General features: G+C 35.2%; 4 protein-coding genes across 9 annotated transcripts in view; 2 read left to right on the top strand and 2 right to left on the bottom strand.

The window, feature by feature from the left end:
• Positions 1 to 15,783: 15,783 nt before the first annotated feature.
• LOC110027711 (dCTP pyrophosphatase 1-like) lies at positions 15,784 to 22,890 on the bottom strand. 2 transcript variants are annotated; one of them, XM_020729241.1, is made up of 2 exons: positions 22,613 to 22,890; positions 15,784 to 16,149 (listed from the first exon to the last, which is right to left on the bottom strand). In XM_020729241.1, the coding sequence occupies exons 1-2, from the start codon at positions 22,751 to 22,753 to the stop codon at positions 15,934 to 15,936; spliced, it is 357 nt and encodes a 118-aa protein (XP_020584900.1). In that variant the 5' UTR covers positions 22,754 to 22,890; the 3' UTR covers positions 15,784 to 15,933. The 2 variants fall into 2 exon arrangements, with proteins under 2 accessions (XP_020584900.1, XP_020584899.1); XM_020729240.1 differs by having other exon boundaries at positions 15,785 to 16,158; positions 22,613 to 22,877.
• Positions 22,891 to 25,450: 2,560 nt separating this feature from the next.
• Positions 25,451 to 33,961, top strand: LOC110027687 (probable 60S ribosomal protein L14). The gene is made up of 5 exons (XM_020729204.1): positions 25,451 to 25,549; positions 25,665 to 25,766; positions 32,261 to 32,390; positions 33,075 to 33,187; positions 33,674 to 33,961. Exons 1-5 carry the CDS (start codon positions 25,547 to 25,549, stop codon positions 33,728 to 33,730), a joined length of 405 nt encoding a protein of 134 aa, XP_020584863.1. The 5' UTR covers positions 25,451 to 25,546; the 3' UTR covers positions 33,731 to 33,961.
• Positions 33,962 to 34,867: 906 nt separating this feature from the next.
• On the bottom strand, positions 34,868 to 43,373 carry LOC110027686. The gene is made up of 12 exons (XM_020729203.1): positions 43,133 to 43,373; positions 42,471 to 42,650; positions 42,202 to 42,322; positions 42,076 to 42,112; positions 40,640 to 40,692; positions 40,494 to 40,555; positions 40,002 to 40,154; positions 38,864 to 39,108; positions 36,648 to 38,191; positions 35,906 to 36,454; positions 35,512 to 35,695; positions 34,868 to 35,124 (listed from the first exon to the last, which is right to left on the bottom strand). Exons 1-12 carry the CDS (start codon positions 43,189 to 43,191, stop codon positions 35,051 to 35,053), a joined length of 3,261 nt encoding a protein of 1,086 aa, XP_020584862.1. The 5' UTR covers positions 43,192 to 43,373; the 3' UTR covers positions 34,868 to 35,050.
• An 8,245-nt stretch (positions 43,374 to 51,618) lies between these two features.
• The window catches only part of LOC110027705 (phospholipase SGR2), an 87,410-nt gene continuing 66,939 nt past the window's right edge, over positions 51,619 to 72,089 (top strand). Inside the window, exons 1-3 of one of the 5 annotated variants that reach the window (XM_020729231.1) lie at positions 51,619 to 51,815; positions 51,963 to 52,038; positions 57,977 to 58,147. Coding sequence is in view for 2 of the 5 variants with exons in the window: in XM_020729228.1 (XP_020584887.1) it covers positions 58,176 to 58,192 (17 nt within the window). In the remaining 3 variants the exon portion in view is untranslated. Of the gene's footprint in view, positions 51,816 to 51,962; positions 52,039 to 57,976; positions 58,193 to 72,089 lie in introns of those variants that run through there. The other 4 variants (XM_020729230.1, XM_020729229.1, XM_020729232.1 and 1 more) reach the window with 4 other exon arrangements.

Consider the following 72,089-nt stretch of genomic DNA (forward strand, 5'->3'; position numbering starts at 1 on the left):
ACTTTTCCTGAAATAACTTCAGTGTTACTGCACTTCTATCTCTGTTGATTCTTATCTTGAGGATATTTCTGGTTGGACCTAAATACTTCATCTCGAACAAACTTGATAACTGTTTCTTCAAGTTCCTGATTTTCTACATATCAACCCTTACAATCAAAATGTCATCTATATACAAAATAAGCAAGATATAGTAATTACTGAAGTGTTTGATGAAATAAAAGAGGTATGTTTGGCACTTTAAGTACCCATTGTCTGACATGAACATGCAAACCTCCTCTATAATTGTCTTAGGGCCTACTTAAAGACATAGAGGCACTTCTTCAATTTGCAAACCTAACCTTCTTTGCTTGGAACTTGTAGCCTTGTGGTTGAACCATTTATAGCTCTTTCTCCATATGTCATGTAAGAAAGTTTTTTTTACATCCATTTTTTTCTGATGTTGATCTTCTTCTACTATCAGATTCAACACAACCCTGACAGTCGTCATCTTCACCAATTGATAGAAGATCTCTGTGTAATTCACTCATTCCTTCTGCTAGAAACCATTCACAAAAGTTTTACCTTATAGCGCTTACTACGATCTGACTCCTCTTTCATCTTGTAGACTCACTTGTTGTATACTGCTTTTTATTCATTTTGGTAGTACCTTAAAATATGATATGATTGAAATATTTGATATTTAGGGGGTACATTTTTTTCCTGTTTTACATCATTTTATACTCTAAAATGCTTGAGAAATGTATGTTTTAACGTAATTGTGCAGGGAACAGAGAGAACAGAAGAATTGGAGAGAAAAGAGCGAAAACAAACATAATTAAAGGATTTTTTGTCGGTGCACCCGCACCGGCATGGCAACGCTCTTGCTTTAAACTTCAGCGCGTCGGTGCTCTTACTAACGAGTCTGCGCCTTTCATAAAGCACACATGCCAGCACCCCTCATTCAAGTCTGCTCAAGAGATCATACTACAACATACCCGCGCTGACATCGCAGCACACCTATGTCATACTCAGTGTATCCACGTTGTAATTGCAGTGCGCTCGTACCAGTTCGTAGAATCAATTTTGGCAAGAACTTTCTTGCCTTTGATCAATTTTGCCTATAAATTAATTAATGAGGCTGATCTTAGGGATCTTTTGGTGGTTGGTGGATGTAAAAAAGTTATGATTTTGATTAGAGAAAGGATTCCTCTTGGGTTTCTTTTATTCATTTGGATTGAACCTCAAGAGGGATTGTTTCTCTTTGATTTCGTAAGAAGCTTTGGAGAGAGGAGAGGGTGTTAATCCTATGGAGAAGACAAGTTTTATTGTAAGTTTTTGCTTTTGTTATTTTCTTGCAATGAAAATCTGCATGGATTCTAAGTCTGTAGCTTTCTCTACAATGTGTGGCTATTCCTTTCTTGATGTCTCTATGATGTATGGGTAGTGATTTTATCGTGGTTTTCTGATATGTATTATTTATTTTATTTTTTGTGCTTTCACAACTTACGTTATTGGTTAACCTTTGAACTTCATTTACTCCTAGTCTGGCTAACTAGGATGTTAAAATTTTTCATGAAATTACAATCATTAACCAATTTGTAGTGGAAACAAAAGGTTAATCGAAGAATTCTGAGATGATAGACATATTCCAATGGAATTTTGCCATCAACCCAGAAGATTGGATCAGTTTAGTGGAATGTCATGGAGAATGAGGAAACCTCAACTTCATGGATTATAGACTTCTTTTGACTTAGACAAAGGCATAAGGATTACTATATCACCGATTGCAGCGATCAAATAAAACAATTTATAGGAAGCCACGATCACCATGATCCTCGAATCACGAAGGCGTGAGCCTCATCTATCTTGAAGAACTCTTATGATTTTTTTCATTTTGCTTTATGCTTCTATTGAAGTAAGATCTATTTATATTAATTAGGATTTTGACTTAAAAATCTTCTTTATGAACCTGTTAAGCTAAGTTCACCAGATTCGTAAACTAGATATTTTTCTGTCGAAGTAATTATTATACTTTTCTTGTGGGATCGATACGTGATACTCTCTAACTGCATTACTACTTGAACGTGCACTTGTGTTGTACGGGCATCTTGCCCCCACAGTAAGTTTTGGCTCGTCAAATCCCGAATCTGATTTCTCTAAAGATTGCATTTCTTCATTTTTGGCAAGCCTCACTCCCTTGAATCTTTAACTTGAGTGGTCTCCTCAAAGCATTCTAATTCACATTTATCAATTCGTAACAAATAGTGTAAATAATAAGAATACCTGTATAAATGTCATGTCGCTCTATTGGATCTTTTGACTTCTGTCGCAGGAGTCTGAGGAAGTTCCAGTGCTCCTTCTGATTTAGCACTTCTTCTTTCTTCTTTCTCCTGATCACCAGTGTTATCTATCTCAACATATTTGCATTCTTCATTGTTAAGCGCAATTCTTTCAATTGTTATGCTCACAAAGAAAAAAAATACTATAGCCTCGTACATTTAACAACATATAAAATATATTGATTTCCTCCTAAGAGGGCATTAAGCTTCTAATTGCCATCTCTCCTTCATTTTTTATTCTTTTTTACCATCCAATGGAGAAATCTCTCCATGACACTTTGGCCAATACAATTAGCTACGAAATTTCAATCATTTCACCAACCACCACTCTTACCTATTAGCACACACATGCATGGCTAAGCAAATGAGAAGAACAAGTGATATAATTTAACACCATATGACCATCTCCTTATACAATATATAGAGGTGGCGGTCAATGAACATATGAAGGCTAGGTAGACGATGAGATGTAACATACTTGTATAGATTAGTTAGAGAATTTTTCCTTTCAAGGATAGAAACCTATTCCAATTGATATTGAGAAAAATCATTAAATGTGACAAACTCTTAATACAAGAGCTAAATGAACTGTAAAGGCTCCGTCTCGCTTCACAGTAATTCAAAAAAATAATTGGGTGCTTAGTCTGTAAACATCAATGCTTCAGGGCTCTGTATGTAACTATCAAATTGAGTTCATCATAAAATTGTCTGTCATCGTTATGCAAAGCAAAAAAAAAAAAAAAAAAATTCAAATAGAATCCAAGCGCTCGCTTGAAAGTGTTTTGCAGTACAATGATACTTTAAAAATTGTCTGACTACTATCTGTGCGGTCAGTTACAGGCAGTCACATTGTCATACACGTCAGCGGCGGCGAGAGATGTTATCATCAGTGAGAACGGAATGTTTTTTTTTCTGTGAAATAGGTATTATCATATACAATCTAAAATGATATGGAGAAATAACTTCGGAAGATCTTCTTTTTACCACGTCGGCTTTGTGTTGCATGAGAAGGATAAAAGCTGACGCCGGAAAATGACAAAGCAGCCATTGTTGAAATTAAAGTAATTACTGTTGACATCGCTATTTCCATAATAATTCGCCTGGTAGATGACGAAGGCATCATGGCAAAGCTGCATTTACTATTCATTTTTCTTATTTTCATTGCTTTTTGTTATTATTCCCAATTAATTCCTATACATCTGCATATCTAACCCCTAATTTTGCTTCCTTTACATTTCTCCTAGCCAATCTTTATATCACATATATATCCTCCCATGTCAGGGGTTCAAATTCTCATCTGCCCAGTTTTCCAGTAGTGAGGGTGGCCCTTGAATAGTTAGACACATGAGGGTGGCGGGGGTCGTATAATAGTCTCAAACTATTCCTTTTAAATATATATATATATATATATATATATATATATATAAGCCTAAGAAAATTAAGCGGGAATTGTTTTGGAAGGGTGAAGAGGGACAAACCTCATTCAAATCACTAATCTACTAATTTGTAACAAATTAAACTTCAATTGATGTTCATTTTTATTTAAATTTTGATTACGGGAAGGCTAATGATGATTATTTTTACCAAAACTTTTGATAAAAAATGCGAATTTACATGCATACGACACTATTTTTATGTATTTATGAATGTAACATCTAAACTTTCATATTTAGATACATATTATTAAAAAAAAATGTAATTATCAATAACTTTTTAAAAATGAAATACACATTTTCTCGTATAGATCTATGGTCAGCAATTTTCTCGTATGGATCTAAGGATACCTCCATCATCTGGTCACCGCTACCGAAGGCAGTCATTAAATTTCCTAGCACATGACTTTCACAGTAGCTTTTCTTCACGACAGTTGGGTCTCCGCCATTTTCTTAGTCTTTTCTCACAATTCCTTGATCCCACTTATTTAATATTACTCTCGGTTAATGGAGGGCCAGCCAATTCTTATAACTTACGACAACATAGTGGAATCATTTCAATTAGATCAGGTCTCGTGATTTTTTTTTATAGTGAAATCATTTCAATAAGGTTATGTCTCGTGATTTTTTTTTCCTTCCGAGTTCTTCTCGTAAAAAATTTTTATGATTCTCTATCAAATTCTCTTTACTTGTGCGTGTGTCGGATCTTCGTGATATTTCTAAAATATTAATATATCACTCCACCATCACGAATTTACTAGAACACGATAATTATATGTACAAATAGTTGTGCATGTCGTGGCAGTCTAAATGAATAAAAAGACTAAAGTTCAAGTACTTGGATGCAATCAAGTTCACCCTTTAATGGATAGCTAAACCTAGAAAGAATATTGTGAGAGTGCACATTCTAAATACCATAGCACATGAATAAAATGTGCTAATAATGAAATGAATCAAGTCATTAATAGACGAAATTCATCACTATAAATCTTGAGCAAAATAATTTTAACCTCTTCTTTGGAAGGAACTGCTTATCCTCATTAAACGAATGTGGGCGTAGTTGAGAGGTCAGCATCATCCATTTTTGTGGTGTGCCTTAGTTAAATGGAAGGAGGAAAACGTGAGAAAAATAGCCCTTAGAAACATTGAAAAAACATATATATATATATATATATATATAGACACATACACACCCACACAAATAAATGGCCATCATAGCCAAAGAAGATATTAGCATGCCCAATGGGCCTCTATCACATCCTCATTTTTCTTTTGAAATGCAGTCATCAAATAGTAGTCGAATTGACCTATTGAATTGATCTAGTTAAATGTGAGTTGTTGAGTTGACATGTCGAGTTGAGCAAGTACTGGTTGTCAGATTGATCTAATGAAGTTAAGTAATAGATGTTGGATTAAGTTGTCGAGTTAATCGAATGAATATTATTTTTGCTCTTTTTTTTTTTTTTTTTTTTGAGTCGCCGGCTTGTCCATGGTTGTATAATTCTATTTTATGAGTAAATCTACTCTGGATCATATGAATGATATGGAGAATAGAGGAATCAGAAGGTAAAGACATACGGTGATGGAGACCAATGACAGGAAGAACATTGAGAACATTCGTAAGGCAAACCTCGCGTGATAGCCCAAAAGCGTTTGTCCAAACAAGATCATATCAAAAATGCCTTGGAAACACGTCAATGAAGAAGACCCCACGGAAGCAACCCACAACCAGAGATTCAAGTGTGTGTGCTTGTTATGGGGTCAAGAGCAATTCATGAAGCGACGTATCTCTTAGATTAATTACGTCATGGGGGGTGCCCAAGAATATTCTCTATTAAAGGAATTTTGCTTACAATTGTATAATGAATAGTACAGGGTGTCACAAATGATGGTTATCTCACAAGAGCGTCTCGATGCCTTCAAAGCTCGTGCCAATCAATACGAGCAGAGAGTGAGTTTCTCAAGATCCCATACAGATGGTGGCTTACTAGGCCTTATGAAATATATGGGTTGTCCCATAGGATCTAGTCTATGCTTCCAAGGTCAGACTGGGTCATAAGGGTAGAGGGTGAGTCACCATAACCCAAATGGGTGATGACCTATCCACAATCAAAGCCTACTTTCCCTGGCTCAGGAAAATAGTTTGGAATGCAATTTTTTGGGGCCTAGGTGCCCAGGACTGGTGCCTAGGTGTTGGTCTAGCCCGAAAGCCCTTAGTTTTACACAAATCGTCCAACAGAGGGTTTATTCGATTCGTAAGCTACAAAGGCTCTGGAATGTCTGAAATACAGTCTCCTAACTTCAAAAATGAATATTTTGATTGACAATTATCGAGGAAATAACCGCTAACAGTCATCCCGAACCATAGCGTGGGTAAGGTGTTCCAAAACCTAATTTTTGCCCAGATGATCGTAGGAAGATCCTCGTCAATTCGATGCCACGAAAAATTGTGTATCACTAAATAATGACCCAACTAAAAAAAAACATTTTATAGGTTTCAAACCGAGGCTTTTGGTGTCGACAAGCGCCCCGACCCCTGTGGGGGCAAAATCGGTTCAAACCTTAATTTTCCTAAAATGCGAGTGGAAGATATTGATGCCTACTCTTGGCCTCGAAAGACTCTAAATTGACAGAGTTGGGTCCCTCAACATCGGGACGGACGTAAAACACATCTGGAGTCAGAGCTAATATCACCTCACGGTGAATTTCCACTATTGGGTCCAAGTTGGTACCAGTCTGAATTTCATGTTTAGGGCATGTCCCAGGAGGTCTGATTAGATGTCTTGGATGGCGAGAAGCTATGCATAGTTCCGTACCCTCAAACAAACATCTTGCTTATGCGACACCAAAAATTGATGCTAACAACGATATCTGAATGTAATAATTTCTCCAAGCTAAAATATCTAAGTGAACGAAGAAAATATGTCAGTGTGAATCCCAAAGAAATCTGACGTCCCAAGAGAATGACATGGCAATGGTGGGCGCACTAGAAAATGGTCTAGCGATTCAAGAGACCAGCCAGCTTACACTAGTCAAAAATCATCTAAACTGAGCAAATAATACACATCTAAGAAATGCATCCTGAAGCTAGAGACAACCAAGGGAACCCTAGGAGCTTCGTGGGGCCATGAGCCTCAACCACCTTTAGCATATTCTCCTTGCCCAATGGTTGAACTACCCATCAGGTTACAATGAGTCACCCTCAACCCGATGGCCTAGTTTTACTCAGCCAAAAAAAAAATCCCCCGATGGGAATTCTGGGTTAATGACAGGATCTATACATTCGGTCGACTAATATCAACTGATTGGATTAGTCCCGCCAACTATCTTGAGAAATCCAATTGGTCAACTTTACTTGAAGGATCAACCAAGCGATAGTCCCTATCTAACATACGACCGATAGTATTAATTGTCTCACATCGTCAACCCACATGACCGAGCCAAAGAACTACAAAGCCTATGGTGTAACTTTCAAGTTGAGCTAGAGCCACTCTCAATTGGACTTGAACTTTATTAGGAGCGGAGTACACAGATATATATATTTTGTTGTATTTGAATTGTATTGATTGAATTGAAGTACTTAATACAACTAAATACACTCAATACAATCAAAATAAAATAAAATACATTTTGTGTGAAATACGCGCCAAATCTGAAGCACTCATCTTTAATTTACATTGAACTTTCGCAGCCTTAATGTTTCCCTCAGGACTCCGGACGATTCTTTAAGTCTGCAATCCAATTAAATTCGGACACGTGGAATATGTGGGTTCCTCATTTCCACGTAATAAAAAAAATTAATGTGCTGAATCCCTACCCGGTCTGATGTCCCCGCGCCTTTTCGAGTATCCCGCCATTTAGAATGTCGAGAAATACATTTCGAAAATATTTTTTTGAAAATTTTTCTGCTAGGGTTTTCACTGTTCGCTCTGCTAGGGTTTTACATTTCCTTCGTTTGATAGCTTCGAAGTCATAACACGATGGAGTTAGATTATCCAAAGAATATGTAGGCTGAAGAGCCAAGAAGAACAAAATCAGAAGAGGAGGAGAAGACAGACATTGAACAACCGACGAAGTCAAAGAAATAGAAGGAGACGAAGAGGATGAAGGAGGGCATTGAAGGGCAAAATTTTTCCTGGTAATTGTCATCGTTTTTTCTGTTATTTTTTACGGATTATAAGCTCTTCTTTGTCATTTAGTTATCTTAGAGGGTATACGGTTTAGTGTTGAAGGTTTTGGGAGCTATTTTCAGCTTATTTCTAGGTTATGCATGGTTTATTTTGGAATATATTCATGGGTTATTGTTAGGTTATTCTTGGATTATTCCTGGGTTACTCTTAAGTTTAGTATTTATTGACAGTTATTTGCTCATTCGTGTGTTATTTTTAGGTTATTCGTTAGTTTTTTTTAAGTTATTCGTCGATTTTTCTTAGTTTATTTGTTGTTTATTTTTAGGTTATTTGTTAGTTTTTGCAGTTTATTTGTCGGTTATTTTTAGGTTTTTTGTAGGTTATTTTTAGGTTCTTCGTCGGTTTTTTGCAGCTTATTGTTAATTTTAGGTTATTCGTGGGTTATTTTTAGGTTATTCATCAGTTTTTTGCAGGTTATTCGTGGGTTATTTTTATGTTATTTTGTTGGTTATTCAAGGATTACTTGAAAATGTATTCTCACGTTATTCCTGTGTTAATTCAAAGTGTATTCTTACGTTATTAGTCAGTTAATATTGGGTTATTATTGGTTTAGGGAATATCCATGCAGTTGTAAGTTATTGTTATGTTATTCTTGATTGATTGATGAGTTATTGTCAGTATTAATAAAATTTATCTTTTTCCTGTATGTTGATGAAAAAACAGTATATGAATTGCTATTACCAGATTAGACATCTTCATAAGGACGCCGAGAAAGCTTTCGTCAATGACCCAAATAAATGGGATGTTACCACGAACAGAGGCCTTCCCACACAAAATAATAGTGTTGACTGGGGTATTTTTGTTTGTAAATATATAGAAACAATTGTACAGAAAGACAAAATTGATTGGAAAGATAAACAGAACTGGCAGACTGATATGCCTCGATTTAGGGCAGAGCTTGCATATGAAATTTATAGATAAAAATTATTTGAATGATATTTGTATGTCTATGCTTTTCTATAAATATGTTTGAAATGCTGATAGTAACATGTTAATAAATATGATTGATTTGATTTTGTCAATGATTGAATTATTTGGATGATAAATATGATTGAAATATTGATGAATGTCTATATGACTTTGTACTTGCGGACTTATGTATAAAGCTGAAAATACCCTAGCAATAATCTGAAAATACCATATAAATAACCTGAAAATACCCTAGCAATAACTTGAAAAAATCATAAAAATAACCTGAAAATGCCCTAGCAATAATTTAAAAATACCATAGAAATAACCTAGCAATAATCTGAAAGGAACCTAAGAATACCCCAGTTATAACTGAAAAATAACTCAAGTTTTGTTCCCCTGAATAACATGCGAGTACACTAACAATAGCCTAGAAATAACCTAGCAATACCTAGGGGATAACCTAAAAATAACCCAAGTGTCATTCCCTTGAATAACATGCGAGTAACCTAACAATAACCTGCAAATACCTGCAAATAACCTAACCTAGCAATACCCAACGACACTTAGGTTACTTTTAGGTTATAGATGGGTTATTTTCAGGTTATTCTCAGGTTAGGGCTAGGGTAATGGTAGAACACCTACCAACAACCCAACTATAACCTAAAGATAGCCCAAGTGCCATTCCCTTAATTGGTAGATGGGTTATTGTTGGGTTACTTAAGGATTACTGCGGTTATCACTTAGTTACTTGATAAACTTTTAGGCTATATATGGGTTATTGTTAGGTTATTGCATGGTTACTTAAGGATTACTGCAGGTTTTGGCCAGATTAGTGTTGGGTTATTGATGGGTTATTGTTGGATTGAGTTGGGTTATCGTTGGGTTATTGATGTGTTATTACTAGGTAATTTCTGGATTATTGTTGGGTTATTTAATGATAATTGTGGGTTTTTGTCAGGTTATTATTGGTTTATTGTTGGGGTATTGTTAGGTTATTGATTGGTTACTGTTGGGTTATTGATGGGTTATTAATGAGTTACTGTTGGGTTATTGATGGGTTATTGATGAGCTATTGTTGGGTTATTGATGGATTATTGCTGAGTTATTGTTGGGTTATTGATAGATTATTGCTGAGGTACTATTACAGGATTACTACACGATTATTGCTAGGTTCCTTACAATAGATTCAACACAGATTTATATAGTACAATACGCATAACAAACATACCAAAACAATCATATGTACACAAAAACCAAAACATATATTACACAATTCTTTACAGATATTGTAAGCGTTCATTGTTCTGTTAATAAAAAGGTAAGTATCAAAGGTGTTTGTCTCAGTTGGCTTAGATCTCACTAATGGAATGCATCAGAATTGTGGTGTATGTTGGTTCCGGTGTGACATTTTTCTATTGTAAATAGAAATGAATGTTAATGACCATATTTTAATGTGCAACCAAAATAGTAGTATGGGATTTCGGTTTCATACCTGACTCATAGAATGTGACTCTGCAATCATATTTGCGTCGTAATGGATTTGCGGTTCTTGGCTCGTTTATGCTTCTTGATCCTTTCCTGCATACAGTAGTTCAAGTTAGAGTATATTAATGTTACATAGATTAGTAAATGTAAGAAATGTAGAAATATATACTCTTAGCTCTCTTTTTTTCCCAGTATCCTTTCAACCTCGCATTAGAAACACCTTTAGGTCTCATTTTTGCGGGATCATTCACATTGCACTCTCTGTTATGTGATTTCTTTTTTTAGTTTTTTTATTTGGTCTAGGATCCTGCCCATTTAATATATCCTCAACACCTACAGATAGTGTTTTTAATGATTCCAGCATATATGTCTCAGTGCATTCATTTACTTCTGCATTATTAATTAATTGGTAGGCAAACTTCTAAGCGTGTAACCGAAATAGGATTTCACGGGAAGTTTTGTCGGACATTTGAGAATCCTTCATATGTGTGTATCCAAAACTATTATAGATGACTTTTTTTTCCTTAGCATACTATCTCAATAACAAATATTTCCCTAGAATCTTTGTTAAATTTACCGCATTAAGAACGCGTAGAGAGTGAGCGCAAAGCAACCCCATCATTTCAAATTTCTTGCAACTACAGGTGATGTCACAATTAACCCTGTCAAATGTAATAATCCAAGCTCTACTCGTGTCCCGATTATCCAAATTCCTAACATAGAATTTGAATGGACTCTCAACTGAGAACTTGACAGTTAATCCACATAGCCCATGTAGTAACTCTTCCTCAAACATGGAGTAGAGCTTCCGGGTGTAATGTGTAGCAACTTGTCTCAACACTGGGCTTATTTTAACTGCTGGTGTAATAACTTTCTGAGAGCTTTTGAAGTCTTCATCCTTACGTTCCTTCTTTAAGATTTCATAATATTTTCAAGACCTAGAAAGCAATCAGTGAGAGAACTAGTGGGCTTAGATGCACCATGACATACATTATTTGTGCACTCACTTCTTTGCGTAGATAATATTCTCATTTCGAATATTTTGTTATTGAATATTGTTGACCATTTATGTCTTCTATGGTACAGTGCATTTAGCCACACGTTGTTGTGTAGGTTTCCTCGCTTAATCATTATAGCCCAAGTATCTTAAACTCTTCTTCGAAATCACACTTGCTCATGCATTTGTAAAATAGATTGTTAACGCACTTATACGTCAAACCACAATGAACTTTCGACGAAAATTTCTTATAGATATATCACTGACATAATCTATATCTTGTGAGTGGAAGACAATCTTCAATGGCTCTTGTCATCGTTTGATCCTGATCTGTAAAAATTGTAATTGGATGCTTATCATCCATTATGCGAATGAATGTTTTGAATAACCACTTGAAGGACTCTATCATCTCTTCAGATAAAAAACCAAATCTGAAGAGAACATTTTGCCGATGGTGGTTATTCCCTATAAAAGGAGCACAACATAAATTATACTTATTCAAACGGTAGCTAGTGTCGAAAATGACGACATCTCCAAAACAATCATAATCAAGTCTACAATACCCATCACTCCAGAAAAAGCTTGTAAGTTTACCCTGCTCATCACTTTGGAAGTCTCATGCAAACATGATATCCTCGGTTTGTCGCTCCATGAATAATTGTAAGAGAGAGTTGTCATCACCTTGTTCAATTCTACTTCTTTTTTCCCTTTGAATAAAGTTGTAGGCATCTTGGCTCGTACACTTCAAGTTTTCAACTCCCCCAACCTCTGTAGCAAGGAAATTAAATGTATTCGCCGAACCTGTCATTGATCTCAGCAAATTTGCATTTAACTCGCTAATCTTCCAACTGGAACGTAGAAGGTGATTGTCACCGGATTCTGCCAATGGGTGGTTATGACTTTCTACAAATTTCTTTATTGTCCAATTGCCATCAACATCAACACATAGCGAACCATTGCTTGATAGCCAGTCATTGTATTCGTTTTTCTGTACTCCGCCGTATTGGCAACCTGTGATTCTCTGTTATGACCTACTTTTCCACAAATATAATCCTTCGACTTAATTTGCTTGGATTTAGCCCAGTAACTGTTGAGTCCTTGCGGACCGTGAAACCAACATGATGAGCATAAGAGCAACAATGTTCGTAAGCCTCTACCTCATTATGGACAATAGTATTAAGAAAACTATGAACAATTGGATCATTGCATTCATTTCCTGGCCCAGGTAACTATAAATTTGAATTATACCACAAAAATAGTAAAATATGCAGATAAAAAGGATTTTTTAAGTTATTTTGGGGTTATTGTTGGGTTATTCTCGGGTAATTATATATTTCTTCAACAATAACTTGCAAATAAGCCAAAACTAAACTCAAAATAACCCCTAAATCACCCGAAAAATAACCCATAATACATCCATTAAACATACAAAATAATTTCAAAGAATATTTCATCATTTTTTTAGAGAACTAGCGGGTTACTTTTTCTCGGGTTATTCTTCAGTTATTCTCGGGTTATTCTCGGGTTATTGAGTATTTTTTCAAAATAACCCGCAGATAACAAAGCCTAACTACAAAATAATCCAAAATTAATCTCACGACAATCCAAGAAAAAAACTGGAAAACGGATTCAAGTAAGCAAGAAATATCACCTCTGTTCCAAACGCGTTGACATTGTTTTCGTAATCAATGCTCGCTATTTCTTCATTAATAGAGAAATCTATCTCTATCAAAGCAACAAAGTGACCCTAGGACTGCAAGAATCTCATTCCATTTTTGGTGATTTTACTTCAGTGTACTCTCTACGAACCCTAAACCTAAAATCCTCTTCTCTTCGTCATTCCCTTCTTCAAAGGCAACTTCGCTCGGCCCTAGCATTGTTGATTATCGGGGCTATTTACTTCCATTATTGCTTGCGTATTTTTTTCTCCTCGTCAAGGTTACGAAACTTGGAGTGAGCGATTTATATTGAATTTTACTGTCTCTTAGCTCTTAATGTCTTATTTAAGCAGCCATTAACGTGGTTGTCAGCTTATATTTGTGTTCATGGTGAAGACTAGCTTTACAAAAGGTTGCTTTACATGTGCCTTTGCCTGGTTTTGCCTTGTTTTAGAGGCCACTACATTTGCCCTAGTGTTATGGCGTCTCCTGCTTTGTTCTTTAGATATAAAAAGCTTTTTTCAATTTTCATCCTACGTTATTGATTTAGACTCTTGAGATTAGGGGTGTAAACGAGCGAGCCTAGGCTCAGCTTGTGTTTGACTCTTTTATATTTCAAGCTCAAAAAGTGTGTTCGTGTTCAGCCCATTTGCTTAGCAAGCCGAACACGAAACGTTCACGAACAAATAATCGTTTTGACAACCCTAATCTCATAGTCATAAGATGTTGAGGATTGAGGCAAGATTTAAAACATCATTTGAATCTAATTTAATAATTTTTATTCTATTTTCTTCATAAATACTTTTAGTAAATACTTTTAGTAAATACTTTTAGTTGATTATAAATCTTTGTAGCTTTGTAGTCAATTAAGTTTTTTAAAATTACTTCTCATCATAGATATATATATAATTGATTAGTAGTATTTCGAGCCAAAACGAGCTGAACACGAACGAACAAATATTTGTTCGTGTTATTCGTGTTGGGCTCCTTAACTTAGGAGCCGAACACGAGCTTCTTAACGAGCCTAACACGAGTTGTTCACGAACAACGAACCTTTTTGACAGCCCTACTTGAGATAACATCTTGTACTCTTTAAGTTGACATATTTTAACTGTGGGCTTAATAGCCTGAGTCTAAGATTCTTGTTACTCATATTGTTTGTTCGATTACTGGTTTTGCTAAGTGGGCTATGTTTGGTGTGATTTATTTCTTGCACATTGCATATTTATTATATGATTCCTGCTCCTTAAGTATAATATTAGGTACATCATTTCTATCTTGTTTTAGGGAAGTTTAGATTAATACCACACAATTCTTATGTATGTACATATCTAACACCCAAAGTTCGATATTTTCATTTATAACACCTTAGTGTCGTATATTTATGCATGAAAATGTGTATTTCAGTCTTAAACAGATAGTGATGGTTGCATTTTTTATGTGATGTGAAAGAATTGAGTGATATGCATTTAAATATGAATGTTTAGGCGTTTAATGTGTAAATACAACAGAACTGTGTGGCATGTATGAAAATGCCCTGTTTTTTTCCTTTTTTAAAGTGCACAGATTGATCTTGGGGACACGCATAATCAGAAGTAATTAGCATGTCATGAAGAATGTTGCCTTAAAAAGACATTTTTTTTCTTATTAATTCAACAAATGAGCTTAAAAAACTACAGTGGCATGAAAGAAACACAATAAAACAACCTTCAGGGAATGAATTGGGGGACTAAAAAAGATGATTTTTTACTGTATCTACTAAGGGGATATTTATAATTTCAGAATTAAGCATGTCTACTTTGTTGCCTGAGTTTATGATGGATAGAGGAAAAGCCTGAAAAATACAATTAAATATCCTTCATTGATGAAGTGTAGGATAAAAATGTATCATCTTTCTATTTCCTGATAGAAAGTATTTTAGAGATTTAGGGTCTGTTTGGGGCAACTTCAACTTATTGAATAATCTGCTGATAAGCTGATTAAAAATAATCTGTTGATAAGCTAGGTGCGGTGACTATTACAAATTTTTACTTTTTTGGAAAAGTCAGACAGCTGTCAGAAAGCTGCCACCGCACCTAGATAAGTGCGGTGTGAATACGCTGTTTTCGGCACTGTTTTCAGTGTTTTAAAAACGCATAAGTTCCAAAAAGCAGTTTACCAAAACAGGTCAGGTGCGTTTTCAAAACGCCACCACACCAAATAAGCTGCCCCAAACGGGCCCTTAGTCCATCTAATTGTGTAAGACTTTGCTACACCATCATTTTAGTTCAATCATTGTTACATTGAGATTTTGTGAACACAAATCCTAAACATTCTCACTCACATTATTGCAATCAATATGGAATTACAGATTTCTCAACACATCAACCTTCAAATTAAATCCCTTTGAAATATTGAGCATAGTTGGAATGAGAAAGTGAAATCATCATTTTGAAAACATATTTCCTAAGGCCGAAGAAGTACTTCATCGTAATATATCTTGCTCTTAAGCTTCATCACATTGTTAATATGATAAAGGGGCATTCGCATACATACCACCAATTCTTATGTATTTTTATATCTAACACCTAAACTTTACATTTTACATTTCCGCCACCCAATGGCTTCATATCACATCCAAAATAACACCATTTTAGCTTCTAAAAAGTGAAATACATCTTTTCATGCTTTGATGATGTGGCATGTCTATAAGAATTGAAGTTTAGGTGTTATATATATAAATACATAAGAATTGAGTGGTATATATGTAAATCTTCCGATGACAAACATAATAAATATTACTTCATTATATCTTAAACAACTTGTTTATGCAACTCCCTCGGTCACCATACATAATACAATAGACAATTATAGTGAAAATAGCCAAAAAAAAAAAAAAAACAAAAGGCATGAAAATATAGTGAAAGCTGAGAGGAGCATTGAGCGTCTCATGAGCTAAATTTATATAGATTTGGAAGGATATTTGATGGCATTTTTTACTATCTTTTTAGTTGCTGCATCTCCAAGATCAATTCCACATATATCTGCAAGCCTTATGAGATAGAGCAAAACATCTGAGAGTTCCTCTCCTAAGTGCTGCTTGTCTGATTCCTTCCAGTTTGGTAGTCCTTTTGCCACTTCTCCCCTCCACATGAAAATTTCTGATAGCTCCCCAACCTCCCCAACCTCGAAAAATCAAATAAAAATGTTTAAATAATTCAAAATTATATATATACTTACATGTTTACAAATCTAACATCTAAACATTCATATTTACAAATGTAACACTCAAATCTTTAACATTAAGTAAAAAATATCATCATTACTGTCTTTTTAGAAGTGATATACACATTTTAATGCATAGGTTTATGACACCAAGATAATATAAGTGTAATTGTCGAACTTTCATTGTTTGATATGTAAATGCGTAAAATTATGTGGCATCTATGTAAATTGTTTGTATTTTATTTGGTAATATGCTTTTAATTTGTTTCATTTTTGTGTATGTGTATATTTGAACCAGGGGAAATTGTCTACTTGAAGTTGTAGAAGAAATTGGCCAGAAAGAGAAGCGAGAAACTTTCACCACGTACTATGGACCATATGAGGTGATGGCACGAATCAGAAAAATGACTTATCATTTGAGGTTACCACAATCGTCCATACAATGCCGGTTTTCCATGTGCCAGAGCTGAGACGTGTGATTGGAGATCATACACCCTCACCCACACTACCGACGAAGCTGACAGAAGACTTGGAGGTGATTTTAGAGCCATTAGAAATCGAAGGAGTGCACCGAGGAATAAGGGGGCAAAAGAAGGTATTGGTCAAACAGAATGGGCTATCAGATTATGAAGCAACATGGGAGTCGTACAAGGTGATCCACAAGCAGTTTTCATCCTTCCACCATGAGGACAATGTGCTTTTTTTGGGAGGAGTAATTTTATGCCTAAATGTGAGTCGATCCTCTTTGAACCGGCTAAAAACAGAGGAATTGGCACACAAACAGGTTGTTCTTGGCGACAGAAAGGAGCGGAGGCAAACAAGGGAAGCCGCAGAAGGTGTTACGCCTATATGTGAGCCGGTCCTCCCTAAACCGGCTGAAAACTGCAGAATCGGTCCCACAGGCGGGCCAGTCGTGGCGATAGGAAGGAGCGGGGTGAACAAGGGGAGCGCCAGAAGAAGGAAAGGAATGAGTGGAGTTCACTAGGGCCATAATCACCTAGTGAACTCCACTCATATCATTTCTAAAAATTTATATCATATGTAATTTAAAGAATTTGCTTTGTTTGCTATTGATTTATTTTATATTTTAATATAAAATATAGCAGAATATTTTAAAATTTTGTATCTTGATTTGGAACTAGAGATAGTATTAATAATACAAAACAACTGTAATAGGTTGAGGAAAACAAAATACAATTTTTTTAAGAGTTCATCAACATCTTCAGCTTAATTACAGCATTGAGATCAAACGTATAAGGAGGATTTACATACATTCCACTTACATCCTATGTATTTACATATCTAACAACTGAACTTCAATTTTTACATATATGCCGTCTAATTCATCGATGAAAATATATACTTCATCTCTTAAAAGTTAAAATAGTGATTTTTTTTACGTTATATGAAAGATTTGGTTGGTATAAATGTAAAAAAAAAGTAAAGTTTAGGTGTTAGTTATGTAATGGCAAAGGAATTGGGTGGTATGTATGTAAATGCCCCGAATTATAAATACGAATGAAAGAAGCAGAAAGCAGCATATCATTTGGACTTCTTCTCACGTTTGTCTTACTTGGTAGAGGCGACATGTAATTTATATTACCTGGTCCGTTGGGCCACTTGGTTAATGTTGAGATGGTGGAAGGCTACAATAATATAGACCGCTTACATATTGATAATTGACCATATAAGAATATCAAGATTTAATTGGAGACTATTGAAAAGCTCTGCTTGATGCCATGACCCCCATTGAAATTGGTGTATGCACAACAGTTGCTTTAAGTTTTCATTAACTCAAAAGAAGAGATGTGGTCAAATAGGCCCGACTTTTCTTGGTAAGTCATCTGCTTAGCTAAGTATCTTCAATCTTAGTGGTTAAACATCATTAGTTATCCCTAAAAAGAAGAATTTAATTGGCTAGGTGATATGTTAATCTCCCTACTTCAAAGAATCTCATTGATGTCATTATGCGTGATGGATGAGTATATGGACTCCAGGAAGTCCAGATGATTATTGATGTGATGCTAGTTTCACCTCTATGAAGTGTTTTAAGGCCTGTTTGGCGCAGCAGAACAGCTGCTAGGCGTTTTCAAAACGCCGTCATGGGTATTTGTTTTCTCTTACTTCACTGCATTACTGGATAAGTTAGTTTTGCTTTTGAATTACATGCCAGTGTTATTCGAGTTGTTTTCCGGTAGTATTCATGTGTCATTGCGGTTTTATTAGCTAGGTTTTTGGTGTTATTGGTGAGTTACGCGGTGTTATTCGTGTCTTTTGCCAAAGCCGTTGATTCGCGGTGTTTTGCGGTGTTATTTACAGTAGTATTCATGTGTTATTGTGGTGTTATTAGCAAGGTTTTTAGTGTTATTGGTGAGTTATGCGGTGTTATTCAAGCCTTCTGCTCGAGCCAGTGTTATTCAAGTTGTTTTCCGATAGTATTTAGGTTTTAAAATTTAGTAATCAAACAAATAATTTAATTTACTACATATTATTTATCCAAGATAATAAGTTAGTTTAATTTACTATATAGTATTTGTCCAGGATAATATTTTTGGTGAGTAAAGATTTTTCATAAAAATAACAGATTTATAAAGCATTTGGAATAATATCATGTCAAAATTAATAAATTATGATTGCACTAAAAAATTAATAACAAATTTTAACAGATTTATTATAGTTATGACAGTTCTGTCGTAAACAACATTATTGTACAGGGGCAGAATGGTCATTTATATAGAAACAGCTGCAAATCAGTTGTTTTCCAAACACACAAACCAAACAAACAGCCAACTTATCTGGATCAATTGCTGATCAGTAATTTATCTGGATCAGTTGTTTATCTGTAGATTATCAATAATCTGCAGCTGCCCCAAACAAATCTTTAGTTATACAAAGAATATGGAAGATTGTTGTCGAACTTGCCCAACAGTTTCTCATATCTTGAGTGCTAGTTGTTCCTTCATTTGTTATAATTAATTGGACTTGAGAAATTTATCACCGCTCTCACCTTCGATGGGCGACTTCGATCATGATTATCTATGGCATTTTGACTCCTGGTTTGCATTTTCACACTATTTGCACTTAAAAAATGTTAAATTTTATGTTGTTTGGTGGAAATTGGGCAAGCCTTATTTGAGGATGAAGCGATATGATGCTTGATTAAACCAATATAGGATGGCATCAATGGATTATATTCAATAAAGATTCCCTTGACACAACTCTTAGGTTTTTCTAAAAATGCCATATAGAAAATATAGAAGTGTGCCTAGAAAATGGGCCTTGGGATTGTAGCTTGTAAAATACATCATTTATTTTCAAGAAAGATGGATCAGAACATATCTAAAGAGATAGCAAGACATAATAGACCTTGACACCTCCAACTATACTATCAATGGAAATATTTTAATTGCAAGATTAGCCGCGTGGAAAGACATTAGCTATACTATTGAGCTAATGTGAGTGTTAACTTTAGCAAGATGTTGAGTCGTCCTAAAATCATTCGTTGTACACTAAGGGCCCGTTTGGGGTAACATAAAAGTGAAAACACCGCCTCACCATTTGAAAACACCACCTCGCCATTTTAAAAACACGTTTCGGCAGCTTATCTGAAAACGTGGTTGGGTTTCTACATTAAACACAGGCCGCGGCTCGAACCCCGCGGGCTACCCGTGGACCTCATTTTAGGATAAACTGTTTATCTGGATATGCACAAGCCGCCCCAAACGCACCCTAAGTGTCAAGCTGGCATTGAATCATCCATAAGGGATGAGATACAGAGCTACAAAGGTGTTGTCTTCAACATATGAGTTGATGAGTTTGGTTTGAGTTATCCTCTAGGAATGAGATGACTAGTTTTGCATTTCTCAAGGTCTTTTCATGAGGAGACTTGTCTAATTTTGCTCGATATTCTTGTCTACCTGGTTTGAGTTTGCCTAGACGAGATCTTGGTCGACTGAGATCCTACATGCAGCTTTAACAACTTAAACTTGATAAATTTTCTTAAAAAGATTGGTCAGAGGCGGAAGCAGACCTCTAGACCAAACCATAAAGTATGTGTTATCGTCCTCGACAGGAATCGAACCTAGGTCAGAGGGATTTAAGACCGACGAAGCAGTTGCCAACCAACTTGCCACCAAATCTTAAAAAAAGAAAAAACCCTTAAACTTGACAAGTTTCAGCGTATAGATGTTTAGCATATCGGGCCTACTAGCTCTTATGTACATATAAGAGCACCAAGTAGCAAAAGAATCATTCATATTCAACATAGTTCGTGTTTGGTTGACAGAGATGTATATACCTCAACCTGATAACTTCCATACGTCCTTGCTCTTATTTTGCTAATTTTGGTTAGTGTGGCTTAAATAGCCTAATTATGCTTAAACAGCATGCATGGTGCCATTGGTGAAAGATCTAGCACTTCTGTATATTTTAAATGAAAAGGCAAAGGAAAGAGTTTGTAGTGAGAAAACATGAAACCAATCAACTTATGCACACCCACCCACTTGTCTTTCACTCTTTTGGAGACAGTCACATAACATCATATCTTAGCTGTTCCACATAACGGCTACAAGCTTTCCCACTTAATGAAATCAGTCAAAAGGCCAATGAGATTTGCCTATTTATTTGTGCCCATCTTTATAAAGCATAATAAAAACAATGACAAAAAAAAGATCTTTTAGAAATCCTAACCATATATTTATTTATATATTGGTTTTTGATAGAATAGTATTATCCTAACCATAAGATTGTGTCTAGATATATTATTAGAATAAATCATAAAATTTTAATGAATCGATTTATCGTGTTGTAACGACTCATTCTTTTGCTCGTAGCCAACAACCGTTGACACTTCAGTTCCTCTACCCAAACATTGTAGGTGTATCTAATCTCTCTCTTTAAGTTGTGTTTAGGGCGGCGGCGCGGTAGCAGTGTGAAACTGTCATTTATCGTGTTTGGCAAAATTGTGGTTTGTCTGCTTTCTCAAAAAGCTGCAGTAGAAAAATATATTTTCCCACCAAATCTGACTACCTGCTAGCTGCTAAAAAACAAAGATCTGACTTTTTCAAAAAAAAAAAAAGTTATTTGTAATAATCACCTCTACCTTCCCCAAACAAACTTGTAGTCCTCTAATCTCCTCCAGCTTTTAAGTAAACCCTAACTCTTTATTTAAGGCCACGTCGTCTATGGCCTCCGCTTTCGCTACCTTAGGTTGTATTTGGGGCGGCGGTGTCGTGGTGGTGTAGTGTCGCACAACACTTTCAGGTATTTTCAGGCATTGGCAAAACTATGTTTTATTTGTTTTTTTTTTTTTTCAAAAAAACTGCGATGAAATTTTGTGTTTTGCAATCTGACCTAACTAAATGTGGTAGTTGCTAACAATTTTTTGTCTTACTTTTGAAAATAATTTAAATTTATAATAGCTGCCACAATTTTTTGAACAACAGTTTAGTCTGCAACAACTTCACAACTAATTCTACAAATAACTAAAGCTCGAACCCTCTAGCTCTTCATATCTTAGTCTTCTAATTTGCCCTCCCACCTCCTCGGACTAATGGCCACCATCATTCTTCTATATTCTTTTTGCAAGTATAGGATAAGAATGGTAGAATGCGTTGCTTTTTTATTGTTGTTGCCTGCCTCTAGCCAGACACTAAATTATCTAATTCATTCGGTTTTTCTCTTATTAACCTTCCTATTATCTTATATGCATCTGCAAATTTTTATTGCATTTATGTCATAAGCAAAGGAAAAAAGGCAATAAGTGGTGCATGCTCTAAAGGAGCATATGGATTGACAGCTATTATAAATAAATAAATGCAAATTTTATTTGCATGTGAAAAGAGCACTATGGCCGGGTAATGTGTATTATTAATTCGGAATAAATTGTCATTTTTTCATCTTTTTTTCACTGATAAATATAAAAAAATTTCTTTTTTTCTTCTTGGGATTTTGAAATTTGGAAGGAAATATTGTTCTGATTAATTATGGTACCTTTTCAATTTTATAGAATAAGCATAGATATTTTAATCATAATATATTTTAAATATATATATATATATATATATATATATTAAACATTCTTCCGAAGCAGACGACAAGATTTCGACTCCGGCGATCGAGAGCTTCCAACGGGCAACTCAACTTTTTAGTGCCAAAAAAAAAACTATGTATGATAATTAATAAAAAAATAAACCATGCATTAAGCCTTCTCTAAATTCTATAAATTACCATTAAATCTCAAGAAAACCAATTTCAAAGAGTTACATAACTTAAAACTTCCCCTAAACTTTATTAAATATTAGCTAATAATCCATTATATGATATATATATTTATATATAATAACAAAGTATTAATTAAAATTAATCCCCAAAATTAGTCTGGTAAAAAAAAATTTCAAGGAATAAAAAAACGCACCATGGCAAGAAGAAGATTCCTTGGACTGTGATATTGCTCCCAATCTCGCTCTTCTGCAAACCTCTGAAGCTTCTTCGACAGCTCTTTCAGCCCCACATCTTTCCTCTCCAATTCCTCCATCTCCTGCTCTCCTCCTTCCATTCTCTCTCCCTCTCTCCTGCTTGGATTACAGACTGGAGGGGGGAAGAAGCAGCTCTTCTGATGCGTTGTAATTAAGGTGGAAAAAGGTTTTTTATAGCAATTTAGTTAAAGAAAGTCATGCAATATGTCTATTTTAAATGTGGCAGCATAGAATAATTTACTTAAATAGGCGCATGTGAGGGAAAGGTGCTTGTGCTTTTCAAGCAACTTATTGACGATCCTGGTTTGCTCTGCATTGGGAATTTGTTTTTGCAGTAATATTTAAGTTTTTTTGCATTAATAACATATTAGACCTTCGAAGAATAATGTAAAAAGGTGTAAAGAAAGGGGCATTTACATAATTATATATTGCAAAATTTGTTATGGGTTTTTATGCATAGAAAAGATGGCGTATTGGTAAATATTTAAATTTTGGTGTTAGTATGTAAATACATAAGAGGAGTGGTATGTATGTCGATATTTTAGGAAAAATAAGATGCATTGTATATATATATATATATATATGTGTGTGTGCGCGCGTGCTCAGATCAGTTGGTTGGGCATCTGGTTATCAGTTGTAAGTCATCTTTGGTCTGGGGTTCGATTTCCCCTAATGTACGGTGTGGTAATCGAATTCTTAGGCGCGTGAGGGATGGTCGGGGCTCGTATAATAGCCTCCGGCCAATTCTTTTAAATATATATATATATGTATGTATGTATGTATGCAAACAGAAAAGGAAGATAACATGACAACTTTTAGTGATTCTTTTGATGTTGTCTGCAAATTGAAAGAATGGAAGAGAGAAAAGCTAATGAATTTATGAGAAGTGAGGACCAGCAAGTGGGCTTGGAGGGGTATGAAGTGAGAGCTTATACAGAACCAGAAACTCTTTGGACCTACATTATTAATTTCTCTTCATCTCTTGGTGGGTCTTAGATTGTGATAGAGAGATTTTAAGACATGAGAAGGTACTTGGAGGTAGGATTATTACCCCTGAAAAAAATCAAAAGGTTTTAATGATCCTCTCTTTCAAGATAAATTGTTTGATTTGATCTCAAAAGGCCCTATATTCATTTAGACAAACTTCTAATCTCCAAACAGTATGATCTGTATAAATTCACGTGGTTTCATGTAAACCGGTTTACATTCATGAATAGAGGTTATTTCACTATTAACAAATGGGAGGAAGGAAAATTTGGATGAATTAGGGTTACACTTCAACATGCATTCCAAATTTTTCATAATCCTTCCTATAAATAAGAGAGAGTTATGACATACAAATTATGAATGTTTCAAACATAGAAAAGATCATATGATGAGATATTCTCATATTATGTTACTTAATATCAATCTTTCTAATATGCACACTTTCCTTATTTATAATCATTAGATTTAATATTTTCCCAATACTAATATTATGTGGTTATCAATGCAGCGGTAGTAGAGTCACAAATAACTGACTTGAACTCTATAAATCCTCTAAAGGTTTACGAACCCGCATGCTCAAGCAATATCTCACTTATGGTGGATAGCAATAAACTTGAAACAAGATTTTCATTCAATCATTCATATTACAAGAAATAACAAAGGGCTTGAATTGACTTAAACAAGAGATAACATAAAGTTAATTTGAGAGCGAGAAAACAAGTTTTCATGGCATGGCTTGGAAGGGGATAATTTGAAGACATTATGTTGATTTCCAAAAAAATAAATAATTATTTCAATACAAGTGCTCAAGTTAATACCAAAGCTCTATAATAACTTGATATTAAATCGAGGAAAAAGAGAAAGAGAGGTGGGGTTAGGCAAGCCAATATGATGTTGAGATGCAAGTTCAATATCTGGTGATATGCATAAATGATGTTTTGATTGTCAGCTTAGATGTTGATGATAATCAATGATGATCATGGTCTGATGAACCATGCCCACGTACATACAAATAACATCACATGACATAACACATCATATAAGACGAATAATAATAAATCTTAATATAAGAAACAACCTTAACTCTAATGTTTCAACAACACTATGGTCTCATAAGCAATATATATGTTGTAGATATATGAGATGTAGCACATGCAAAATAATAAAATAATTGTGAAGTGCCTAATGGTGTTTATTAAAAGCTAATCATTATTAATTAAGAATTTATGATCTCATAATTAGTATTTTGCATCTGATTATAACTTGCAAAATTTAGATGATTATGAATTTACATATCTCACACTTAAAACTCCCATATTTACTTGCATAACACGTTCATATTCTATAGTAATGCATGAAATGTATTTTTAATGTTATTTTTTATGTGATTTTAAAATTTAGAGTGGTATACACGTAATTATGAAAATTTAGGTGCGAGATATATAAATACGTAAGAATTACATGCTATAAATGCCCCTAAATTTTGCTATGAATCGCGACAACATAAAGTATATCTTATTTTATTGGAACATTCGATGGTATAGTTGATAAAAATATTTTCTAAATAGCAATTATTTTTAAATATAATAAAAATGGGGTTTTTACATACATATCACCAAATTCCTATGTATTTACATATCTCACCTATAAATTTTGCTGGTTAAATTTAATTTTTTTTTTCAAATATTTCATATCACATCAAAATAATCCTCTGCTCGATCCGACGGACAGGAATAACCACGATCGTACGGTCGATCTCCCCCATCGCGAATATATCTGACGGTCCCTCATTCCTGTGAAAACCTTACCGGCGACGTAATACTCTGTTCGTAACCCTAGCTCTGTCCTTGGTAGGTGGTAGGTTCCAGCAGATCGCAGCAGCAGCCATGGTGAGTGCTGGCTCTCTCGTGCTCTTCAATGTTACCGGCTTCGTTAAACTTTCTTGATTGTTTTAAGGGGAATTACTTTTCTCTGATTCATGGGTTCTTGTGGTTGTAATTTTAGCCTTTCCAGCGGTACGTGGAGATCGGGAGGGTAGCGCTCGTCAACTATGGGAAGGAGTATGGGAGGCTTGTTGTTATCGTCGATGTCATCGATCAGAATCGAGTGCGTATCATTTTTTTTTTTGGGGATTGGGAAATGAAAAACCGTAGCTTTATGTTCTGCTTGGTTGATGTTTTGTTTCTTTAACTGATTATCAAAAAAAAATTTTAGCTGCCATTGTGTTTTTATGCACTGTTTGTTATGTATATGTTGTTCTTATACTTCAGGAAATTGCTGGTTTGTATATTATAATATGAATTAGCTCCATCTGGGAAATTTACATACATACCACGAAATTCTTTTGTATTTACATATCTAAAACCCAAATTTTGATATTTACTCTTATAACACTTTGGTGTTATAAATCTATTCAGGAAAATGTGCATCTTGCTTTTAAAAAGATTGTGATGGTGATATTTTTAATGTGATGTTAAAGATTTGAGTGGTATGCATGTAAATGTGAATGGTTGGGTGTTAGATATGTAAATACATAAGAATTGTGTGGCATGTATGAAAATGCTAATAGTTTCTCTAGTTTTGAAGCATGGATGGTGTTTGCATCAATTTTTGATGCCATACATGTTTGATATGCATTGTTATGTTTGTAGACTATACTTCATTAATACATTCCCTCTCATAGTCTAAGAGATCCATAAAATCCTTTCACTCGCTTGTTTTTTTCAAAATTAGAGTTTGGCGCCCGGAAGCTGTCAGGTTTTAATTTTTGTGAACAATTTTTAGCAAATCAATTCATATAAGATAAAAGGTTAATTAGGAAAAGATGGCGAATGGTACCATAGAAAGCTCCTTAGCCCTCAACTCAGAAAATGGTCAATTGTATGCATGCCATATAATTAAACATAATTTTATATGATCATCAGCATGGAAATGTGGCATGAAGTAAGCTTAGCATAAGGGAAAGATTTTGGTTTCTTTTCACTTGAGTTTTCAGCACATTTGAAACTTTTGGGGGCTGAAGTGAGTGAACTCATTATAGACATTGAGGAGATAAGCTTTGGAAATCTCTTGGTGCGAAAAGAAAAGGAGAAAACCCTAGAAGAGAATTATATTCCTTCCTCATTTATTTTCTTCTTCTCCCTCATCTTTCTTTTTTTTTTTTTGTTCGCATTTTCTTCATCTTCTTCTTGCACTTGAAGTTTCTTTGGAGGAAAGACCATTATCTTTTTTGCATAAAGAGTGAGCTCATTACAGACATTAAGGAGCTAAGCTTTGGAGAGCTTTTGGAAAGAAAAAAGAAGAAGAAAGCCTTAGAGGAGAACCATACTCCCTCATTTTTCTTCTTCTCCCTAATTTTTCTTCTTCTCGTTCTCATTTTCTTCATAAAAAATCATGCATGATCATGAAAATATGCGCATGCTCATTTCAATATAGAACCCTAGATCTACTTGATGACAAAAAAAAAATCCTACCTAAGTGATCATTCATTGGTTTTGGTTTTGATGATGTTGTTCAGGTCTGATTGTTCGATGTGTTAGGCATCTCAAGATTCTTGAATCTGAGGTACTCGAAGAAGAAGAAAAAAGAGGCTTTTCAAATATGATGAAGAGAATTTTCAAATATGATCCGTATTGAGTATGGTGTCTTCTTTTTCTTCTTGTCTATCTTGCTTGATAAGGCTGAATCCTCCTCGTACATTCACAAATATTTAGATTGAGGATTCCCTTCCAAGGTTTCTATCTCAAAGAATGCTATTCAAGAAAAAAGCCCCTTACTCGTACCCTCACTCACCTTCTTCGACTCACCTTCTTCGTTCCTAAAACTTCTTCGTTCCTAAAATAAAAGAGAGAAGGACTTCCAAGGAAGGCAGTAGCTTGCTTGCCTTTTGGTTGGAGGCCCTCTGGAATCATTTAACCTATATGCGCCAATGGAATTTGGGCAAATCTTAAAAGACCTGAGGAGGCTGATAGAACCAATGACCCAAACTACTGCCCATATCATCGGGTAGTCAGCCATCCTATTGAAGATTGCTATGTCGAGTGGTTGGAGAGGAAAATGGGGAATTTACGCTCTCAAATAGCGTCTTGGTGCACCCGAAGAATTCGATGATGCCGTGTGAATCGCTAGAAACATGTGAAGTGTATGGCTAACTCAATAACGATAGTTTTCTGGGATCACCGAGATGACCTGGCGGGTTTCAACTGGGAGTGGTTCTTCATCTTTCTCCTTTGCTTTGCTTATTCGGAGCTCGGACATGAATTCAGCAAGCCTGACGGGTTGCCTTGCCGGCTGGCGGTAGTCTGATGGTTCATCTTAAATTTTCTATAAGAGTTTATTTGCATGCATTTTGTTTGCGGGTATTTACTTCTGAAGTCAGGCGCCTTTTGGTTGGATTTACATTATGAAATGCACACATGAGCCTATTTTGATTATCATACTATTATTATTCATTATATTTTTATCGTCATATCAGTTTAAGTTATGCAAATTGTTATTATGGTAATTTCCCAATTGTTTCAACTAGGCCTGCCTTGTTTTCATAAGGTAATGTTTACCCACCTAGTTTTTATGAGTTATATGAGTTATATAACACTAAGAATTCTATTTTTAATGGAAAATTTTGTATAGTTTAGTTTGGATGATCCGAATGTGTTTGTGTATATTTTAGAAGCTACACGAATGATTGATTTTGAATAATTAATCTAAATATCAACCTGCATTTTATTTATTCATTTAAGGAGCTTATTGATTTATATCATTTTTGGTTTTGTTGCATTATTTCCATCAACAATAACATTAATCCAACACAATTTGCAGTCGGCTTTATGAACTCATTTTTTGTTTATTCATGTTGAATGCTATTTTAGGTGTTAAGCCTATTTTACATGGAGATTATGTCTTCTTTTAGATTATATCTATCCATGTTGTGTCTGTTCTACCTCTTTTCCCCTTTCAATCATTTCATATTAAGTTTTTCGATGCACCTTTTACTCTTTATTGTATTTGCATATTGTCACTTTTCTTGAGTTTTACTTACCTTTCAATAGGCGCTAATCTCCTAACACCTTTTATTTCTCAATATCTCCTTTCTAATTTGATGGTCAAAATTTGGCACACATGTACAATTGTACATATGTTCTCATTCTATTGCAATAAAAACTGTCATTGACTTATATATTATTTGATAGTCAACTTTTGAAACCTTGCTCCAATCATTCTAATTTTAATTTAATAATAATATCTTTAGTTCTCTTTATTATTATTATTTTTTTGTAACATGATCTATAGGTAATTTTTCATTTCAGTAATCCACCATTAACTCTAAAAGCCCTTATTTAGAAAATATTTTTGCATTCTTATTTGTGTTCTTTTGCGTAATAGACTCAATTTACAACAGTTAGTTGTAACTTGATGTTTCTGCTGTAGTAATTTAAAAAACTGAAAATATAGATCATATACCTAAAATATATTGCATTAATCATGAGCCTCCTATCATGAGCCTCCTTAACTTTTAAAACTTTTAACCATTTCCTTCATTGTTTTAGCATTCTCATATTTTAATAAACACCTTGTTTATTAGTGCTATCTCCTTTTGATAGCATACATCAAAATGTCTTGTTAGGAGTATCTTGTACAAGCATCATTGTGACCACTGTAAGAAGATACTTGTTGTATATTAATCTTAATTAGAATCTTTATTTTAATCAGTCTTATTGATCACTCCACAAACTGTGCTAGTGCAAGTAAACGCTTTGTCATGTATATTTTTAATAATTTCTACATATGTTTTCCCTTTATGCATGAAAATTAGTTCCTAGTTCATTTTAATCATATACTTTGATGAGATCAATGAAAGTCATTAAATATCCTCCATGGTATGTTGACTATTTTATAAATATCATTTTATCTTTCCTTGGTGCTAGGGTATTATATAAACCATTAAAGTTATAACTCTAGCTTTTTTGGAGTTGATAAATATTTTCTCTTTTCATTGTAAATCAAGAATATTTACCTTCAAGTCATATCCTACTTATGATTGATATCATAATGGAGTTCTTGGGCTAATATGATATATGGAGTTTAGGACGCATCTAAGCAATTAGATTGTAATCAAGAGAGGATTACAACCTAACTCACTAAGCCAATCAATAATCCATGCAATAGAGTAATAAAAGATGTAATTATCTGCTAATGTTTGATGATATCAGGGGTTTTAAGTCCTCAAGGGTCCTTGTAAAGTTCAATTGTCCCAAAGTAAGGAGATTATTAGATTGAAACAATACAATCTTGTGTAGATTCTTAATTAGAGAAATATTAGAGATTATTTATATAAGGAATTTTGATGGTCACCGCCTCATTGTTGAATCCTTCTTTATATGTTCTCTTCTTCTTCCTAGGTATTTTTGAACAAATCACCGCCTCATTGATTTTTTAAATAGAAGAGGGTACCTTTGAGTAGCAAAAGAGCAAAGGGAGTTTTGGGGGAAATACAAATGAGAGCTGTTCAATCTTATATAATCCCAAAACACATCGAAATTGCTTTTCACTTGTCCTAAAGCCTTCTTAGATCATGTCTTTGGATAGCCGTGCTTGGAGTAGATAAAAATCTTGATCTTCTTGCCTTGTGTAATCATTGTTTTATTTCCTCCAGATTGTTTAGAGGTGAGTTTGACTCATTCAAACTTAACTTACAATTAAGTCCTAGAATTGTAGGGCTTGTTTGAAATCATTTTATTGACTTTTGTTTTTAAAAACATATTTCTTTAGTGTGCTTTCATATGTTTTGGGTTTTTATTTTTGTTTTCAAGCATAAATTAACATGTTTCTAAAAATACTCAAAACATCTTTTTAGATGCTTTAAGTTTTTAAAAGACTATCTCATTTTATTTTAACTACCAAACATGTTATGCTTCAAATTAGAACATATGCTGAATAAAATAATAATAAAAATAAAAGTGATCCCAAAAATGATCCTTTGTCTTGATCTTTATTCTGATTGTTGTTCTGAAATTAGGTTAGGTTAAAGTTGGAATTGATATAGAAGCCCCCTGAATCAATTTTGTTACCTTGAAAAAGTAATATTTCTTCTTAATGACCTTTTGTGCCTTCATGGTATATTACCAATTCTACTTATGCTTTATTCTTAGTTTCCTAAAATTTTTATTACAATATTTTTAATGCAATTACTATCTTATCTTACATCAAATTCGGTTCAACCATACATTTCAGTTTTCCTATTTGAATAATCTATGTTAAAAGAATTAATAGCACCCTGCTTTCATATTTCACCATCTTTTATGAAGGCTAATGTTTCATTTGTTGATTCTTTGATCTTGTTCATAACTAAAAATTGGTTTAATAGTTTTTAGAATTTTAATACACTCAAAATTGAAATTGATTTGCCTAAACTCTAGATTAGTTTGATTCAACTCAATTGACATGTTATATGCAAAATAAACATGTAAATGTTTGTCTTCATGCATATCTATACAAAAATACAGACACCATGAGCATTCAATTATTTTTATTTCATACGTACGTGCAACTTTTATTTTGTTGTAAGAAACTTATAATACTTATACAGGCATGCACACTTACACCCAAAAAATATTTTGCTTCTAACTTTAAGAAATTATATATTTGATTTGTTGTTCTATTTTTGAAGTCACATGGTGCTATTCTTGTTTTTAAAGTACTTATTTGCTATTGATGGGTCATATATTTTTGCAAAACCAAACATATCTTTAATTATCATATTTGTATCCATTATGTTGTACCTTTTAATTTCATTTCAGGAATAAGACACTAATTATATTATATTGTTTCTATTGATAATTACTTAACAACACTCAACATATCATTAATCTATTTTATCTCAATATTGTTATTCTTCATATCTGATATTCTTATTTCATTTATAATGGCTTTTAATTTTTCTTTTGTTCTTAGGTCTTTGTCCTTCTATTTGTTTAGTTTGGACAATATATATGTATGTATGTATATTTTTCTTAGGGATGAGATCAGGATTGTAAACGAGCTAGCCTCTTGAGCGAGCTTAGGCTTAGCTCATGTTCGTCTTGTTTGAAATGGGCTCGTAAATAGTATGTTCATGTTTGGCTCGATTTAGATATTCTTGTTTGTGTTTTGCTCTAAATTGACTCGTTAAAATTAATTCAAAAAAAATAAATTTAGGGTGTTGGATTCAAACCCGTAAGAATTCGGTTGTTATGATTTAAGGATACTAATGACCCCCATGAGCTGTTATGATTTAAGCTTTAGATATAATATATAATATATTATTATATAAATAAAACAAGCCCACATAAGCGAACAGAAGGGTTGTTGATATTCGGCTCGTTTATAATTCAAATTTAAAAAAAATTTCCGTGTTCTGTTCGTTTACTTAATGAACGAGTCAAACAAGAGCTACTTAACGAGCCTAATACTTGTTGTACATGAACAACGAGCTTTTTTGACATCCTTAGATGAGATTTATAAATGATATAAACTTTCATTGCATTTTCTTTCATTGCATTCTTTGATTAGGGTATGTATGTAAATCTTTATTTATAATCCTTTGATGGTTATTATCATCTCAGGCCTTAGTTGATGCTCCTGACATGGTACGAGGACAAATGAACTTCAAGAGGCTGTCTCTGACTGATATCAAGATTGACATCCCCCGAATTCCCAAGAAGAGCAAACTGATCGAGGCCATGGAAGCGGCTGGTCTGCCACCATTTGAAAACCTTTCGAGTCTTTGTTTGGATTCATGGGATTTTAGTGAAAATAAATGAGAAAAATAAGGAAAATTTTCATCACATCTATATATTATGTATCTACCGCCTAAATTTTAATTTTTACTTATATGCCACCTTACTTGTGCATGGAAATATGTATTTCAATTTTCAAAAATTAAAATAGGGTGTTTTTATAAAATATGAAATATTTGGGTGGGATGTTATCTATGTAAATACATAGGAATTGGGTGGTAGGTATGTAAATGCCCTTAAAAAAAGAAATTTTTACATACATACCACTTAATTTCTATGCATTAACACATTTAACACCGAAACTAATTATTTCACACATGCATTACCTATGCATGAAAATATGCATTTCACTTTTTTGAAAGTTAAATAAATGGTATTTTTTATATGATATGAAAGATTTGGGTGAAATGTATGTAAAAAGGCAAAGATTGGATGCTCAATATGTAAATACATAGGAATTGGGCGGCATGTTTGTAAATGCTTCAAATAAAATTAAAGATTGAATAGTTCAATTTATAATTTTGATATTTTATTTTATTTCTTTTGTTTTCTTACAATCCAAACAATTCATTGTCGACATTTTTCGGTTATCTTTTTTTTCCTTCAAGATATGGGCTTATACGAGTAGTTTCTATTGCAGATGTGAAGAATAGATGGGAGAAGAGCTCTTGGGGGAGGAAGCTGATTGTGCAAAAGAGGAGAGCTGAACTGAATGATTTCGATAGATTTAAGGTCATGTTGGCTAAAATTAAGGTCAGTTTCAGGAGTTTTTTTTTCCTATTTATGCTTTTGTAACTAGGGGTCTACTTGAGTCAAGCATACTCCTGTGCCGGCTTGAGCTTGGCTCGATAAGTGGATCTTGAATTAAGCTCGTGAGTCGGCTCGTTTAAAATAATATTAATATATAAAATGTACTCAAAATATATTAAATTTGAAGAATTTATTGATAAAGTATTAAAAATGGATTTTTTTTGTCATTTTATTATAATACTATCATAAATTAATATTATTTTATCTCTTTTATAACAAACAAGCCGGCTCTTGAGTCGTGCTCGAACTCGTAGATGTAAGCTCGAGGTCACTGGAACTTGATAAAATTAATCAAGCTCAAGCTCAGGCCGAGGGTGGCTCGGGTTGTACTCTACTCCTTTACACCCCTATATGTAAACTATTTTTGCTTGCCACTCATGGCTCAAAAAAAACCTTTATGTTATTATTTATTTTTGATTTTATTTACAGAGAGGAGATTCCATCCGACGTGAGCTTTCAAAGCTAAAGAAGAGTGCTTCAAAGTGAGGTTTTTGAAGAATCAATGGCTGATTCTGTTTCCATTATTGCAGCATCAAGTTGATCGTCAACCAAGCGTTAGAACAAATGTAGTTTTGGTCGGTGTTATGAACTCTGTGGATTCTTAAAGTTTGATGTTTTGATTCTGTACCCGTTTGCTTATTATTTGAATGAATTTGAGAATTGGATTATGATTATTATTCCACAGTAAAAGTGATTTGTGAGACTGGTTTTTGTCGATATGTGATTGCAGGTTCTCCAACGCAATCTTGAAATTGCATTTTTGATTGTTCAATATAGAAGATGCTAGAAATGTCTCAGTTTGTTTAATGCTTTTTTTTTAATTATTTATTTATATTTTTTGGAAAATTTGCATTCATGCCACTCAATTTGTTATTTGTTTACATTTCTAACAGTTAGATTTCAAATTTTGCATTATGTGCCACCTAACTCATGCATGACATGGTGTATTTTACTTTTAAAAAGTTAAAATTGTGGTATTGATATTACACAATAGAACCCCCTTTTTTTTTGTGTTGGGAAATTACATAGGAACCACCCAAAACTTGGCATTTACAAATCTACCAGCTTTTTTCATCCATTTTCATTCAAATATCAAACTTTATGTTAAAACCCCAACCCCAACCCTTATTTTTCATTTTTATCAAATTTTTAATCGTTTGATCATTGACTATTTGTTTTGGGTGGTTTTTATGTAATTAAACGTTATCGACTTTAAATTTTTTTTAAATTAAATACATATTTTCATGCTTATGTAAGGTGAAATGTATGTAAAAAATAGTGCATCTGTTAGATATGTAAATACATGATAAATTAGTGATATGTCTGTAAATCTTCCTTAATAGTTTTATCATACATATGCCTCTTATAACAATGTATGAGAAACATGAAAATGGATGCCCCAATCCTGCGAGAGAATGTTATGCACTCAGTCTATATGCATACGGACTCCGTGTACAATAATGCAATATATTGTTGCACAACAGTATATATTAGTTGTATATTATTGTACGATCAGTGTACATACACAGAATCCGTATATTAAAGACTCCACATTAATAATTTTTCCGATACTGCACTGTACTGGAACCCTAAAATTTTAAAACCATGCACTGATAAAGAATAAAATTCTTTATTTGTCTCACCCAAATGCAGATGACAAGAATCGAACATAGGCTATGTTTTTTTTATGAACAAATGAATTTAAGCAAATAGACAAATGGATTTAAACAAATAGACAAATTACATGAATTCACAACCAACATTAAGTTGCAGAAAAACAGCCAAATCTGCTCATGGCTACCAATCTCATGCTGAAGCTACAATCTTCTTTTCATTGCTTCTGCCATGGAAGGGTGAGAGAGTGGAGAATGGACGGGAAACTGTAAATTGAAATAATTCCATTAAAATTAATAGAACTGTGAAATCGTTTCATTAAAAAACTTGCAGAGCTTCTTATGTAAAAATTGAAATTTTGGTACCAGATATATAAATAATTGAATGGTACGTATGTAAATCATCCGAAATTGATGTTGTATGGATTTACATATCAAACACTTTACTTTTATGACATCCTAGTGTCTGAATCACACCAAAGTAATTGTGATAACAATATGTAAATTTGGATAGTATAGTAGAAATTAAATAATAATAATAATAAATGTTAGATATGTAAATATGATATCTGTATAAACCACAATTAAATTTATTATCAAAACTAGAGAATCATATAAAGCAAGTAAAGAATTTGTCATAAATCATGATCTTACTGTCATTAGGAGTCGCTGCGGTGGCATCATCAGCGACTGATTCATATGAATGCAGGTTACCATCTTCTACATGAGAGTTGTGGCCATTTCTCCCGAATTTCCATAACTTTCTGAGCCCCATTTGATTCTGTGGCTTCTCCTCAGTTTCATATATTTGGTGTGAAGATCTTAAATCCGTGACATTCTGCAGAGAAGAATCTTATGTGATATGAAAGATTTGGGCGGTATATACGTAAAAACTAAAAAGTTTTGGTGTTAGTATGTAAATACATAGTAATTGGGTGATATGTATTTGATAGGGATTTCATATTAGTTCATTAATATAGTAAAAGACGATACTGGTGGTTCTTTCACAAGGCGTAAGTTGAAATGCTGCTGAATTTTTTAATTTTACCTCAAAAGAATTGATTGGATCAGTCTGGTTGGCTTCAGCTTGATTTTCCCTGTCTACTGTACCAATGGGTGAAAAAGAAGCATGGCTAGCAGCAAAACCAGTACCTATGGTAGCATTTTGTGGTACGTCTGTTGATGTTCTGTCTGCTGTTATCTTTTTTGTCTCAGCTAATGCCATCTTTATTGCTGTATTAGTGTTTGCTGATTTCTCTGGAACATTATGAACTCCTCTACCATTGGGTTCTGAAAGTCTTCTAATTCTTGCAGAAACTGAATTCCTCTCTTGTTTAGCACTCTCTTTCAACTCAGACATTGATCTATTTGATCTAGTGGTTTTGGTTTTAACATCTCTATTAGCAACATTGGGCGTAGGTAACTTATGCAGAGGTAAATTTGATCCATTTTCTGAGATTTTGAATTTGGAGGTTTTTTCAGTGTTGAATTGTTGCTGGTTCGATGATGATTGAACAGCTTTTGACCCATTTCTTGAAGCTATCCTTTCCTGTCGTTCTCTTTTTAAAGCTTCCAATCTTCTTATCTCTTGCTCTTCCTGAAAATAGAAAACAAAAAACAATGTTAAGATACTACAAATTATGCCCCTTCTTGAATAAAGGAATGGGTACTTATATTATAAATTCAAGACTCGTCATTTTAAACTTGCAGCTCTATTTTTTGTATTATTTAGGAACTAACAATAAATTGGTGATGAAAAGATGTATTCAAATGGATAGATAACAACATACATGTTCTTTCTTCAGCTTTTGTAGATCAGATTTGTAGCTTCTTAGCTTCTCTGCTCTCTTTTGCGCTTCGCTCTGCGGGGTAGACCTTGTTGATGTCGCCCTCCTCAAAATCGTGTCCTTTCTTTTCTTCTCCAGTTCACTCTGAGGAGACTTGAGCTTTACTACATCAATTTTACTGTCATTGATGCTTTCTGAGACATAATCTTCTTCCTTCTTGATTTCTTGTTTGACAAAAAGTGGAACTTGAATGTCAAAATCTACAATTTGATTATAGCCAACTGAATCACTCTCTCTTCTATGTTCAAGAATCAAGGTTAAATCATCTGGCTCACAGTTTACCCTAGTCGTAGCCTTGCTTGAAGACTCTTCTTCTTTTGAAGGAGCAGATTGGAACTCAGCAGCCATATCAATAGCAATTCTTGTATCCACACCACGCTGATCTAGGGTTCCAAACCTAAAAGGAATCACAAAAGACTCATCAGCAATAATTGGTGAGAAACTCTTCTCTAATTTTGTTCCACTTTCATTTTCAAAGTCTGCTAAAGGATCTGAGAAAATCTTGTTGGGCACCAGCTTCTCCAATCCACGCATGATAAAATCATCACTACTAACTTTTCGGTATTCGCTAACTCCCTCATCCATTTCTTTGAACTGAGCATCTGCCAGACTGTTCAAGCGAACTTGACCTTCAGCTGCTACTAAAAATTCATCAGTAGAAACTGTCAGCTTAGTTCTGCTTCCCTCACCACAAAATGCATCATATTCCATGGTACTTTCTTCCTGATAATTAACAGAATCTCTTGTAGAAAGAAGGATGGGATCAGGTCCATCTTTATTCTGCAACTCTTTTACAGAATGTTCCTTCTCACCAGCAAATATGTTTCCATCAACAGCGCTGCTCATTTTTTCCTCAGCCTCCATTAAGAAACTCTGGAATGCTTGCCAGTTTCCAGCATCTTCTTCTTGTTTATAAAGCTCTTCCTCATTGCCATGCATATTTGAAATCTTAGTACTCTCTTGGTTATTATCTTCTCTCTTCACAGATCCAGAAAGCATACCTCTAATGTAGTCAATTTCTGAGTCAGAAGAAAATTCTGATTTGTTTTCTGATGTTGATTGTTGCCTTTTTGCAATATAATTTAGGTTCCGAATTACCACAAGACCATTTTTCTTTCCAGAATGACCAGATTTTCGATGTGATTTGCGAACTCCCAAAGGCTCTTCATCAAACTCTGATGTATTCTGATCTGTGCCGTCTTCAGAATGGGAACTACTATCTTTGCTATGCATGGAATATTGCTTCTTTCCCTTACTTTGATGAGTGTTCAACTTAGAATCTTCCATGGGAGAGTATGGAGGATGGAGGAACTGAGCTTCCGCTGGATAATTCTGATAGTAGGGCATAGCTTGCATCGGATATGGCTGAGACAAATATGGATTTGCCTGAGAATGTGGAGGCCACTGTGGAAATGGTGGGTATGGAAACTGCCCTTGATACACAGGCTGTCCATGGGGCGCCGGACGTTCTGAAGAGAGACTTTCATCTAGAAATTTAAAACTGCAGTTGTCAGAGTTTCAAAGTTGGGGAAATTACATACATACCAAACAATTGTTTTGTATTAACATGTCAAACACCTGAACTTCCATAATTACAAACATAACACTCAAATCATTAATATCACATAAAAAATACCACTTTTACTTAATTTTTAAAATCAAAACACAAATTTGCATGCATAGGTTTACGACACCAAAGTGCTATAAATGTAAATAACAAAGTTTAGGTGTTAGATATGTAAATATATAAGAATTGTGTGGTATTTCCCTTCAAAATTGTATTCTGTATTAATTATATACAGATAATACAAATGTTTGCAGTGTAGAGTGGACAAAATGAGCCAAATTCTATAAGACAAGAAATCCCAGAGTGTGAAAATGGTTTATATGTCAAGAGAGGGATAGAAAATAACTTGACGAAGTACAAGCTTTGGCTTTTCTAAAACATAACCATATACCAACACTGGCCATCGTATGTTCAATGAGAAAATCCAATGAAAGAGCGAAAAATAAAAAATGTGAAGGTTCTCATTAGAAAAATAAAATCTGAATTTAGTATATCAGTGCAATTAAGCCTTACTTTTTGACATGAAGTGCATTTAAACTACAGAAAATTAAGTTAAGGAAAACATTGACCTCAATGAACTGGTTTGCATTACCTCTGTCATTTTCCAGGCTTGTAGCATTGCCATTGTTTTTCTCCATGCCCACATCTCCAGCAGATGCAGGCCATGCTTCAATGGACTTTTTTTGCTTCACGGCATCTTCAGAGAAAATAATTCCAGATGCATTCATTGGAGGAAACTCGGATCTATAGGATAATGTTTCTGCCCCTTCAATTTCAATCCATAGTCCACTCTCATGTTTTTCCACCCATAACTGCATGTACTGAGAGCACGCCTCCCTGTTTAAGGGGACAAGTTCAGAAATTAGAAATGAAAGAGGATGAAAGTTGAATTGGACCAATTAGCTTGTAATAGAAGACCCACAACATGTATCACTAGTAAATTGTTCTGTTATCTCTAATATATTGTTCACCAAACCACCTTTTTTTCATCCAGAATTGATAAAATCTGACCAATATGACCGACCAGCTCATTTATAAGTTCATGGAACTCTTATTTTAAACTTTTTCTAAGAGAAAAGTGTCAAAAAGGTTCCCTAACTACTTGCAATGAGTACTTTAATCGCGGAGCCTATAAAATTGTCAATTTTGTCCCCAGACTATTTTAACAGGGGCTAGAGTAGTCTTTTATAAGGATTATTTCAACTCATGTAAAAAGAGTATAGACACTAATTTGGAACTTTTAGATACTCTAAGAATAAAATGACCTCATGTAAATAGTTAGGGGACTATTTTGACACTTTTTATCTCTAAAGATATTCTGGAAGTCCTTTCATCTCCTTGAGTAGTTTACTTATGCAAAATTCCATTTTTGTTCGATCATTTGTGTTGAATGAATCTTAAGTCTCAATTTACTATCATTTAGAAAGATTTCAAAAAATAGCACTCGATTCTTATGCATTTACATATCTAACTCATTAACTTCGATTTTTACATGCATAACACCTTACCTATGCATGAAAAGGTGTATTTCACATTTTAAAACTTAAAATTGGTATTTTTGATGAGGTATTAGAGATTTGGATGGTATAAATGTAAAAATTAAAGTTTAGGTGTTAGATATGTAAATACATAGCAATTGATGGTATGTATGTAAATGCCCCTATCATATAAATATGGCGGAAGCACTCATTGAGAACAAGCCATATCTTACTATCAGAGGAACTACTCACCTCAATCGGGAAGCACCAAAAGACTCGGCAAAAGACAGTAAATGAGCCATGCTTTCCATTTCAAACCCGGCCGCCGCAGTGCATGCAAAGACCATTGCCTGTTCCTTCTGTAAAACTTTTTTGCGGTTCTCAAGAACTCTTACAAGTTGAACTCTGAAGAATATTTAAACAATGAATGACAAATTTAATCATACAATTCGATGAACTGATCCAACTCCAAACTTCTAAAAGGGTTCAAACAAAAATTTTCTATTGAAGCAACAGAAAAGAATTAAGGTGCCCTTAGACATGCAGATTGCGCTAGCTTTCAACATGCAATGATTTCATGTTTTAGTTGTATGAATGTAATAAGTAATTTACCTAGCAGAAAGTGAAAAGGAGTAATACTTCTTTTTAGCCCACCAAGTTAGAAAATAAAGTTTACTTGATGCTGATTTTACAGAATGGCAAGTATTCAAAAGAATATATTTGCAGTGAATAGCTCATACATACTTCGAGCTCTCCTCATGCAATTTGGATTCATTCGACACTGATGGTTTTGAAAGATTTCCGGTCTGCAATAATTTTCAATGAATTCTCTTCAAGAAAAGTACATAAATAGGAACACATTTCTCTAAACGAAAATTTCTTTCCATTACCTTGTAAGGGACTATCGCTTTTTCATTATCGGCACCATGCATCTGTATGTTACCTAAGAGTCCATGTCAACACGAACATCATTCCACAAACAACAAAAGCAAAAGGGGCATTTGCATACATACCACCCAATTCCCCAGTATTTATATAGCTAACACCTAAACTTTACTTTTTACATTTATACCGCCCAAATCTTCATATCACATGAAACATGCCACTATTTTTACTTCTAAAAAGTGAAATACGATTTTTCATGCATATGTAAGGTGGCATATATGTAAAAATTAAAGTTTAGGCGTTAGATATAAAGTTTAGGCGTTAGATGGACTGATTGGTAAGTAAATCTTTCAAAGTAAAATAGGGGCAACAACATTAAAAATTAAGTTCACATCAGACTGCATTAAGATGCATTCCGCAGATGCTAGGAAACAGGTGAGCAAATCATTTAGAATATGATCCCACACAAAAGCCATATAAATGTTAGTTAACAGCCACAATTGACTGTAAATTGAGCCAAAAAATTAATAACTGAGAAGAAACCTTTGATCATACTTGGTCACAAATTTTATTTGCAAGTTGTTTCTCTAAGAGTGTATTGTGAATTGAGTAATGTGCCAAAATAGTCCTCTAACTGTTTACATGATATCATTTTACTCCCAAAACCTATAAAAATGTCAATTTAATCCCCAAACACTTTTAAATAGGTTGAAATAGTCCTTCGAGAAGAGTCAAGATGTTATTTTGAAATTTTCATATCTTCAGGGACTAAAATGACCACATATAAATGGTCGGTGGACTATTTTGACATTTTTTTCAATGTGAATTCTTCCATGTTTTTAGCTGCCTTAGTATGGTGAGCGGGGCAATGGCAATACCAGAGATATTAGGGCTATAAAAGCAAGTTCTACAATCAAAACTGTTGTGAAATCTATAGCTCTGGATCAATTAAGCAAATTTATATAAAATTTTTGGTGTTATGCATTTATTACTTATTCGAACTCAATGATTTGTTTTAGAACAGTTAATTCCCCAATAATAACTAATACTATTTTGGATGATTATCTGCACTTGATCTTTGCTTTCAAATGGAAGAATTTTCAGGGGATAAACACAATGTTAGAGATGCCTTCCTCGAAGGTATTATTTTGTAGAGCTTTTTAATAGGATTTATGGCTAGATTTACTAAATCCAGTCAAATGGTATAATATAAGAGTTCCATGGATTTATACATTTTTTTATTTAGCAAGTCGAATTTTGCCTTAGATTCGGCTTAAATCGGATTTACTAAATCCAAGAGTTGGGTAGATTGAAGAATTTATGGATTTACTAAATCCTACTAACGCTAAATTCTAATTGTAGCCAAACAGAAAGTCCCAAGGAAAATTATGACAAAGTTGAACTACAATTGCTGCATGGAATGCGACATGGTTAAAAGTACCTTCGCTGTTACTTGATGATGTTAGCGGGTCTTCCACCTGCCAGATCAGAAAGGGCAAATTACATCACAAATTGCCACGGATTTTGCTTTTATAGCCCGCATGCACATTTACAATTCGTTACTTACAGTTTTCAGGCCAAGATTATCATTTTCCTGACTTGAGATTGACTTCTCGATCTGCAAAATCTCAGATTCTATGGTATGAACTCTTTCCAAGACCTCTGGTGTGCTCACAAAGCGAACAAACCTAGAATGACCAGACATTAAGCAATTAATTATGATAACATCAACAATACTAAAGTAACTCGGCATGCGCGCTGTTAATCAAGACGGATAACTCTAATATGTTTCCTAAGAAATCAACAGGTGTCAGTGAATGAAAGAGGAGCTGAAACCTCTCCACTGTGCCCTTTGTAAACCATGGCGCTTCACTTTCTGGATCTGGTTCAAGTTTGATAGAATAGCCACCTTTTGCAATTTGATCCTGAGCGGTCTTCAGATGGGAAACAAAAGGATTCAATAAACCGGATGCAACCTTCTCCGTCTTCCCATTAGCAATTATTACCAAATCACACCTAGTAAGAACAAGAAGATCATTTCCCAGCAAAATAGCTAGAACATTCTACCAGAAATCGTCAATTGAAACCGCATGTTGAGCTTCAGAATTAGCTTGATAAAGCTTCAAAACCATGAACTAAACATGAGCAATTAAGCCAGAAAAAAAAACCTGTAAGAAAGGGCCGGATAGTGCTGCAAACTAGAAAGATCCGGTAATGATAACTAAGCTCAATCATCCATAATAAATATTTTTTTCCCAAAAAAATCAATCAAATTAAATCAAAATCAATATACTTAGATTGGATCGGCACGTGCAAGATCAAATTGAATCTATCTAGTAAACCACATCCCAAAACTTCCAACAGACGCAACTATGAACATGCCCATCACTTAAAACCCCCAAACGAATCCAACAATGTCTCGAAAATGATAAACATTATAAGATCTACAGCTTGAACAAGGAGGAAGCTTCAAACTCAGAAAGAAATCTGATTTCGACCTAGTCCGAGTCGGCGTGAGTTGAAACACCGCCGAATCCAGCCGCGCCTCCGCCCTCATTGCAGTTGATAATACTCTCTTTCTCAATCAACTTGAGTGAGGTACGGACCAGATCAATGAATCCTAAGCTTTCCTGCTTCCGCTGCTAGCGACGCGGAGAGGATGAGAGTAGCTTCAAAGAGAACTTGTAATGGCAGAATATATACTTGCGGGAAAGGGAAGTGGAAGAGAGAAGAACAGCTCAAGCTGCTAAACGGAAAGATAAAGTGGCATTTACCCCGCTTCTTATATATTTACATATTTGGAATTGTATCTATTATCAAAATAAATTATTTTGGGTCTATTAAAAAAACATTTAAATTTAATTGAATTTTAATCTGTAAAATATAATATATTTATTTTATATACCTGGCGTTATTTGATATTTTGTTAAATATTTATTTTAATATAGATAGACTTAAAAATTGCAATTTTAATAAAACATGGATGCATGATAAATGACTTTTTTGTGTGTGTGTAGAAATGGAATATGAATTGCTTAATAAAATTAATCCTAAATCAATAAAAAAATAGCTATGTACAAATTTAATATTAAACTCATAATAAAGAAAAAAGGAGTAGTTTATTAGTGTCAAAAAAAAGGAAAGAATAATACGTGTATAATTCGCATGCATACATGTTTTAAGCACAACAGAGTATAATATTATTGTAGATGAACTAACTCGACGTGCATATTAACTCTGCACAGAATAATTTTTAAAAAAATTGACTCGTCATGTCAAATATTATTCGAAACGGACTCAAAAAATAGAGTTTCAGATTGGTTTGCATAATGTTCTCGTTGAGTTCGAGTGAAAAATTTTAGCACCTAACTCATCAATTGTAAATTGACTTGAAATCGACCTATTAATCTGAATTGACTTAAAATTAACTCAAATTTTATCTGAATTTGACCAAACTCTAAATCCAATAAATATTATTTCTTATGATAAATATGATAAATGGGTCGGGTCTTAATTGACAGGGGACAAGTAATTGTCAATTATCTTTGAGGTGAAGTTTAGGCGAGTTTTATAATAATAAAAAAAAATTAATGATGTGGGTCCCACTCTTTAGAGCCCAAAATCCAACCGGGCTTACGAATTAACCCCGGTAGTTCGATTTTATTCGCTAACATGCCATGCAGTTTTAATAGTATAAAAATATATTTTTTACTTTTAAAATTAAAATGATGATTTTTTAATGCCATACAAAAAACTTTGTAGGTGCAAATATAAAAATTGAAGTTTTGATATCATATATATAATACCTTATAATAAAATATTATATATATATATATAGAGAGAGAGAGAGAGAGAGGAGAGAGAGAGAGAGAGAGAGAGAGAGAGAGAGAGAGATACTATTACAGAATTAGCTGTGTTTATTAAAATGAATTACAAATTTTTTGAATAATTTGATAAATAAGGAAAGTACCAAATCATGCTTGTAACTGTAAAAGATATGTAATAATTATTGAAGATGGAATGTTTAAGCTGAATTATAAAATATAGATGCACATAAATTGATATTATATAGCACGAATCTCAATATATTTGAGCTAAATTCAAATAGGAGATCATTTAGGTTTTGATTTTAACAAATTTATATTTAAATTGAGCATCTCGATAATTCAAATCTAGTGCCACTAAGAGTTGTCATATCTGAGTTCCAATAAGTTAGTATTACATACTTGAACTGCAGTTGAAGACTTTGATAGTTAAACCAAGCTGCTTGAAGAGAGGAATCCAATGAGACCGATATCAATTCATTTTGAGATTGTTAAGAAACTTAAATATTGAAAAAAATACATGCAATCAAGGAAATGAATGTTAATTGATGGAAGCAATATTTTGAGATTAGGATTAAATTTATCGAAAGGCTCATCTTATAAATTATAAATAAGTTATCTTTTTTAGCATGAAAAAGGGGAAAAGAAGAAAAATTGACCTAACAAATATAACTAGTGAAGACAAGTGCAGATTAACGAGCATTAGCCACTGTTGACTACCACCACACCAATTGCTATAGCCAAATATGCGTAGTAGTTGTAATCAGAATTATGACTTTTGTAGCTGACTATAGATATTGTAGCACCAATTAGGATATTTGTAGTCAGCTATAACTATTTTAGCCAACAACTATGATTGGTGTAATCCAATTATGATTATTGTAGCCAAACGATTACTATACACACCTGATTGCCAATTTTCATAATCTCGTTAAACAATCATCTTTTATCAATTTCATAGCTCATTTATTTGACTGGCCAAGCCCGATGAATTTGGTTCTCTTACATTTCTATGTTTGTATGTGCTGGAAAAATACACACACATACACACATCAATGTATGTGTTTGTATGTATGTGTGTGTGTTTATATATATATATATATATATAGTGGATTGGGGGTACATGAGCAACGCCCCAGCGGTACGATACATGAGTAATTTTGTAATTAAATATTGTACTCTAGGGTTATATATATATATATATATATACACTGCATACCATCACTTGTTTGTTGGCATCTGCGATGATAGTTGTAAGTCCTCTGATGTCCGGAGTTTGAATCTCTCTCTCTCTCTCTCCTCTTTGCATGTATGTATCTCCGCAACCTGAATTTTTACATTTATATCACCCAAATCTTTCATGAATAGGTAATGTAGGTGTTAGATATATAAATAGATAGAATTGAGTGGCATGTATTACAAAAATATATTTCAAAGTATCTTTATTTTTTAATCTCATAATTTATTTACTTAAGAGAATGTATTTTGATGGGAAAAAAACTAATGGGATCAATGTCTATTAAATTTTAGCTAGAACGTATTTAAATAAAGTGATAAAATATATAAAAAAAACAAATTTTTTGGAAATAATTTTAGGGTAAATAACCAATAAATTTTATTAGCTTCAAATCAATGCACTCGATTGGCAAAACAAATTTAATAAATCCAATAAAATATAATTTATAAGGATTTAGATTTTAGAAATAAAAAGGCCCACTAACTATTATTAGATTCCAACATTCTCTTCTAAATGTCATCTAATGCATGTCAATGACTAACATTCAACGGTTAAGCCAATAGCATTCCGTAATCGTGTAAATCAAAATTTTGATGTTGTTAGACTTGGGGGATTTCATTGAATCTAATGTATATAAATGGTTAATATTCAATGTTTGGTAACTATCAACATCTATATTGACCATCTAATGATCTATACAAAATCACATTCGCGGCGTGCGTCATACAATCCGTCTTGTTTTTGCATATGGAAGCATATAGAAATCAATAGTTCATCTTAATAACGAATGGTCCAATAATTATTTCGTATGAGCTATCATCTAACATTTGTCAAAGATTGACCTCCAATATCTACAAGCAATTAATATTCAATGTATGTCCCTCTAGCCTCTTGGCCCCCCAATTATTTAAAATCTTTTATAGCCTCTTAGTGCCCCTAATTATTTAAAACAAAATACTTAAATTGTGTGTCTGATGTTATCGTGCTTGTTTGGTTCATTTTTCTTTTTTATTTTTAAAGAATTTGTCAGTTTGTTCATCATCGTATACTACCATTTTCTGAATAAATCTCTATTTTGGATCATGTGAGTGATCAGGAGAATAGAGAAATTGGAGAAGCAAGACATTCGACCAAGTCAAAAAAATAAAAGAAAGAACATAGAAAACTTTTGTGTGACAAACCTTACTAAGATAGATCAAGCATATACGTCCAAACAAGATCAGACTGAAATAGTTTGTGTCGAACATCCACGAAAGAATGCCTATAAAAGCTACTCAAAACCAGAGATTCAGGTGTGTTTGTCTGCTATAGGGTCTAGAGTGCTTCAAATGGGACGTATTCCACTTGGTTATTTGCATCTTGAGGGTTGCTCAATAATATTCTTGATCCAAAGAGTTTTGCTTGTATTTAAAGTGACAACTAACATGGAACTATTAAAGAACAGTTATTTCGCAGAGGAATTCTTTGATGCTTTCAATGGTCTTGCTACGTCACAGAGCAGAGAGTGAGTCTCCCACGATCCGACATGGGTAACAAATTCATCGACATACAAAGTCTGGGTAAAACAAAATCATCCTGACAGGGAATATCGTCACCTCAAAGCACATTCAGGCAATAAGGAAAAAAGAACAAATCATTGTATCTCAAACGACGGTGACTCATTAGTAATCAGGCCGTCAAGATGACATTAACACCAACAAATTGAGCGACATGGCTCAAAGGGGTGGTTAAAAGAATTGAGGAGTAATCCCTAATACACAAAGGTAGTCAATTGAGGGTGACACGAACCAATCATCCCAAGCCACTTGACCCTAGGTTTATCTGGTCGTGAAGGCAGTCGACCCAACTTGCCCAGAGATCCTCGACCAGTAATCCATACATTTTGACGTCCAAGGGAACCTTCGTAACCCTAAGGTTAAAGGAACAAAACTTTCTCCTATGACTGTAGGGTAGAGCTCAAAGAGGTGGGACTTATACTCTCTGAAGTGGCGGGGATGCCACTGAAAAGGAAGAGAATGGGAGTTTCAGCTGCAAAACTGGAAACACTCCCAACAAAGGACTTACACCTCTTATGGGTTAGGGGCCTCTAACGATTTATGTGCATTAAACAACCACTTCAGTAGAAATATATGTTGGGCTAGTCGAACTAAAAAAGTACGGGGACTCCTTCTTGAGACATGCCAAATAATGCACTTATCTAAAGCGGTCCTTAGATATTGTAAGGGCCCTAAATATTATAACTTAGGGGAGATTCATGTTATGCAACCAGTTTAAAATTCAGTTAAAGGTCATGTACAAAAATAAAAGCAGTTTTTGAAAGTCGTGACAATTTTAATCTTAAAATTTCGATTATCTCAATCTCATATTATTAGGATTTTGTGTATAAAATTAATAATTTGAAGGCCCTTAACGAGCCCATATTATAAAATTCGTGGCATCCCACAAAAATCAGAAATAAATAAGAAAAAAAGAATTCAAGCAAGCAAGCATGCAAAAAGACAAGAAACAAGTCAAAAATAATGAAAGGTCGGCATTGCAAGGTCGACAAAGTATCCTAAAAGAGAAAAATGATGCCAAACACCGCATAAGTACATGCTTGTCATAATTCTATACATAAATGAGATAAAAAATTAAGCTATGGGACACAAGTATGTTGCTACTGTCCCTTGTAACGTGGTTTCATTCATCTGGCCCCTCGAATCTCATGTCTGCACTTTATTTCTAATATAAGACTCTCCCAAGACTCTAACAGTATAGAGGGAAAATATAGCAAAAGGACTCAACTTGCGATAAAATAATGTTAGCAGGAAAGACAAAAAAAATGCAATGTATAATGAGTAACGTCTTTTAATGGGGGGAGGTAAATGACACCTACAAGCATAAGGTTGGCAGAAGTCATCACATGCCCATCCTTCAATGATACATGTGTGTGTGCATATATATAAGCACGATGCCTTGTAGAAGAACGACCAATATACTACAATGCATATCAAGGACACAAACACACCAAAAAGCACAAAAGTGGCGCTTGGCTAGAACAACAAATCCAATTGAGAACAATAGCCAAAGACATAAAAAATACTACCTAGCATCTTAGTCTTAGCCTAATACACCATTTAAAAAAATATTTTAATCAACATCTAAGTGCTCAACATAAGTATAAGTCTCTGGGTATGTATAAATTTGAAGGAGTCTCCATATCACCCTTGTCCTAAAGATTCAAGAAATCTAATGGGTGTCACACAAGATGTATCCTGAAAAGAGTTGGACATACATATGACTTATTTTGCTACATGCATAATTTTAAATTTATGATGGATGTAATAAATACGATGATATATATTTTTTTAGTTTTAAAATAAGAGTAATTAAATATGGACCCGTAGCTTGCAAAGTGAGACGAGTTAGATCCTTTAGATCATTAACGCAATCATACTCGTGTTAATTATGATGCTTTAACTCGCATTGTTCACTGGGATTGACTTGAAAAGCAATGATCGTTAAAGAATCACGACCAACATGTGTTCACTCTCCTACAGAGTCTGGTTTGCTATCATGCTGACATGCAAATGCGAACAATCATACAGAAAAGTGGTGAGGGTGAGTGTGTTGTTGAGACAGTGACTCGAGAATGTGGGTGTGTCGTGGAGGTAGTGACCCAAAAGGGTGAACATGCTATAGAGGTAGCAACCCAAAGAAGGGTTGTGTTGTGGATGTAGTGACCTGAAAAGATAAGATTATCGTGGTGGCAACAACCCAAAGGATGGGTGTGCAATGGTGGGTGTGTCGTGGAGACAATGACTTAGAAGGATGAGCGTGTCATGGAGGCAACAATCCAATGAATGGGCATGTCATGGAGGCAGTGACCAGAAATGGTGGGTGTGTCATGAAGACAGTGACTCAAAGGGTGGGTGTGCCAAAGATATAGTGAAATAAAAGAGTGGGAGTGTCGTGGAGGCAGTGACCTAAATGATGGGTGCAGTGTGGAGACATCAACCTGAAAGGGTGGGCATGTCGTAAAGATAATGGCCCGAAGGATAGATCTGCCATGGAGATAGTGACACGAAAGGCGGGCATGTATGTGGAGACGGTGGCCCAAATGGTGGGTGTATCGTGGAGACAGTGACCCGAAAGGGTGGGTGTTCCGTAAATGCAACAGCCTAAAGGATGGGTGTGACTCGAAGATAGCGACTTGAAAGGGTGAGCATGTCGCAACGACATTGGCACAAAAGATAGATGTGTCATTAAGGCAATGACCAAAATGATGGGTGTCTTTGGAGGCAGTGGCCTGAAATGTTTGACATGCCATGAAGACAATTGCCCAAATGATAGGTGTGTCATGGAGGTAAAGACCCGAAAGGGTGGGCGTGTCATGGAGACAACGACCCAGAGAATGAGTGTGCAATATGGACAGTGACTAAAAAGGATGGATGTGCCATGAAGACAATGACCTGAAGGATATGTGTGTAGTGGAGACAGTGACCCAAAAGGGTAGGTGTGCCATAGAGGCATCAGCCCAAGGAAGGGTGTGTCGTAGAAGCAATGACCCGAAAGGGTGGCCGTGCAGTTGAGACAACGATCCAAAAGGATGCGCGTGTCGTGGAGATAATGACCCGAAAGGGTGGACTTGTAATGCAGACAGTGGCTTAAAGGGCAAGAGTGTCGTGGAGGTATTGACTCGAAAAGGTGGGCATGTCGTGGAGACAGTAACTCAAAGGATATGCTTGTCGTGGAGGTAGTGACCCAAAAGAGTAAACAAGCCGTGGTGGTAGCGACCAAAATGATGAGTGTGTCATGGAGGCAATGACCCGAAAAAATGGAATTTATAATTGTCATTTAATCTTTTTTGTAGGAATTAAGTAAAATCTTGCTTAAATTATGCTTAAACCTTGCCACCAAACCACCCTCAAGGAACAACACCCTTCAGTGTTTGTTTTCTTATTCTACTTCTTTCTTCTAGCCATGCTCTAGCGAGACCCTGACATTGGTTCTCTTCTGAATTTTTCTTTAATGTCTTCCCAAATTAGTTTGAAACACTACTTTTGTAAGTCTTTTCATGAAGGGATGGATGCCATTTTAACATACATATCTTATTCTTCGCATCATGATAAATACTCGAAGAGATGAGGAAAAATTATGAGTGTTACCTGCACTTTTGAATGTGAGTAATCCCATTCTGACCGAGTAATTATTTCTTTTAGTTAAACTTGAGAAACATGATTTATTCAATGCATATGAATTTTTGCATTTGCATGCTGAAATTTTGAGCTATCTACTTATGACACTAGCTAGGGATCAGGGATGCTTGGTGTCATGCTTTGACCATTTTTCTTCTATGACAATGCTGACATGATATGTTTGCTAAATTTTAGAAATATTGTAGTGTCATAATCATAAGCGAGGTTTATACTTTGCTATTATTATAAATATATTTGCTATTCTCCTAAAAAAAGATATGAAGAACATGTTTTATGATATATTGTGCTTCAATATATATTCATGGTTTTTAATGTTTTAGTTATGTTAAATGTTATGATTGATGGGCAATTTAGTTGCAAGTGGGATTTAGTCAATTTTGTAAATTTAAATTTATCACGTGAGGGGGGGGGGGGGGGGAAATTTTATAAATTTTAGTTTGGTATGTTAGTAAATAAATCATAATAAATACTAAGAAATTATGTAAAATTTTAACAGGATTTAATAGATTTAGATTATTAAAAGCCTTAACACTTTAAAATCATAAATAGTTTATCACGATCTTTATCTCTTGGATAAAATATTAAATAATATCCAAATAATCATTTATTAGTACTTTTAAAATTTAATTAAACATGTAAATTTTTTATTTAACCAATTTAAATTAGAAATAACATAAATATATATTTTTCTTATCATTTTTTATCAACTTATAATTAAAAAATAATGATTTCCCTGCACCGTCTTCCCTCGTTCGCTCCTGCAATAAACCCTCGTCGGAAAAGAATCGCGGAAGTAGCCGCTGGAGTTTCCCGGCGAAGGCATCCGAAACACCCTTTTTCCTCACCCTTCGATTGTACTTGAAGGCCTTGAAGAAAGAAGAAGAAGAAGCGAAGAAGTTGCGACAGGCGCTTGTATGGATTGGTATGTATTGTTTCCCTAGTATTTTTCCCCTCTTCGAGCGCTTCTGTTTCTCTATATCCAGTAAAATTTTCTGCTACTCGGATTACTAATTTAAGCCAAAGCGGAGAAGAAACGGGATCCATACTTGTCATTTTTCCTTTTTTGTAGGAATTAGGTGAAATCCTGCTTAAATCGTGGTCAAACCCTGCTACCAAACTGCCCTTAAGGAACAGGACCCTGCAGTGTTAGTTTTCTTACTCTACTTCTTCTTTCTTCCTTGTATGCTATAGTCAGACCCTGACTTTGGTTCTCTTCTGTATTTTTCCTTAATGTCTTCCCAAATTAGTTTGAAACCCTAGATTTTTATGTCTTTTCATGAAGGAATGAATGCCATTTTAACATACATATCTTATTCTTCGCATCATGATTGATACTCGAAGAGATGAGGAAAAATTCTGAGTGATACTTGCACTTCTGAATGTGGGTAATCCCATTCTGACCGAGTAATTATTTCTTTCACTTAAACCTGAGAAACCTGATTTATTCAATGTATATGAATATTTGCATGCGTATGTTGAAGATTAGAGTTATCTACTTATGGCACTATCCAGGGATTAGGGATGCTTGGTGCCATGCTTTGACTATTTTGCTTCTATTACTATGCTGACATGCAGATATTGTAGTGTCATAATCATAAGTGTGGTTTAGATGGTGCTCTTATTATGAATATTTGCCATTCTCCCGGAAAGATATGAAGGACATGTTTTACTTCAATACATATTCATGGTTTTTACTGTTTTAGTTATGTTAATATTATGATTGACGGGTTGTTTGGTTGCAAGTAGGATTTAGTAGAGTTTGTAAATTTGGATTTATCATATTTGGAGAGTATTAAATCCTGAAAATAAAATAGGATTCATTAGGATTTAGGTGGTTAAAAGCCTTAGAAATATGTCTTTATCAAAAATATAAGTTACATATTTCAAAAACATGCTTTAAAAATAACCATATGATTTCTAAATGATTTTAAGAGTTAAAATCTTAATATTCCATATTAATGATATAACTATTAAGTTTATGTAAGTTTAATTTAAATTTTTTATTTATAATCATACTAATCAATATTTAAAATTTATTGAACTACTTAATCACCAATAATAATTGTATCAAACTAATTATATTAATCAATAATTTAACATTCTTTAATTAATAATTAATTAGTTTTTATTAAAATAATTAATATGTAATCTAGTTTTATTGATTAATTATTAAATAGTTAAATATAAATTTATTTAATTTTAATTAATTAATTATTAATTGCTAATAAGTTAAAATAACTTAAATGAATAAAATTAAATTAAAGCCACAAAACCATCTTCTCCCCCCCTATTGGTTTCACCTAAAACCATCTTCATGATCGATCGCTCGCGATACAAGTTATAGTTAGTGTTGGGAAGGCAACGATGGGATTGTGATGTATAAAGACCTCCAACATTCTTATCTTTTTCCTCTTGATTCGCTCCTACCAGAAATAATGGAGGAAAACAACCCTTGAATATTGATAAGAATGCCACGCGAGAGCGTGTATCGTTTTTCCTTTAATTTTGTTGAATCCACAAAACTACAGGACTTAGTAAATCCCAGTTTTCGTCGCAAATCGATGTCTTAGGATTTCCGGAACTTAGGATTTACCAATTAGTTTTTTGCTTTTTGGCAGGATTTATGCTAAATTTTGCATAAATTATGCTTAAATCTGGCTCCCAAATTGTTAACTGTAATGAAATGTCAATGATAATGATTATGATTGACATGAAAAGCCAATCATTTAGGAAATAAGTTGCATAAATAGATGGAGAAATGGCTATTTAACGAAGAAATAATATGAAAATAACTATTAATTTTGGGATCTAGAATTAATTCTACATCATAAATGCCATTATATATTATTAGATTTTTACAGATGGAAAGTTATTGTTTTTTTGATATTAGATCATTTTAGATGGGAGGCTATTATGATGGAAGGCCTATAGGATCTTGATGATGGAGGCAATAATTTGTTTGATGCTCTTGTTGATTGTGGTGAAAATTTTATATGGGCAGTGAAAGATAGGATTATTAGGATTCTAATATATTTGATGTTGAAATTTTTGGGCTTTGAAAGGATAAATATTTTTTGAAGGAAAATAGTGAGAAACTTATTTGGGATAATGGGTGATGATGATTTTATGGATTTTGGCTTAGTGACTAAGTTACGAGTTTTTTGATTTGATTGCTCACAATGGGATATTTTCCCAGTATATTGAGTTTTTATCTATGTTTTGAGTACAATGTGTAATTGGGTTATGAGAGTATGTGTAAGTGAGCTATAAAGGTGCTGGAGGCATTTTGGGGTTTGTGGGGGTAAGGATTTTGGTTTGACCAAGCCCTGACTGGAGAAGGGAGAATTTATGTTTGGGAGGAGTAAAAGTTGGAAAGTATAACTAATTACTCACAAAAGAATTAGGAGATCAATGACCATGCTTCACCAAAAAATTGAGCAACCCCCAAGCATTTCCTCACAAAATTTGCATATATAGATAGTTTTTTTTGAATTAAAATAAAAGTACAAAGCAAGGTCATTTATAGGCCTTTTTTAAGTCCAGAAAAGTTTCAAAGTTTGTAAAACCAATAAAATACTATTCCATGGTTTTATAATTTGTCATAATAAAGGGAGAGAATATAAGAAAAAAAATTATAAAATTTAAAGTCTTCAAAAGTAGGAAAATTTGGCCAAGCTAAATAAGTTTGGTAGGGTGATCTTGAAATAAAGTAAAATTTAAAGATCTTTGCCTCATTGATTGGTGATGCTGACCTAATCATCATGAGATTTTAATTTATGCTTCTATATTATTTTAGAGGCACATGCTTGCTTGGAGAGTTTTGGATGATGAATAACCCATAATTTGATGTAGCACCACTTTTTTGTGACAGTATCATTGATCATTGCATTGGTCTGCATCATTTTTTCCACGAATTATTGTAGATGAAAAAGTGTTGTTGTGTTGGTTACATATTTAGGATTATTTCAATATCTCTCCCTCTAGTTGTTTTGCCTATGTTTATCCTGCCCAATTTATTGATTATATTATCAAAATTTACTATGGCTAAAGCTTTGATGAGTATATGTGCATCTTGAGAGTTTTTTGGAATATAAAATGCTTCTGAAAATTGACACGAGAGTGTAATGACAGGACCCACGATCCTGTCTCCATAGGATTCCGTGATTTGCGACTTCCGCTGGATTGTAAATGACATGCAATCACGATTCAACAAGGCATTGCCAATTTTTTTTATATTTTTATTTTCTTTATTTTAAACAGTATTCCTTTCTTTGCTTCTTTCATTTTTGATTCTTTTTTATTTCTCTAGTCTCTAATCAGGTTATTTTCTCTTCGAGGACCTTTATATGTTATATTATGGTTTTGAAATATTCAGCTTGATTTTATGTAATTTGAGTCGTTCTCAGATTTTATATTCTTCAGAGTGTTGTAATCTCTTCCTCTCGCAAGTGGTGTATCTGTAACTTGCCCAGGAATATGTGGTGGATCCGCCTCGTCAGTTCGTCGTTCATGTTGATTCTCAACTGCCATTCATCCACCCCACTCACGTCATTGATCCTTCAAATTTTCTAATACCTTTTGTGCTCTATCACACATTCTAGAAGCCTCAGAATAATATCATTTGATATTAGAGTAAGCTGGAATTTCGGTTGGATGGACGAGATGCTATGCCGTCGAAGAGAAACCCTTAACGAGGTGCTCAAAAAATTACTATGGAGGACATGCAGTGAGAAATCCTTCTAATTGCAGTGGAGGCTTGTTGGTTTTGAAAGGAGACAATATGAAGAAATCACTGACGATAATAATGGTGACCATCGAGATGAAGGAGATATGGAAAACTCTCATCACCAAGAAGTTTCAAGTGACGAGAAGTCAATGCCGCATCAATTTGGTGTTGAGTATATTAGTAGAGATGGTGATTTTGAAGTAAAAGGTGAATTTTCTAGATTTTGACGGTCGCATAGATCTGATCAAATTGAAACGTTTACGCTAGCCATCGTCAAGTGGAACAAAAAAGGTGAATTTACCGAGTGACTCCATATAGTGGATCAAACTTTTGAATACAAATGTTTCATCTGATAGAATGATAAAGCTAGCCATCATCAAGTTAAAGAAGAGTGCATCTCAATGGTGAGAAAAATTGAAATGCTTATGCTAGCGAGAGAGAAAAATTAAAATCACAACCTCGTCTAAGATAAAAAAGAGACACAGTGTAAGTAATTACATTATAGACACGACGTGCCCTTGAGACTTCAACACGTACAACAAAAAGATTTTTCAATAACGGAGTACACTGCTGAGTTTGAGCATCTTATGTTGAAATGTGAACTGGTGGAGTTCGAGGAGAACATCATAGCATGATATTTGGGGTAATTGAGACTGCCTGTTGACAACATAATATAGTTGCAACTCTATGGAACCTTATAAGATGCCCAGATCCTAACCCTGAGGTAGAGAGACAACACCACAACATTAGGTTCACACCACCTTTTATACATGATTCAAGGATTAGATCTGGTAGCGACAACAAACTGACTAGACTATCCAAACCTACCACTCGTGAAGAGAAATCAACGTAGGAGAAAAAGTGGTGTGTCTGATTTTTGGATTTTGCAGCTTGGTTTTATGTAATTTGAGAGCTCTCTGATTTTCTGCTTTCTGGAGTGATATAGCATTTTTCTCTCTCAAGTGGTGTGTCTGTAGCTTGTCTAGAAGCTAATGGTGGATCCCCCTCGTTGTTTACAGATTCATCGTTCATGCCACTTTTCAGCCGCCATCCATCCTCCCTACTCACTTAATCAATCCTTCAAGTTTTCTAATATCTTTTGTGTTCTATCACACCTTCTAGAAGTCCTTGAACAGTGTCAACAACTTTACTATCTCAACACAATTGTAGTTTTTTTTTAGTTGATATCGACGCATTAGTTAATTTTTTTTAACTACATTCTTTCACAGATACCAAGTGTCATTACCTTTTGTTTAGCTTTCATCAGTAATTTTTGAGACCACAAATTGTTTCTTACTTCTCAATGTAATCAAGTTTCTCATTTATAAGTATAAAAGCTAAAAGCGAATCTTTGATGCAATGCATCTTTAGCTCAATTATCATATGCGAAAATATTGCTTTCTTTGTTTAATTTTTTACAATGCTTTCATTTTTATGTATTAGATTCTAACACTAACAAGGAATTCAATATTGGTATATATGAGATAAAAGCAAATGATTTTACCCACAAATTGTTAATACCTGCCTCTATCAACAGTCGTCATGTTAATGACGATCATAATTTCCATTTTTGGATTCATTGGAGTTTTTTTGCCTGTACATTTAAGCATATTCCTATTACTTAAAATAGATGAAGAATATGTTTCATTTGGGAAATAACAATACTTTATTTTGATTCACTTTTATGTCAAGAAGATACTTTAATTTTCAAGACTTTCACCTCAAAATTTCTCTTCAAATTCTCTTTTTAAAAATGCTTTTGATTTAATTAGCCTTTTTTCAAAGTCATTTATTAATACAATATTATCGAATAACACCATAAAATTGTCAATTTTCTTTTGGATAATGCTTAATAAAATTGTTTTGATTAGCTTGAAACAGTGTATACCCACACTTTTTAATAATTTTGGAGGATTTACTAAATCATGGTCACCAGGATTTTTTGAGGCTATGTTTAACTTTTCTTATTATGCATATTTTATGGATCTTTCTCTAAACTTTCAATCCAACTGGAACCTCCATCCACTCTTCTTCTTCAATGCTTCCATAAGAAAGGCATTATGTTGAGTTGATGTAAATCTTTTTCAATTTTTGCTATTAAAGAGCAAAATTTGAATTGCGTTGACTTTGAAAACAAGAGAAAGTTTCTTGATATTCTATATTATATGATTGGGTTGATCCACTATGTCAAGTTTTAAATTATTCATACTCCCATCTACTTCATATCTAACTATATAGATTTATTTGCATTTAATTTATTTTTTTCTAGTGGAAGTTCTAAAACTTCGGGCAAGCTATTCTTTTGTAAGGCTTGGATTTCTTTCATTAAAAGTGAGTTCTTCATGTATACTTCTCAGGGTCTGTTTGGTTTGGCGGTAGGAGCATGATGCGGGGAGCGGTTGCGAATCGCGGCCGTTTGGTTCAGCGGTACGAGTGCGATGGGACGCCGTTTTGCTGAAACGCAAGCCGTGAATTGAACCCCACGGTCTGCGTTCGAGCGATGCTTATTACGCAGACTACCCCTCCTTGTAAACCCTCACGCTCCTCTATTGTTCGATGAAGCAGATTGCGGCGTATGTAGACCTCTGAAACTGCCATTTTTCTGCTCCTTATGCTCCGCTTGTGCTAATTGAGAAGGAAATGACGTGTTGCAGTGTACATAGAGCTCTGAAACTGCCATCTTTCTCCTCCTTACGCTCTACTTTGCTTCTACCTAAAAGCATTGAGGAAGATAACCCTCGTATTTCTTCCCCTTCCTCTTCTAAATCGTGATTTACTGGACCCAGGATTTAGGTTAAAAAATGTTTAAAATAAAATTTTATTTTTTCCACATTTATTTATGCTGATCATTCATTGAACACCCATGCCTAATCCATTCGATATCATTTTTTGAAAATTTTGATGTGCTCTATGATCAGTAATTTGCATTATTAATAATATTGATTGTTCTTTTTTTTAACCTTGAGTTTTTTTGAGTAGATCAGAGGAAAAAGTGAGTTTTCACGAGACTTTCATTGCTTTGAACTTGACAAAATATGGTGTTTTGACATTTTTTGTTTTTCAAAAATTACCATCTTCTTCTCAATATTTTGTTGTTCCTGAAAATGCATTATCAATGTCAACCTAATGATCAATTAGACGTATTAGGCATATTGTGTCAATTAGACGTATTGAGTTAGATTTTAAAAAAATATATAGATATTCTTTTATTAGTACGAGCAATCACATTAGAGGCGTGTATCCAAATTTTTGTTCTGTTATGTAGTGAATTTATGCTTATGAAATATCAAATATATGATTATGATAGTTCTGTTACAAACATTTTTACTAAACAGGGACAAAGTGATCATTTGTCCAGAAACAACTGTCACACAGTTGAAACAAACAGCCAACCAGTTTCCCCGCGGCAGCTTTCTGGGGCAGCTTAGTCCCAAATATACCCTTACTTAAGATCTCCAAATGTAAATTATTCTTAATATCAAGTTGATTTATAGGTTAGTACAAATTTTCCACAAAAGAGGACAAAATTCAAACTGTATGTGAGTTTGACAATGAGAAATAAAATGTCTTAATCGGTAATACTGTATGATTGACCGTAAATTCTTGCAACAAGTCATACTTTAAATTCATCCATGCTCTTGTTTAATTTGTATTTGTTTGCAAATGTACATTTACATAAGCCATTTTATTCTTGCTGGAAGTTAAAAAATAGATACATTCAGTAAATTGTTCTTCTTGTCCTCAAATTAGGTTTAGGTTTTAATGTGTATTGCTTCCCTTTATAAGTTTCTTTTCCATTTCCGATATACAAGAAGCTTATTTTGTATAGGTTCTGTGTATCGACAAGGCGGTGAGATAATTTTTCTATCAAGGCCTCGGTGGGTTGGATGTACTAATGACGTGGTGATAAAGTTTGTGGCTTTGGTGAGATTTTAGTCAGTTGAATGAGGGGCAATGAGGAATTTTCATTATCCATGAATTAATTCTATGAAAGAGGATGGCAAATGATCAATTAAGTTTTAACATTGAACTTATTGTTGAATTTTCTTCTTGCTTTTGGGTATGAAGTAGTAAGGCTGTCAAGGAAGATTGCATCCATGGAATTAGAAAATTTTCTATGTTGGAGATAACTTCAGCATCCTTTTTAATTTGTGGTGTGCCAATCGATAAATACAATGAAGTGTTATTGAAATATTCCCCCCCCGCATTAATTGATTTGGGGCTGTGTTATTCCAATAACATAGTGTAAATTGAAATAACACGGAGAATATGCCGAATAACACAACCCCACATCAAGTAACGCAGGGGAATATTCCAATAAAACCCAAAGTAATCGAATAACACCACATAATACTCGAATAACACTTCCTTTTTTACAAATAACGCTGATGAAATATTCCTATAACACAGCGACTATTGGAATTTGAACGTACCTCTACGTACGGAGTCCTGACATAATACGCGCTCGGTCACATTATGCGTTGACCATCTGATGACTTGGTTAGAAAGTGGATGTTTTAGATTCGACTTATGTTAAGAGATGTCGAGGTAGGCCTAAAAAGACTAGTGCATGCTGTGAAAAAATGATCTTAGTTTATTAGAATGAAATGAAAATATGACACTCTCTAGGATACAATGGAGAAAAAAATGATTCATTTTGTCTACCCCACTTAGCGGGATAAAGGATACTTGTTGTATATGAGATAATTTTAGTTGAGATTTGTATCTAATGTAGGGTTCTATTTGTAAATAAGAGAAGTCCAATGATTTCTTTCTAAATGTTGTAAGGCTTTATATAAACCTAAGCCATTAATGGAATGTGTAATTTTTTGAGCAATTATTGCTATTTGGTATCAGGTCCTAACCTTCCAGCCAGCCGTCCGTCCTTGCTGCTGCTTGATCGTCGCAATTGTGATTGACGTCGTTGGTTTATAGACCCTAAACTCCAATTTTCTTTTCTTCTGCTTCGTCATCACGAAGCAACCACAAATAGAGCTCGTTGGGAAGGCAGCGAGGGGATCACAAATCACGCTAGGAAGGTAATTACGGGGTCGCGCCTCTCTGGGAAGGCAAGGGATCGTGACACAGTCTCTGGAAAAGCAACTACGGGATCAGGGTTCGTGGTGTGAACTCTGACATGTGGCTCGTTGGGAAGGCAACTAAGGAATCACGACAAAGAACCCTGACAATACAATCGTCGGGAGGGCAACTACGGGATCGTGGTTTATGACGTGAAGTTCATAATTCTTGGACGTGCCGTAGGACTGAACTGGCGACACCTTCAACGGCTGGATTGTCGTATAATGTGGTTTGAGTAGCTCGTTGCAGGGCAAGGGCGAAGTGTGTGAAATCAGAGCAGTGGAAGAGAGAACCTTGGTTCTACATGCGTGAGAGGATGACAAAGGTTGAAAATAATTAAATTGAGGATGTCAGGAGAGGAAGATAGCGCGGGACGTAAAGGTTTGGAGCTTTTGGGAAGATAGTTCTTGAAGTTCTAAATGTCTTGTTCATGCTCATACATGGAGCTAGTGTGTCGTTGGGAGCCACTAACTTAGCATATGTTGCGACTCAGGTGAAACTAGATCTTTCTATTGTGGATCTAAAGCTTGATAAACCGACCACGTATCTGAGTTGGTCACGTCAGATTGAGACTGCTCTAGTAGAGAAAAGACTAAAAGGATATCTGACTGGGGTAGACCCAAAGAGTGACAGTGCTGAGGGGGATGAGTGGAGGACCACACATGTATTGATTTACACCTGGTTACTCAACTCGATTGTTCCATCGATTGTCACATCAGTGGACGACATTCGAATGACGATTGCCATCCCGTCAAAGTTAAAGAGGACCTATGCTGAGATTGAAAACCACACAAGTGTGTTCTGGATTTAGCGTGACAGAGATGTGGGTCGTCTTTACTGATGAGGATCACGAGCTCCTAGAGATGCTGAAGTGGAAGCAGACAACGACGGGTGATGTGATTGAGGATGCATCCACCTTATCATCATCTAAGGGGAACACTGCTGCTTATGCTCACTCAACTAAAAGTACTTGTAATACACATACTCTTGCCTTTATATCCACCATAATATCACGAGAATGGATAGTAGATTTAGATGCATCCTACATGTGACAGGTGCTGCTAGTAAGTTCTCTTCATATACTCACTTAGCAGTTCCAAAGAGCATTCGGTCTGCTGATGGTACAACACAGCCTGCGGTTGGTAAATGTACAATAAGATGTACCAATTCTATGGCTATATTCAATGTTTTGCATGCTTCTTTATTTCCATTGAACCTTTTATCCATCACTATGTTCCAGTTAAAATGTATTGTTTTATTTGATATTCTTAAGGTGATCTTTCAATAGAAGGGGACTGACCGGAGACTTGGGAGTGACACGTGACATAATGAATCATGATACTTGGATAGAGAAGGGATGAACTCAACATTGAGCTCCATGGTAGAGAGTGTTGGATTAGGAGGATCTGAGAGGAGTGTGGAAGATGTATTATTACATCACAAACTCATGTGATGCTCTTTGTTTAAGCTATTGAATTGTTTTTATCCGTCTTTGTATGAGAATACAAGTAAATAAAAACTTGTGTGTGATGCTTGTGAGTTTGGTAAGCACACCAGGAGCTCTTATGTTAGTTTTGGAAATAGTTCGTGTTTTTGATTTGGTGCACTCAGATATACGAGGACCTTGTTCTACAACTTCGATGAATGATTACAGGCATTTTGTAACTTTCACTGATTGTTGTTCTCTTATTGCTTGGTTATATTTGATGAGAAACAAACATGATGTGCTTGCTTGCTTTAAAGCCTTTCACAAGATGATTCATACTCAATATGGTGTAGTGGTGAATATATGAGGTTTGAATGGGACACCATGAGCTCTTATGTTAGTTCTGGTAATAGGAGTTTTCGTGTTTTTCATTTGGTGCACTCAGATGTATGAGGACCTTGTTCTACAACTTTGATTAATGATTATAGATATTTTATAGCTTTCATTGATTGTTGTTCTCGTGTTACTTGGTTATATCTAATGAGAAATAAAAATGACATGTTTGCTTGCTTTAAAGACTTTCACAGAGTGATTCAGACCCAATATGGTGCAGTAGTGAATGTATGAGGTTTGAGTGAGATAGAGTATACCAACAAGGCGTCTGGGGAATACTTGTCTGCCCAAGAGATACAACATCAAATAACGTGTTTATAGACACTAACATAAAACGGAGTAGCAGAGGAAGAATAGACATTTTCTAGAGGTAACCAGAAGCATGATGATCTCGATGAATGTCCCAAAACATTTGTGGGGCAAGCTGTTTTGACAGTCACTCAATTGATCAATAGAATGCCCTAAAAGTGTTGAAGTGGTGATCTCCTTGTCAATTGTTAAAAGGAGATAATGGCGGAATTCTCCCATTGAATGTCTTTGGTTGTGTATGTTTTGTGAAGGATAACCGACAATCAATAGGAAAGTTAGATCCCAGAGCTGTGAAGTGTATTTTTGTTAGTTATTATGCCACGTTGGTAAGCATGAATGCGAGCTTTAAAGAATTCAAATCATACTACACCTGAGAGGTGGCCTCACTGTTTGGTGTCTCACCAAATGTTGGAGGTATGAGGCAAGAGGGGGAGAGTAGTGATGGTGAGAGATTTGTACATGTGGGAACAATGCCTTGTCCCATTGTATGAGAAGGATCCACTAAGGAAGAGCCGAAGAATGAGGAAAATAAGCCTAAAGGTGGTGAGACTCAAACTCAAGGGGAGCTGAGGGTGTGTATAAGAAGGAAAAAGCAGAATGAGGGAACAATGTCTGCCATGCCGCTCATGCTTACAAATCTCTTGTCCCAGTCTACTTCAACTTCTGAGACATCCATACCGTCCATCTTGGAATTCGATTAGACAGGTGATATGATTCATTTTTCTTCTCCTCCAACTCTCATGACTTTAAGGTGGACCTCTCGCAACAATGCGAACCATCATTCTGATCGTTTTGGTTTCTCACATGGCATTGCCCGGGTTGTGTCATACTATAACATATCACCTTTACATGGAGCATTTATTGCATCTTTGGATACTATCTCTATACCCAAATGTTGACATGTAGTGAAGGAGGATCCAAAGTGAAAGACTGCAATGCTAAAAGAACTTGGTGTTCTCGATAAGAACATGACATAGGAGCTCGTGTTTTTACCAGCAAGAAAAAAGACTGTTGGGTGCAAATGAGTCTTCATAGTGAAACATATCTCATAAGGAAAGATTGATCGCTACAAAGCACGATTGGTGGCTAAAGGGTACAGTCAAATGTATGAAATCGACTATGATGAGACATTTGCACTGGTAGCAAAAAAAGAGCACACTCAGGACACTCGTCTCTCTGGCTATGTATAGTAGATGGAGGTTACACCAACTGAATGTGAAGAATGCGTTTCTTCATGGAGATCTACTAGAGGAGGTTATGGAAATACCCCTCGACTTGGACACGTCTAAACAGTAGGCAATTTATGTAGATCGAGAAAATCACTATATGGTTTGAAACGGTCTCAAGCTTAGTTTGATAGGTTCAAGAAAACAATGGTAGACATGGGCTATTAACAAATCAACGCCGACCACACAGTGCTCTTTCGACGATATGATGGTCACATTACTATTCTTGCTGTGTATGTGGATGATATGATTGTCATTAGGGATGATAGAGGAGAGATTGTTCAACTGAAGGCAAGTTTGGGAAAAGAGTTTGAGGTGAAGGACTTGTGACAATTTAGATACTTCATCGGGATTGAGGTGACTCATAGAGCAGAGGGTATTGTTCTATCTCAGAGGAATTATGTGCTAGACTTGCTCATAGAGATAAGCTTGTTGGGATGCAAGCCTACAGTTTCACCAATTGATCATAAGAGAAAGATGAGCGCAGAGGCAGGAAAACCAATTCATCGCGAGAAGTACCAATTGGTAGGTCGTCTAATATATCTGAGTCAGACTCATCCCGACATATTATTTGCAGTAATTGTGGTAAGTTACTATATCAATGATTGGAGGAAAGGTCACATGGATGAAGTGTATCAAATTCTGACATACCGGAAGAGTGCACTAGGGAATGGGTTTATCTTCATGAAGAATAGACACGTAAGCATTGAGGGCTATTGTGAATTTGAATGGGCGAGTTGTGTGGGTGACAGAAGGTCACATCTGGTTACTGCATATTCATAGGGGGCAACTTGGTCAATTGAAAGAGCAAGAAACAGTCCCTAGTAGCGAGGTCAACTATAGAGACAAAGTATAGGGCCATGACCTTGGGAGTTGCTGAGATGATGTGGTCGAGAGCCTTGTTGATAGAGCACAAGGCAGATGAAGGAGCTCAAATGAAGTTGTGGTGCAACAAGTCAGTGATCAGCTTTGCCAATAACTCGGTGCAACATGATTGAACCAAACATGTGGAGATTGATAGGTTCTTCATCAAAGAAAAGCTGAATAATGGACTACTGGAGCTAAGTCATGTAGCCACTGGAGAGCAAGTGGTTGACTGCCTCCCCAAAAGACTTGGCTGATTAGATTTGTCTAGGTTATGTGACAAGATGAGCTTAGTGAATATCTTTTGCCCAACTTGAGGGGGTGTGGGATTTGTATTTAATGTAGGTCATATTTGTAAAATTTGTCTTGTTTCATATTTTGGTTTCATTTTAGAAAACCCAAGTAAGACGCATATAATTGGTGAGGAATGAGATAAATTATCTTGCTTCAGAGACATTACAGTGCTATGGACTAAAGCAAAACGTTGGGAAGGTTTGTAGATTTGACCGTATAAAAAACCTGCAAATGTGTTTTAGCTTGATGACACATTTCATAGTAGTAGTTCTTTGAATTTTGCTGGTGCATAAAGCATTAACTAATTTTCTAGTAAGGTTTGATATTCGTAAGAAATTGTGTTAAAGCCAAATATTACTTTCATTAATAGATGTATATTTATAATTCAATGTGATGTTTCTTTTTTATAGATGCACAAACCATTGCTTGAGCTTGTTCATTGCTTGATTGATTATTTCTTTAGAAGGAAGAGCACTGAACACATATTTTCTCAATCCATCAGTCTTCCTTAGTTCTTTTCTTAAAAGTGATAAAAATGAAAAATTGGAACACAATTTTTTGTCTAGTCAATTTGCTAATTGACATTAAGGGATCTGTTTGGGGCAATTTTAGCTTAATAATAAGCTGCTATAGGAAGTTGCTACGAATAAGCTTACCGTCTATTTGTTGTTTGCAATTTAAAAACAGTTGTACTACAACTGTTTCTGGATAAATGATCATTCTGTCTCTGTATAGTAATGTTGTTTGCAACAAAAGTGTTCATACCAATACATTTTATACTTTAAAATAAAAAATCTAGCACATAACATTAGAAAATAAAGATAGACACCTCACTTAAGAATGAGAGTGTGATTACTAAAATTAAGAAAAAAACTATTAAAACAACAATTAATAATATAATAGTATTATTTTTAAAATACAAATGACATATGTCATGAGCTAAGCCATTCTTCAGGGAAACTCTCCATGCCTGTACACCGCCACCTTCTGCTTCACACACTAACACCTCCACACAAACATAACCACACACTAACCACCACCTCAACAACCACATGCCAACACCTCAACGCAGACACCGCCTCCACGCACCACCGCACATACACCAACGGACACCATACACACACCAACACCTCCACACAGACATCATCACCTCCACACAGACACCACCACCTCCACAGACAGCTCTACAACCACACACCAACACCTCCACACAGACACTACCACCTTCACACACCAACCACACACCAACCACCATCGCACTGCCTCATAACCAACATCACACCACCTTCTCCAAACCACTCAACACCATATCAAGTCAGGAACCGCCAACATCAATAGCACAACACACCACTCCACCACCTCCACACACCTTCTCTCACAACACAACACCACATCCTCACAACCTACAACCAAAATCAACACCCTCTTTCATCAAAATTTCAAATTCTCACACAAACATCAAAGATAATCATAGAACCCCATCCCATATTTTTCATCTAAGACAATTACATACAGGCACATGAAATATTGCTATCTACAAATCAAGCACTCTCTTTCATCTAATTTTCAAATTTTCACTAAAAAATTAGAGGTAAAGATAAAACACGACTCCATTATTTTGAAATTCTCTCTTAAAAATCAAGCACCCGAAAAATTACTTATTGGACACCTATATTTTTCAAATTCTCATTGGTTACCTACAAGACACCCGAAACAGTGCTATCTACATACAAGGCACTCGAAAAAAATCTTTCTTCCAATCCATATTTTTCAATTGAGGTAGTGAGATACATGACACCAAAACAATGCTATTTACAAATCAAGCTCCTTATTTCATCCATTTTTCAATTGAGGCGATGACATACAGGGCATCCAAAACAGTGTTATCTATATACAAAGCACTCGAAAAGTGCTATCTACATACATGACACCCGAAACACCATTCCATAGAACCCTACAAATCGTAAAACTCGCAAAATCTACAAAATTGTCACAATACCAGAGATGAAAATGAGAAAACTTAAGGTCGATTCCACAAAATTATCTCAAAACACTGCATACCGCAAATGAGAGCCACAAATCGCAAAGTGAAAGCCATTCCATCGAAAATGAGAACAAAAATTACATACAATGCACAATAACTAGAGATCAGAGGGTATATAGAGAGGAGAAAGACAAAGTGCAATCAGAGAGAGGTGCGAGAGATGCACAAGAGAGAAACAAGAGAGATAGCTAGGCAGCGGGGTAAGAACTTTGCGAGAGCGGTCGAGAGAGGTAGCTAGGGCAGAAGAAACACGAGAGAGAGAGAGAGCCACAGTGTTGAGAGAGGCAGAAGAGACGCGGGAGAGGAACACAGGGGCCGTGGGTCGAACCCGCGACTGCTTTTTAGCATAGATTATTTAGTAACGCCATCGCGTCGTTGTTTCTAAACGGACCCAACCATGTTTTCAGAACGCACCGCGCTTAAAATGCTACCTCAAACGGGCCTTAAGTTTAATCCGGATTATACATTAGCAACATATGGTTAAAAGTCACTCTTGAGAGAATGGCAAAACTTATTCTGACTACTCTAAATAGTGTTCATTTTCAATTGTGGAAGCTATTTTTGTCTTGTCATATGATCTAATGCTCCTGAATCTATTATTCATGTAGTAATTTTCTTCTCATTCGTAATAAAGGCACATGCACATTTACCTTTTTCAACTATCATGCTTATTTGATGATATTCTATAATAAGCATTTGCTTGGTAATTAGTTTGTTGTCAGGATGGCTATAACTAGGAATAGAGAATATTGAGATTTATCTTTATTGTTGGCTCTTTTTGTAAACTTTTTGGGTAAAATTTTATCATGGATATTTCATTTTGAGGTTGATTTCTATAATTTAAATTGTTGGCTTCTTGAGGCTAACACTTTTGTAATAGCAATCACGTATTTTTAATTGTTGATTCGTGTCATACGTTTTTGCAATTTTTGCTGGACAAATATTGGCTTTTAGTGTTTGTGAACAAGTTGTTGGCTTGGCGAGAGACTCTATGTTCAATGGCTTGTCGGTCTTATAGGGAGTAGAATCTTTTTGTTTTTAATACCTTGAAAATTAGAAAAAAAATGAGAAAAGTGTAAAAAAAGATGTATTTTATGATTGAATTTTATTCTCTCTTGTTGGCATCACTTTTTGATGTCTTATGATGCAGACCGTCGAGAGGACTACTTTGCGCGTTAATCAGACTCAAATTGGCTCGATTGTTGCTGAATTCATCCATATGAACTCAGCTCGTGAAAGGTCTGCGCAAGCTAGTCCAGAACACCGACTATGCATAAGGAGGACAACTTTATCGATTGGGGTTTCATGCACGGGCCAATAATGCACAAAATCGAGACATTTAGACTTAAAAGAAATTAAACAAATAATAAAATAACAATAAAGGGATAAAATCCCTAAATCGAGGTGCTGAATTGCTCCTTTTTTTACGTGAACAATATCTTAGCCGCCCCATTCGCGGCTGACGCGATCAACATCCCCTCTTCTCGCCTGCTGGCGTCACGGTAGCCAAGCCCTCCTGGTGCGTGCGGGAAACCTTTGCCCCTCTCTCAATTTTGCTAGATCGCTCGAGTCGTCAACTGTCCTTTTGCCGACAGCCTCTCTTGACGCCGTCGGCCAACTCCCACTATCCCTTTCTAGCTGAACTTACCACCTCAGTTGAAAGCTTTCCATGCTCCTATTGCTGAGGAAGGCAATGATGGGATCGCGTCACACAGAGACCCAAACTCCCTTTTTTTTTCTCCTTCGACACTGTTCCTACCATGGAGGAGGATGGAGGAGGGTAAACAACTGGATTTGTGGCTGAAATTAGAAATTAGCGACTTTGTTGGCCACCTCTCTCGCTGACAACACCCTGGCAGGTCTGCTCTCCTCTCTTTCAGGTGATGCACTAGGCCGACCACCTCATGCTCGCACAGTCCGTCTCTTGGTCTCGTCTAAACCTTTGCGGGCGTGCCCTCACCGACATGCCCTCACCGGCATGCCCCATTTGCTCATTGCCTCCTCCCTGATGAAACTCTTCCAACCAACTTTCCCTCTCTTGGCTTGGCTTCCCGTTGGGGCTCCCTATTTCGAGGAAAACCCCCTCGGTGATATCTCGACCTATTGGCTCTCCTTTTAAGTCTGAAATGAACAACCTCCTCGCAAAGGTACGTGCTAGTCCTATTTGCAATGCTATGTTATTTATTATGAGTATTTGTATAACTTGCAGGCTCTCACACTTTCGTTGTATGCCTTGCAAGGCCCTTGAGAGGAAAGGAAGGTCGACCACTTCACGTGTGATGAAGGAGCTTGAAAAAGAGTGAACACACCTCCAAATATCGCGAAGGTGAAAATTTTCTAAAACCCTTTGTTCTTCATTTCTAGCGAGTCCCCTAGATTCTTTGTCAGAAAACTAAGTTTAACTAAGTTTAGGACTCTATGTTAGAGAAAGTCGTTAGGTTAGGAAGCTTATTCGTTGATAATAACGATGTCGGCTGCGGTCGAAAGCTCGAGCTTTGCTAGGGTTTTCAATGGAGATTGCCTTCGCATTTGATTCTACCGCTCGCTCTAAGGAGAGGGGCTCGCAGCTCGTTTTGTCGACTCTTGCTCTGGTTTACGTCTGCGTCTGCTTCGCAGATTGACTCGCGTCTGCGTCGGCGTCCAGTTTCGACGCTGCGTTTCTGCTTTCGGCTCCCGACAGTTCTTTCCTTTTGTTTTGACGCTTCTTCTGTTCGCGTCTGCGCTCGTGCTTCTCTCCGGCCCGACAACAATTCTTCTGTTTTGCGTCTGGCCCGTCTTTCTCTCCAGCCCGACGCTTCTCGCTGCAGGTGACAATTGACACATCCCCTTGCTCTGATGACACTTCATTCTTCTTTGGCTGAACCGACAAAGGTCTCCTTTGCCCACGTGGTGGGTAACCCTCAGGTGGAGTCCGCGGTGACATTTCCCTCAAGTTATAAGGAATGTCGCGATGATACAGTTGATTGTCCTTTTGTTGATAAGGGAAGTAGGAAAGACAGAAAAGCGACAATCTTTTTCTCTGACTCCGAAGTTTCTACCATGACGCAAAAATTCAAGTTTGCTCTTATTGGAAAGTTTCAGTGGGGACACCCACTTATGGATGCTATCAGAAAGAGTGATCTTAAGCCAGTAGTCAAGTGGAAACTGAGACTTATGGATGTGACACATGTGTTTATCTAACTAACAATGGCTGAAGACTACACCAAAATTTTCTGCAAGAAATATCTTAATATCGCAGGAAAATCATTGAAGTTACTCAAGTGGTCTCCTGATTTCGACCCAAATCATGAAAATCCCACTGTATCAGTATGGTTTAGTTTACCTGGTTTCAAGCTGCTTTTTTTTCACTATCAGGTTCTCTACTCTATTGGGGTCTAACTAGGGGATTCTTTGAAGCTAGATCTGTCTACTTTCAACCTAACCAGACCCTCGGTGGCCAGAGTACTTGTGGAAAGAGATATTAATTTACCGGATGTTACTAAAGTCTGGCTGGGCACAACCCACAATAGATATTGACAACAAATCGTCATGAAAAACAGACCCCCATATTGTACCCACTGTAAGATGTTTGGTCATATCCTTGATAAATGCCACAAACTCCATCCTAATTTGAAAACTAAGGTTCAAGTGAATAAGGATGAGTTTAACCCCACTGCTTTGGATATTTTAGTTCCATCTGGGGAGGATACTACCAGACAGGAAGTGTTTGTTGGTGCCTGTTGCCCCTGAGGACCCCCAATGACACTGCTGTTACTGTTACTGCGACCGATGTGATGCTGACACATTCAAACCCCATAGAAAACAATAGTGATTAACTATTACCTACAAATGATAGCGTTCAGACTGATATTCAGGAGTGCCTCGCAACTCTACTTCTTCAGGAAGCATCCTGTGTAGAGGCAACTTATACTTCACATATACTAGAGCCTATTGTGGGTACTACGATTGGTATTCCTTTTACTTCAGCGCTACCACCCCATCAGACTGATTCTTCGGAGGAGGAATGACATGTTTACACTTCCAGGAGGAAGAAGAAGAATGAAGATCTACTAGAGCTCAGGAGTCTTATGGATGATACTTTGGTTACTTTGGGTTATGGTACGCACTTTACTAATCTGCTTGCTGGATCCCTTCTAAAAATTAGAGCCAGAGGCAGGACTAGAGTGAGATGACCCTCACTTCTTCAGCGCCATGGTGGTTTTGGGCTTTTTTTTTTTTTTATTTCTATATGTACCCCTTTTTTTTTTTTCACTTTTTGGTGTGTGTTGTACCGTGTGGGTAGGGTGCCTATTTTTAGGCCCACCCATACAACCTATCTGTATATTTCTCTTTAATATATCAGCCCTTGGGTTTTATTTTTTTAAAAGGAAGCTTATTCGTTGAATCTCCCTACAATCTCAGAGCAATCTTCTACTATTCCCCTAGATCATTGATCCAAAAGGTCGGATTCCGAATTTCCTACGATTTTGGTAGCTCCAATCTTCTTTGGAGAGATTGGAGCACATGGAATTTGGAGGATGAAAAAATCCCCTTGGCTACTTCATTCTCTAAGCCGTGAAGGATTTTTGTTAATAGAATTGAAGAAAATCCCTCACTTCATTCGCCAAATTTGGATGTAGATTCTCTATGCATCCATAAATCAAAGCCTAGGGTCCTATGTGAGAATGCTTGGCTGAGTTTAAATTTGCTATCAAACATGTTGGTTTACATTTGCTTGCATGTCCTACATGATGTCCTGTATGTGATATTTTGCATGTGTGGGTCTGATCGGCCTCGACTCGATCAACCAACCATTTTGGTTCGATCCGTCACCCTGACATGATCAATCAACCACT

This window comes from Phalaenopsis equestris, unplaced genomic scaffold (genome assembly GCF_001263595.1).
Source record: "Phalaenopsis equestris unplaced genomic scaffold, ASM126359v1 Scaffold000436, whole genome shotgun sequence".
NCBI classification, from domain to species: Eukaryota; Viridiplantae; Streptophyta; class Magnoliopsida; order Asparagales; family Orchidaceae; genus Phalaenopsis; species Phalaenopsis equestris.

Coding starts and splice junctions, on each gene's coding strand:
- LOC110027687 (XM_020729204.1), top strand. Junction 32,391..33,074: donor CGAGGCCATGGAAGCGGCTG/GTCTGCCACCAT, acceptor TTTCTATTGCAG/ATGTGAAGAATAGATGGGAG. Junction 33,188..33,673: donor TCATGTTGGCTAAAATTAAG/GTCAGTTTCAGG, acceptor TTTTATTTACAG/AGAGGAGATTCCATCCGACG.
- LOC110027686 (XM_020729203.1), bottom strand. CDS start 43,191: ATGAGGGCGGAGGCGCGGCTGGATTCGGCGGTGTTTCAACTCACGCCG. Junction 39,109..40,001: donor TTTGGTGCTTCCCGATTGAG/GTGAGTAGTTCC, acceptor CCCCTTAAACAG/GGAGGCGTGCTCTCAGTACA. Junction 36,455..36,647: donor AAAAGCTGAAGAAAGAACAT/GTATGTTGTTAT, acceptor TTCTATTTTCAG/GAAGAGCAAGAGATAAGAAG.
- LOC110027711 (XM_020729240.1), bottom strand. CDS start 22,753: ATGGAAGGAGGAGAGCAGGAGATGGAGGAATTGGAGAGGAAAGATGTG. Junction 16,159..22,612: donor GGAATCTTCTTCTTGCCATG/GTGCGTTTTTTT, acceptor TGATTTTTCGAG/GTTGGGGAGGTTGGGGAGCT.